General features: G+C 43.5%; 2 protein-coding genes across 6 annotated transcripts in view; one reads left to right on the top strand and one right to left on the bottom strand.

The window, feature by feature from the left end:
• The window catches only part of ntpcr (nucleoside-triphosphatase, cancer-related), a 17,357-nt gene extending 5,702 nt beyond the window's left edge, over positions 1–11,655 (top strand). For both annotated transcript variants that reach the window (XM_046368388.1, XM_046368387.1), the window contains exons 4-5: positions 3,357–3,566; positions 8,891–11,655. In XM_046368388.1, coding sequence (XP_046224344.1) covers positions 3,357–3,566; positions 8,891–8,971 — 291 coding nt within the window. In that variant the 3' untranslated portion in view covers positions 8,972–11,655. The remainder of the gene's footprint in view (positions 1–3,356; positions 3,567–8,890) is intronic.
• A 17,003-nt stretch (positions 11,656–28,658) lies between these two features.
• On the bottom strand, positions 28,659–67,901 carry LOC124048026. 4 transcript variants are annotated; one of them, XM_046368383.1, is made up of 8 exons: positions 66,266–67,901; positions 52,020–52,157; positions 49,314–49,391; positions 43,815–43,901; positions 42,413–42,590; positions 41,741–41,962; positions 30,534–30,746; positions 28,659–29,176 (listed from the first exon to the last, which is right to left on the bottom strand). In XM_046368383.1, exons 1-8 carry the CDS (start codon positions 67,463–67,465, stop codon positions 28,803–28,805), a joined length of 2,490 nt encoding a protein of 829 aa, XP_046224339.1. In that variant the 5' UTR covers positions 67,466–67,901; the 3' UTR covers positions 28,659–28,802. The 4 variants fall into 4 exon arrangements, with proteins under 4 accessions (XP_046224339.1, XP_046224340.1, XP_046224341.1 ...); XM_046368384.1 differs by having other exon boundaries at positions 30,534–30,743; XM_046368385.1 differs by lacking the exon at positions 43,815–43,901.
• Positions 67,902–72,089: the final 4,188 nt, after the last annotated feature.

The following is a 72,089-nucleotide window of genomic DNA, read 5'->3' as shown; positions in this document are numbered from 1 at the left end:
AGTAGAGTAGAGTAGGCCCACAGCAGCTCTGGTAGTAGAGAAGAGTAGGCCCACAGCAGCTCTGGTAGTAGAGAAGAGTAGGCCCACAGCAGCTCTGGTAGTAGAGAAGAGTAGGCCCACAGCAGCTCTGGTAGTAGAGAAGAGTAGGCCCACAGCAGCCCTGGTAGTAGAGAAGAGTAGGCCCACAGCAGCCCTGGTAGTAGAGTAGAGTAGGCCCACAGCAGCTCTAGTAGTAGAGTAGAGTAGGCCCACAGCAGCCCTGGTAGTAGAGTAGAGTAGACCCACAGCAGCTCTGGTAGTAGAGTAGAGTAGGCCCACAGCAGCCCTGGTAGTAGAGAAGAGTAGGCCCACAGCAGCCCTGGTAGTAGAGTAGAGTAGGCCCACAGCAGCTCTGGTAGTAGAGTAGAGTAGGCCCACAGCAGCCCTGGTAGTAGAGAAGAGTAGAGTAGGCCCACAGCAGCCCTAGTAATAGAGAAGAGTAGAGTAGGCCCACAGCAGCCCTAGTAGTAGAGAAGAGTAGAGTAGGCCCACAGCAGCCCTAGTAATAGAGAAGAGTAGAGTAGGCCCACAGCAGCCCTAGTAGTAGAGAAGAGTAGAGTAGGCCCACAGCAGCCCTAGTAGTAGAGAAGAGTAGAGTAGGCCCACAGCAGCCCTAGTAGTAGAGAAGAGTGGAGTAGGCCCACAGCAGCCCTAGTAGTAGAGAAGAGTAGAGTAGGCCCACAGCAGCTCTGGTAGTAGAGAAGAGTAGGCCCACAGCAGCTCTGGTAGTAGAGAAGAGTAGGCCCACAGCAGCCCTGGTAGTAGAGAAGAGTAGAGTAGGCCCACAGCAGCCCTAGTAATAGAGAAGAGTAGAGTAGGCCCACAGCAGCCCTAGTAGTAGAGAAGAGTAGAGTAGGCCCACAGCAGCCCTAGTAGTAGAGAAGAGTAGAGTAGGCCCACAGCAGCTCTGGTAGTGGAGTAGAGTAGGCCCACAGCAGCCCTAGTAATAGAGAAGAGTAGAGTAGGCCCACAGCAGCCCTAGTAGTAGAGAAGAGTAGAGTAGGCCCACAGCAGCCCTAGTAGTAGAGAAGAGTAGAGTAGGCCCACAGCAGCTCTGGTAGTGGAGTAGAGTAGGCCCACAGCAGCCCTAGTAGTAGAGAAGAGTAGAGTAGGCCCACAGCAGCTCTGGTAGTGGAGTAGAGTAGGCCCACAGCAGCCCTAGTAATAGAGAAGAGTAGAGTAGGCCCACAGCAGCCCTAGTAGTAGAGAAGAGTAGAGTAGGCCCACAGCAGCTCTGGTAGTGGAGTAGAGTAGGCCCACAGCAGCTCTGGTAGTGGAGTAGAGTAGGCCCACAGCAGCCCTAGTAATAGAGAAGAGTAGAGTAGGCCCACAGCAGCTCTGGTAGTGGAGTAGAGTAGGCCCACAGCAGCTCTGGTAGTGGAGTAGAGTAGGCCCACAGCAGCTCTGAGAGTAGAGTAGAGTAGGCCCACAGCAGCTCTGAGAGTAGAGTAGAGTAGGCCCACAGCAGCTCTGAGAGTAGAGTAGAGTAGGCCCACAGCAGTCCTAGTAGTAGAGAAGAGTAGGCCCACAGCAGCCCTAGTAGTAGAGTAGAGTAGGCCCACAGCAGCCCTAGTAGTAGAGTAGAGTAGGCCCACAGCAGCCCTAGTAGTGGAGTAGAGTAGGCCCACAGCAGCCCTGAGAGTAGAGTAGAGTAGAGTAGGCCCACAGCAGCCCTGAGAGTAGAGTAGAGTAGGCCCACAGCAGCTCTGAGAGTAGAGTAGAGTAGAGTAGGCCCACAGCAGCTCTGAGAGTAGAGTAGAGTAGAGTAGGCCCACAGCAGCTCTGAGAGTAGAGTATAGTAGGCCCACAGCAGCTCTGAGAGTAGAGTAGGCCCACAGCAGCCCTAGTAGTAGAGAAGAGTAGGCCCACAGCAGCTCTGGTAGTAGAGAAGAGTAGGCCCACAGCAGCTCTGGTAGTAGAGTAGAGTAGGCCCACAGCAGCCCTGGTAGTAGAGAAGAGTAGGCCCACAGCAGCCCTGGTAGTAGAGTAGAGTAGGCCCACAGCAGCCCTGGTAGTAGAGTAGAGTAGGCCCACAGCAGCTCTGGTAGTAGAGAAGAGTAGGCCCACAGCAGCCCTGGTAGTAGAGAAGAGTAGGCCCACAGCAGCCCTGGTAGTAGAGAAGAGTAGGCCCACAGCAGCCCTGGTAGTAGAGTAGAGTAGAGTAGGCCCACAGCAGCTCTGGTAGTAGAGAAGAGTAGGCCCACAGCAGCTCTGGTAGTAGAGAAGAGTAGGCCCACAGCAGCTCTGGTAGTAGAGAAGAGTAGGCCCACAGCAGCTCTGGTAGTAGAGAAGAGTAGGCCCACAGCAGCCCTGGTAGTAGAGAAGAGTAGGCCCACAGCAGCCCTGGTAGTAGAGTAGAGTAGGCCCACAGCAGCTCTAGTAGTAGAGTAGAGTAGGCCCACAGCAGCCCTGGTAGTAGAGTAGAGTAGACCCACAGCAGCTCTGGTAGTAGAGTAGAGTAGGCCCACAGCAGCCCTGGTAGTAGAGAAGAGTAGGCCCACAGCAGCCCTGGTAGTAGAGTAGAGTAGGCCCACAGCAGCTCTGGTAGTAGAGTAGAGTAGGCCCACAGCAGCCCTGGTAGTAGAGAAGAGTAGGCCCACAGCAGCTCTAGTAGTAGAGTAGAGTAGGCCCACAGCAGCCCTGGTAGTAGAGTAGAGTAGGCCCACAGCAGCCCTGGTAGTAGAGTAGAGTAGGCCCACAGCAGCTCTGGTAGTAGAGTAGAGTAGGCCCACAGCAGCTCTGGTAGTAGAGTAGAGTAGGCCCACAGCAGCCCTGGTAGTAGAGTAGAGTAGAGTAGGCCCACAGCAGCCCTGGTAGTAGAGTAGAGTAGGCCCACAGCAGCCCTGGTAGTAGAGTAGAGTAGAGTAGGCCCACAGCAGCCCTGGTAGTAGAGTAGAGTAGGCCCACAGCAGCCCTGGTAGTAGAGTAGAGTAGAGTAGGCCCACAGCAGCTCTGGTAGTGGAGTAGAGTAGGCCCACAGCAGCCCTGGTAGTAGAGAAGAGTAGAGTAGGCCCACAGCAGCCCTGGTAGTAGAGTAGAGTAGGCCCACAGCAGCCCTGGTAGTAGAGTAGAGTAGAGTAGGCCCACAGCAGCTCTGGTAGTGGAGTAGAGTAGGCCCACAGCAGCCCTGGTAGTAGAGAAGAGTAGAGTAGGCCCACAGCAGCCCTGGTAGTAGAGTAGAGTAGGCCCACAGCAGCCCTGGTAGTAGAGTAGAGTAGAGTAGGCCCACAGCAGCTCTAGTATATCAACCATATAGTTGTTTTTTTTTGTGGTGAGTGATGTTGTCTCTAACATCACTCTCTTTCTCTGTGTTTTAGCTTGACTCTTCATGCAGTAGCAACCATCAGGTGTTTATCATTGATGAGGTTGGTAAAATGGAGCTGTTCAGCCAGGCGTTCATCAGGTCAGTCAGACAGACCCTGGACTCTCCAGTCTTCTCTGTCCTGGGGACTATACCCCTCCCTTCAGGAAAACCACTGGGTTTCGTGGAGGAGATACGGACCAGGACGGACGTCACTGTCTTCACTGTGAGTACATTCACACACACACACACACACAAATGTTCAGCCTACTGCACAGACTGTATGGTGTCAGACCCTATGGAGTCTGTCTGGTTAAATTGTTATCAGACCCTATGGAGTCTGGTTAAATTGTTATCAGACCCTATGGAGTCTGGTTAAATTGTCTGGTTAAATTGGTCTATGACCCTATGGAGTCTGGTTAAATTGTCTGGTTAAATTGGTATATGACCCTATGGAGTCTGGTTAAATTGGTCTATGACCCTATGGAGTCTGGTTAAATTGTCTGGTTAAATTGGTCTATGACCCTGTGGAGTCTGGTTAAATTGTTCTATGACCCTATGGAGTCTGGTTAAATTGTTCTATGACCCTATGGAGTCTGGTTAAATTGGTCGATGACCCTATGGAGTCTGGTTAAATTGGTCGATGACCCTATGGAGTCTGGTTAAATTGGTCTATGACCCTATGGAGTCTGGTAAATTGGTCTATGACCCTATGGAGTCTGGTTAAATTGTCTGGTTAAATTGGTCTATGACCCTATGGAGTCTGGTTAAATTGTTCGATGACCCTATGGGGTCTGGTTAAATTGTTCTATGACCCTATGGGGTCTGGTTAAATTGGTCTATGACCCTATGGAGTCTGGTTAAATTGGTCTATGACCCTATGGAGTCTGGTTAAATTGGTCTATGACCCTATGGAGTCTGGTTAAATTGGTCTATGACCCTATGGAGTCTGGTTAAATTGTTCTATGACCCTATGGAGTCTGGTTAAATTGGTCTATGACCCTATGGAGTCTGGTTAAATTGTTCGATGACCCTATGGGGTCTGGTTAAATTGTTCTATGACCCTATGGGGTCTGGTTAAATTGGTCTATGACCCTATGGAGTCTGGTTAAATTGGTCTATGACCCTATGGAGTCTGGTTAAATTGGTCTATGACCCTATGGAGTCTGGTTAAATTGGTCTATGACCCTATGGAGTCTGGTTAAATTGGTCTATGACCCTATGGAGTCTGGTTAAATTGGTCTATGATCCTATGGAGTCTGGTTAAATTGGTCTATGACCCTATGGGGTCTGGTTAAATTGGTCTATGACCCTATGGAGTCTGGTTAAATTGTTCTATGACCCTATGGAGTCTGGTTAAATTGGTCTATGACCCTATGGAGTCTGGTTAAATTGGTCGATGACCCTATGGAGTCTGGTTAAATTGGTCGATGACCTTATGGAGTCTGGTTAAATTGGTCTATGACCCTATGGAGTCTGGTTAAATTGGTCTATGACCCTATGGAGTCTGGTTAAATTGGTCTATGATCCTATGGAGTCTGGTTAAATCGGTCTATGACCCTATGGGGTCTGGTTAAATTGGTCTATGACCCTATGGAGTCTGGTTAAATTGGTCTATGACCCTATGGAGTCTGGTTAAATTGGTCGATGACCCTATGGAGTCTGGTTAAATTGTCTGGTTAAATTGGTATATGACCCTATGGAGTCTGGTTAAATTGGTCTATGACCCTATGGAGTCTGGTTAAATTGTCTGGTTAAATTGGTCTATGACCCTGTGGAGTCTGGTTAAATTGTTCTATGACCCTATGGAGTCTGGTTAAATTGTTCTATGACCCTATGGAGTCTGGTTAAATTGGTCGATGACCCTATGGAGTCTGGTTAAATTGAGTCTGGTTAAATTGGTCTATGACCCTATGGAGTCTGGTTAAATTGGTCTATGACCCTATGGAGTCTGGTTAAATTGTTAAATTGGTCTATGACCCTATGGAGTCTGGTTGGTTAAATTGTCTGGTTAAATTGGTCTATGACCCTATGGAGTCTGGTTAAATTGTTCTATGACCCTATGGGGTCAGGTTAAATTGGTCTATGACCCTATGGAGTCTGGTTAAATTGGTCTATGACCCTATGGAGTCTGGTTAAATTGGTCTATGAGTCTGGTTAAATTGGAGTCTGGTTATGAATTGGTCTATGACCCTATGGGGTCTGGTTAAATTGGTCTATGACCCTATGGAGTCTGGTTAAATTGTTCTATGACCCTATGGAGTCTGGTTAAATTGGTCTATGACCCTATGGAGTCTGGTTAAATTGGTCGATGACCCTATGGAGTCTGGTTAAATTGGTCGATGACCTTATGGAGTCTGGTTAAATTGGTCTATGACCCTATGGAGTCTGGTTAAATTGGTCTATGACCCTATGGAGTCTGGTTAAATTGGTCTATGATCCTATGGAGTCTGGTTAAATCGGTCTATGACCCTATGGGGTCTGGTTAAATTGGTCTATGACCCTATGGAGTCTGGTTAAATTGGTCTATGACCCTATGGAGTCTGGTTAAATTGGTCGATGACCCTATGGAGTCTGGTTAAATTGGTCGATGACCCTATGGAGTCTGGTTAAATTGGTCGATGACCCTATGGAGTCTGGTTAAATTGGTCTATGACCCTATGGAGTCTGGTTAAATTGGTCTATGACCCTATGGAGTCTGGTTAAATTGGTCTATGACCCTATGGAGTCTGGTTAAATTGGTCTATGACCCTATGGAGTCTGGTTAAATTGTCTGGTTAAATTGGTCTATGACCCTATGGAGTCTGGTTAAATTGGTCTATGACCCTATGGGGTCTGGTTAAATTGGTCTATGACCCTATGGAGTCTGGTTAAATTGGTCTATGACCCTATGGAGTCTGGTTAAATTGGTCGATGACCCTATGGAGTCTGGTTAAATTGATCTATGACCCTATGGAGTCTGGTTAAATTGGTCTATGACCCTATGGAGTCTGGTTAAATTGGTCGATGACCCTATGGAGTCTGGTTAAATTGGTCGATGACCCTATGGAGTCTGGTTAAATTGGTCTATGACCCTATGGAGTCTGGTTAAATTGGTCTATGACCCTATGGAGTCTGGTTAAATTGGTCTTAGGAGCTTTTCAGCAGTAGTAATAATTAGATGTCAGTAACCAGGTTTCCACCTTTATAGAATTTGACATTATAGCCATTTATTTGACGCTCATATCCAGAGCCACCTACAGTGCCTTGCGAAAGTATTCGGCCCCCTTGAACTTTGCGACCTTTTGCCACATTTCAGGCTTCAAACATAAAGATATAAAACTGTATTTTTTTGTGAAGAATCAACAACAAGTGGGACACAATCATGAAGTGGAACGACATTTATTGGATATTTCAATCATGAAGTGGAACGACATTTATTGGATATTTCAAACTTTTTTAACAAATCAAAAACTGAAAAATTGGGCGTGCAAAATTATTCAGCCCCTTTCAGTGCAGCAAACTCTCTCCAGAAGTTCAGTGAGGATCTCTGAATGATCCAATGTTGACCTAAATGACTAATGATGATAAATACAATCCACCTGTGTGTAATCAAGTCTCCATATAAATGCACCTGCACTGTGATAGTCTATAAATATATAAATAAATAATACAATGTCTTTCAAAAGTATTCACCCCCTTGGCGTTTTTCGTATTTTGTTGCATTACAACCTGTAATTTAAATGGATTTTTATTTTTATTTCATGTAATGGACAGACACAAGATAGTCCAGATTGGTGAAGGGAAATAAAACTAACTTATTTTTAAAAAAATCTAAAAAGTAAAAAACGGAAAAGTGTCTCGTCCATATGTTTTCACCCCCTTTGCTATGAAGCCCCTAAATAAGGTCTGTTGCAACCAATTCCCTTCAGAAGTCACATAATTAGTTGAAGTCCGCCTGTGTGCAATCTAATTGTCACATGATCTCAGTGTATATACACACACCTGTTGTGAAAGGCCGCGGAGTCTGCAACACATCTAAGCAAGGGGCACCACCAGGCAAGCGGCACTATGAAGACCAAGGAGCTCTCCAAACAGGTCAGGGACAAAGCTGTGGAGAAGTACAGATCAGGGTTGGGTTATAAAATAATATCCCAAACTCATGGACCAGGCAAGGAGGGCGTTAATCAGAGAGGCAACAAAGAGACCAAAGATAAACCTGAAGGAGCTGCAAAGCTCCACAGCGGAGATTGGAGTAGTTGTCCATAGGACCACTTTAAGCCGTACACTCCACAGAGCTGGGATTTACGGAAGAGTGGCCAGAGAAAAAAGCCATTGCTTAAAGAAAAAAATAAGCCAACACGTTTGGTGTCTGCTGCAAACCCAACACCTCACCCCAAGAACACCATCCCCACAGTGACGCGTGGTGACAGCATCATGCTGTGGGGATATTTTTCATCGGCAGGGACTGGGAAATTGGTCAGAATTGAACTAATGATGAATGGAGCTAAATACAAGGAAATTATTGAGGGAAACCTGTTTCAGTCTTCCAGAGATTTGAGACTGGGAAGGAGGTTCACCTTCCAGCAGGACAATGACTCGAAGCATACTGCTAAAGCAACACTCGTGTGGTTTAAGGGGAAACATTTAAATGTCTTAGAATGGCCTAGTCAAAACCAAGACCTCAATCCAATTGAGAATCTGTGGTATGACTTAAAGATTGCTATACACCAGCGGAACCCATCCAACTTGAAGGAGCTGGAGCAGTTTTGCCTTGAAGAATGGGCAAAAATCCCAGTGGCTAGATGTGCCAAGCTTATAGAGACATACCCCAAGAGACTTGCAGCTGTAATTGCTGCAAAAGGTGCCTCTACCAAGTATTGACTTTGGGGGGGGTGAATATTTTGGGCTTGTTTCACAATAAAACATATTTTGCATCTTCAAAGTGGTAGGCATGTTGTGTAAATCAAATGATGCAAACCCCCCCAAAATCTATTTTAATTCCAGGTTGTAAGGCACCAAAATAGGAAAAATGGGGGGTGAATACTTTTGCAAGCCACTATGTATGCATGCATGTATGCATGTACGTACGTACGTACAAAAATGGCATGCTCTCATCCAGTGTAAATGTCATAAAGTAGGCCTACCTGACAGCCTACAGATGCATACGTACTCACTCACTCACTCACTCACTCACATTATCCTTTACAGTAAAGCATGGTGGGGATTAAACATGAAATCATGACTAAACCAGATCCATCCATTAGGATCAATATTAGTGATATTACGTACGTACGTACTCACTCACTCACTCACTCACATTATCCTTTACAGTAAAGCATGGTGGGGATTAAACATGAAATCATGACTAAACCAGATCCATCCATTAGGATCAATATTAGTGATATTAACTGTTAGATCTGGTTCCATCCATTAGGATCAATATTAGTGACATTAACTGTTAGATCTGGTTCCATCCATCAGGAACGCTACGCTCTTGCTGCTATGGTATCTCTTAAACATCTTTGGTGTGTTTCTCCCCCCCCCCCGGCCTTCCCTCCTCTCTCTCAGGTCTCCAAGGAGAACAGAGATGTTATATTACCAGAGGTTGTGTCAGCTCTAAAGGACTGCCTCAAACAATGTGCTAAGTAGGTGGAAGTTATCCAAGGTCAGTGGAACATCATGGAGGGCATTCAGAAACACAGCAGCACTCTGAACTAGACCCTGATGAACAAGACCGACCCTGCTGAACGAGACCGACCCTGCTGAACGAGACCGACCCTGCTGAACGAGACCGACCCTGCTGAACGAGACCGACCCTGATGAACGAGACCGACCCTGCTGAACGAGACCGACCCTGCTGAACGAGACCGACCCTGCTGAACGAGACCGACCCTGCTGAACGAGACCGACCCTGAAGAACGAGACCGACCCTGAAGAACGAGACCGACCCTGAAGAACTAGACCGACCCTGATTGGTGGAAGTTGGCCAGCACTCTGAACCAGACCGACCCTGATTGGTGGAAGTTGGCCAGCACTCTGAACTAGACCGACCCTGATTGGTGGATGTTGGCCAGCACTCTGAACCAGACCGACCCTGATTGGTCTATGTTGGCCAGGACTCTGAACCAGACCATCCCTGATTGGTGGATGTTGGCCAGCACTCTGAACCAGACCGACCCTGATTGGTCTATGTTGGCCAGGACTCTGAACCAGACCGTCCCTGATTGGTGGATGTTGGCCAGCACTCTGAACCAGACCGACCCTGATTGGTGGAAGTTGGCCAGCACTCTGAACTAGACCGACCCTGATTGGTGGATGTTGGCCAGCACTCTGAACCAGACCGACCCTGATTGGTCTATGTTGGCCAGGACTCTGAACCAGACCATCCCTGATTGGTGGATGTTGGCCAGCACTCTGAACCAGACCGACCCTGATTGGTCTATGTTGGCCAGGACTCTGAACCAGACCGTCCCTGATTGGTGGATGTTGGCCAGCACTCTGAACCAGACCGACCCTGATTGGTCTATGTTGGCCAGGACTCTGAACCAGACCGTCCCTGATTGGTGGATGTTGGCCTGCACTCTGAACCAGACCGACCCTGATTGGTGGATGTTGGCCAGGACTCTGACCTTGACCATCCCTGATGGATGGATGTTGGCCTGCACTCTGAACCAGACCGACCCTGATGAACTAGACCGACCCTGATGAACTAGACTGAACCTGATGAACTAGACTGACCCTGATGAACTAGACCGACCCTGATGAACTAGACCGACCCTGATGAACTAGACCGACCCTGATGAACTAGACCGACCCTGATGAACTAGACTGAACCTGATGAACTAGACTGAACCTGATGAACTAGACTGAACCTGATGAACTAGACTGACCCTGATGAACTAGACTGACCCTGATGAACTAGACCGACCCTGATGAACTAGACCGACCCTGATGAACTAGACTGACCCTGATGAACTAGACTGACCCTGATGAACTAGACTGACCCTGATGAACTAGACTGACCCTGATGAACTAGACTGACCCTGATGAACTAGACTGACCCTGATGAACTAGACTGACCCTGATGAACTAGACTGACCCTGATGAACTAGACTGACCCTGATGAACTAGACTGACCCTGATGAACTAGACTGACCCTGATGAACTAGACCGACCCTGATGAACTAGACTGACCCTGATGAACTAGACTGACCCTGATGAACTAGACTGACCCTGATGAACTAGACTGACCCTGATGAACTAGACTGACCCTGATGAACTAGACCGACCCTGATGAACTAGACCGACCCTGATGGATGGATGTTGGCCTGCACGCTGTACTAGACTGACCCTGATGAACAATACTGACCCTGATGAACTAGACTGACCCTGATGAACAATACTGATCCTGATGAACTAGACTGACCCTGATGAACTAGACTGACCCTGATGAAATAGACTGACCCTGATGAACTAGACTGACCCTGATGAACTAGACTGACCCTGATGAACTAGACTGACCCTGATGAACTAGACTGACCCTGATGAACTAGACTGACCCTGATGAACTAGACTGACCCTGATGAACTAGACTGACCCTGATGAACTAGACCGACCCTGATGAACTAGACCGACCCTGATGAACTAGACCGACCCTGATGGATGGATGTTGGCCTGCACGCTGTACTAGACCGACCCTGATGAACTAGACTGACCCTGATGAACTAGACTGACCCTGATGAACTAGACTGACCCTGATGAACAATACTGACCCTGATGAACTAGACTGACCCTGATGAACTAGACCGACCCTGATGAACTAGACTGACCCTGATGAACTAGACTGACCCTGATGAACTAGACTGACCCTGATGAACTAGACTGACCCTGATGAACTAGACTGACCCTGATGAACTAGACTGACCCTGATGAACTAGACTGACCCTGATGAACTAGACTGACCCTGATGAACTAGACTGACCCTGATGAACTAGACCGACCCTGATGGATGGATGTTGGCCTGCACGCTGTACTAGACCGACCCTGATGTACTAGACCGACCCTGATGAACTAGACTGACCCTGATGAACTAGACCGACCCTGATGAACTAGACTGACCCTGATGAACTAGACTGACCCTGATGAACTAGACTGACCCTGATGGATGGATGTTGGCCTGCACTCTGTAATAGACCATGGCCACCTAACCATCCCCAGCTACCAATTGGCTCATTCATCCCCCTCCTCTCCCCTTTAACTATTCCCCAGGTCATTGCTGTAAATGAGAATGTTTTCTCGGTCAACTTACCTGGTAAAATAAAATAAAAAATCAATAAAAATGTAATAAAACAATGATTTAATTATTTCTGAAAACTGCCACGTTCAGTGCTTCAACCAATGATAATGTTGGAAGATTAGTGATAAATATAATTATAATATGGAGAATAGTGTACAATAATAGACTATATCCTGGTCAAATGCCTGCACCAACCGTGGAACTGTGTGATTACATCGCCATGTGTTAGGGCTTGGTCTGCTCTCCTCTCCATGGCTATTAGCATGTCTTACTTAATATTGTCAACTTTACTAATGATCTTCCATCCAGTGAAATGACTGGAATGATAATGTGGACTATACCAACTGAAGGGAATTAACAGTAAATGGGCAGTTGTGTTGTTATCAGACCTAGTGATGGTCCATATTGTTATCAGACCTAGTGATGGTCCATATTGTTATCAGACCTAGTGATGGTCCATATTGTTATCAGACCTAGTGATGGTCCATATTGTTATCAGACCTAGTGATGGTCCATATTGTTATCAGACCTAGTGATGGTCCATATTGTTATCAGACCTAGTGATGGTCCATATTGTTATCAGACCTAGTGATGGTCCATATTGTTATCAGACCTAGTGATGGTCCATATTGTTATCAGACCTAGTGATGGTCCATATTGTTATCAGACCTAGTGATGGTCCATATTGTTATCAGACCTAGTGATGGTCCATATTGTTATCAGACCTAGTGATGGTCCATATTGTTATCAGACCTACTGATGGTCCATATTGATTGTTATCAGACCTAGTGATGGTCCATATTGTTATCAGACCTAGTGATGGTCCATATTGTTATCAGGCCTAGTGATGGTCCATATTGTTATCAGGCCTAGTGATGGTCCATATTGTTATCAAACCTAGTGATGGTCCATATTGATTGTTATCAGACCTAGTGATGGTCCATATTGTTATCAGACCTAGTGATGGTCCATATTGTTATCAGACCTAGTGATGGTCCATATTGTTATCAGGCCTAGTGATGGTCCATATTGTTATCAGACCTACCGATGGTCCATATTGTTATCAGGCCTAGTGATGGTCCATATTGTTATCAGGCCTCTAGTGATGGTCCATATTGTTATCAGGCCTAGTGATGGGTCATATTGTTATCAGACCTACCGATGGTCCATATTGTTATCAGACCTAATGATGGTCCATATTGTTATCAGACCTAGTGATAATCCATATTGTTATCAGGCCTAGTGATGGTCCATATTGTTATCAGACCTACTGATGGTCCATATTGATTGTTATCAGACATACTGATAGTCCATATTGATTGTTATCAGACCTAGTGATGGTCCATATTGTTATCAGACCTAGTGATGGTCCATATTGATTGTTATCAGACCTACTGATGGTCCATATTGTTATCAGACCCAGTGATGGTCCATATTGTTATCAGACCTAGTGATGGTCCATATTGTTATCAGACCTAGTGATGGTCCATATTGTTATCAGACCTAGTGATGGTCCATATTGTTATCAGACCTAGTGATGGTCCATATTGTTATCAGACCTACTGATGGTCCATATTGTTATCAGACCTACTGATGGTCCATATTGTTATCAGACCTAGTGATGGTCCATATTGTTATCAGACCTAGTGATGGTCCATATTGTTATCAGACCTAGTGATGATCCATATTGTTATCAGACCTACTGATGGTCCATATTGTTATCAGACCTACTGATGGTCCATATTGTTATCAGACCTAGTGATGGTCCATATTGTTATCAGACCTAGTGATGGTCCATATTGTTATCAGACCTAGTGATGGTCCATATTGTTATCAGACCTACTGATGGTCCATATTGTTATCAGACCTAGTGATGGTCCATATTGACTGTTATCAGGCCTACTGATGGTCCATATTGTTATCAGACCTACTGATGGTCCATATTGATTGTTATCAGACCTACTGATGGTCCATATTGTTATCAGGCCTAGTGATGGTCCATATTGTTATCAGACCTAGTGATGGTCCATATTGTTATCAGGCCTAGTGATGGTCCATATTGTTATCAGACCTAGTGATGGTCCATATTGTTATCAGACCTAGTGATGGTCCATATTGTTATCAGACCTAGTGATGGTCCATATTGTTATCAGACCTAGTGATGGTCCATATTGTTATCAAACCTAGTGATGGTCCATATTGATTGTTATCAGACCTAGTGATGGTCCATATTGTTATCAGGCCTAGTGATGGTCCATATTGTTATCAGACCTAGTGATGGTCCATATTGTTATCAGACCCAGTGATGGTCCATATTGTTATCAGACCTAGTTATGGTCCATATTGTTATCAGGCCTACTGATGGTCTATATTGTTATCAGACCTAGTGGTGGTCCATATTGTTATCAGACCTAGTGATGGTCCATATTGATTGTTATCAGACCTAGTGATGGTCCATATTGTTATCAGACCTAGTGATGGTCCATATTGTTATCAGACCTAGTGATGGTCCATATTGTTATCAGACCTAGTGATGGTCCATATTGTTATCAGGCCTAGTGATGGTCCATATTGTTATCAGACCTAGTGATGGTCCATATTGTTATCAGACCTAGTGATGGTCCATATTGTTATCAGGCCTAGTGATGGTCCATATTGTTATCAGACCTACCGATGGTCCATATTGTTATCAGGCCTAGTGATGGTCCATATTGTTATCAGGCCTAGTGATGGTCCATATTGTTATCAGGCCTAGTGATGGTCCATATTGTTATCAGACCTAGTGATGGTCCATATTGTTATCAGACCTAGTGATGGTCCATATTGTTATCAGACCTAGTGATGGTCCATATTGTTATCAGACCTAGTGATGGTCCATATTGTTATCACACCTACTGATGGTCCATATTGTTATCAGACCTAGTGATGGTCCATATTGTTATCAGACCCAGTGATGGTCCATATTGATTGTTATCAGACCTAGTGATGGTCCATATTGTTATCAGACCTACCGATGGTCCATATTGATTGTTATCAGGCCTACTGATGGTCCATATTGTTATCAGACCTAGTGATGGTCCATATTGTTATCAGACCTAGTGATGGTCCATATTGATTGTTATCAAACCTAGTGATGGTCCATATTGATTGTTATCAGACCTAGTGATGGTCCATATTGATTGTTATCAGACCTAGTGATGGTCGATATTGTTATCAGACCTAGTGATGGTCGATATTGATTGTTATCAGACCTAGTGATGGTCCATATTGTTATCAGACCTAGTGATGGTCCATATTGATTGTTATCAGACCTAGTGATGGTCCATATTGTTATCAGACCTAGTGATGGTCCATATTGTTATCAGACCTAGTGATGGTCCATATTGTTATCAGACCTAGTGATGGTCCATATTGTTATCAAACCTACTGATGGTCCATATTGTTATCAGACCTAGTGATGGTCCATATTGATTGTTATCAGACCTAGTGATGGTCCATATTGATTGTTATCAGACCTAGTGATGGTCCATATTGTTATCAGACCTAGTGATGTTCCATATTGTTATCAGACCTAGTGATGTTCCATATTGTTATCAGACCTAGTGATGTTCCATATTGTTATCAGACCTAGTGATGGTCCATATTGATTGTTATCAGACCTAGTGATGGTCCATATTGTTATCAGACCTAGTGATGGTCCATATTGTTATCAGACCTAGTGATGGTCCATATTGTTATCAGACCTAGTGATGGTCCATATTGTTATCAGGCCTAGTGATGGTCCATATTGTTATCAGACCTACTGATGGTCCATATTGTTATCAGACCTACTGATGGTCCATATTGATTGTTATCAGACCTACTGATGGTCCATATTGTTATCAGACCTAGTGATGGTCCATATTGTTATCAGACCTACCGATGGTCCATATTGATTGTTATCAGGCCTACTGATGGTCCATATTGTTATCAGACCTAGTGATGGTCCATATTGTTATCAGACCTAGTGATGGTCCATATTGATTGTTATCAAACCTAGTGATGGTCCATATTGATTGTTATCAGACCTAGTGATGGTCAATATTGATTGTTATCAGACCTAGTGATGGTCGATATTGTTATCAGACCTAGTGATGGTCGATATTGATTGTTATCAGACCTAGTGATGGTCCATATTGTTATCAGACCTAGTGATGGTCCATATTGTTATCAGACCTAGTGATGGTCCATATTGTTATCAGACCTAGTGATGGTCCATATTGTTATCAGACCTACTGATGGTCCATATTGTTATCAGACCTAGTGATGGTCCATATTGATTGTTATCAGACCTAGTGATGGTCCATATTGTTATCAGACCTAGTGATGGTCCATATTGTTATCAGACCTAGTGATGGTCCATATTGTTATCAGGCCTAGTGATGGTCCATATTGTTATCAGACCTAGTGATGGTCCATATTGTTATCAGACCTAGTGATGGTCCATATTGTTATCAGACCTACTGATGGTCCATATTGTTATCAGACCTACTGATGGTCCATATTGATTGTTATCAGACCTACTGATGGTCCATATTGTTATCAGACCTAGTGATGGTCCATATTGTTATCAGACCTACCGATGGTCCATATTGATTGTTATCAGGCCTACTGATGGTCCATATTGTTATCAGACCTAGTGATGGTCCATATTGTTATCAGACCTAGTGATGGTCCATATTGATTGTTATCAAACCTAGTGATGGTCCATATTGATTGTTATCAGACCTAGTGATGGTCCATATTGATTGTTATCAGACCTAGTGATGGTCGATATTGATTGTTATCAGACCTAGTGATGGTCCATATTGTTATCAGACCTAGTGATGGTCCATATTGATTGTTATCAGACCTAGTGATGGTCCATATTGTTATCAGACCTAGTGATGGTCCATATTGTTATCAGACCTAGTGATGGTCCATATTGTTATCAGACCTAGTGATGGTCCATATTGTTATCAGACCTAGTGATGGTCCATATTGTTATCAGACCTACTGATGGTCCATATTGTTATCAGACCTAGTGATGGTCCATATTGATTGTTATCAGACCTAGTGATGGTCCATATTGATTGTTATCAGACCTAGTGATGGTCCATATTGTTATCAGACCTAGTGATGGTCCATATTGTTATCAGACCTAGTGATGTTCCATATTGTTATCAGACCTAGTGATGGTCCATATTGTTATCAGACCTACTGATGGTCCATATTGATTGTTATCAGACCTACTGATGGTCCATATTGATTGTTATCAGACCTACTGATGGTCCATATTGTTATCAGGCCTAGTGATGGTCCATATTGTTATCAGGCCTAGTGATGGTCCATATTGTTATCAGGCCTAGTGATTGTCCATATTGTTATCAGGCCTAGTGATGGTCCATATTGTTATCAGACCTAGTGATGGTCCATATTGTTATCAGACCTAGTGATGGTCCATATTGTTATCAGGCCTAGTGATGGTCCATATTGTTATCAGGCCTAGTGATGGTCCATATTGTTATCAGACCTACCGATGGTCCATATTGTTATCAGACCTCTAGTGATGGTCCATATTGTTATCAGGCCTAGTGATGGTCCATATTGTTATCAGACCTAGTGATGGTCCATATTGTTATCAGACCTAGTGATGGTCCATATTGTTATCAAACCTAGTGATGGTCCATATTGTTATCAGACCTAGTGATGGTCCATATTGTTATCAGGCCTAGTGATGGTCCATATTGTTATCAGGCCTAGTGATGGTCCATATTGTTATCAGACCTAGTGATGGTCCATATTGTTATCAGGCCTAGTGATGGTCCATATTGTTATCAGACCTAGTGATGGTCCATATTGTTATCAGACCTAGTGATGGTCCATATTGTTATCAGACCTACTGATGGTCCATATTGTTATCAGACCTAGTGATGGTCCATATTGATTGTTATCAGACCTAGTGATGGTCCATATTGTTATCAGGCCTAGTGATGGTCCATATTGATTGTTATCAGACCTAGTGATGGTCCATATTGTTATCAGGCCTAGTGATGGTCCATATTGTTATCAGACCTAGTGATGGTCCATATTGTTATCAGACCTAGTGATGGTCCATATTGTTATCAGGCCTAGTGATGGTCCATATTGTTATCAGGCCTAGTGATGGTCCATATTGTTATCAGACCTAGTGATGGTCCATATTGTTATCAGGCCTAGTGATGGTCCATATTGTTATCAGACCTAGTGATGGTCCATATTGTTATCAGACCTACTGATGGTCCATATTGTTATCAGACCTACTGATGGTCCATATTGTTATCAGACCTAGTGATGGTCCATATTGATTGTTATCAGACCTAGTGATGGTCCATATTGTTATCAGGCCTAGTGATGGTCCAGACCTAGTGATGATTGTTATCAGACCTAGTGATGGTCCATATTGTTATCAGGCCTAGTGATGGTCCATATTGTTATCAGACCTAGTGATGGTCCATATTGTTATCAGACCTAGTGATGGTCCATATTGTTATCAGACCTAGTGATGGTCCATATTGTTATCAGACCTAGTGATGGTCCATATTGTTGTCAGACCTACTGATGGTCCATATTGATTGTTATCAGACCTAGTGATGGTCCATATTGTTATCAGACCTAGTGATGGTCCATATTGATTGTTATCAGACCTAGTGATGGTCCATATTGTTATCAGACCTAGTGATGGTCCATATTGATTGTTATCAGACCTAGTGATGGTCCATATTGTTATCAGACCTAGTGATGGTCCATATTGTTATCAGACCTAGTGATGGTCCATATTGTTATCAGGCCTAGTGATGGTCCATATTGTTATCAGACCTAGTGATGGTCCATATTGTTATCAGACCTACCGATGGTCCATATTGTTATCAGACCTAGTGATGGTCCATATTGTTATCAGACCTAGTGATGGTCCATATTGTTATCAGACCTAGTGATGGTCCATATTGTTATCAGGCCTAGTGATGGTCCATATTGTTATCAGGCCTAGTGATGGTCCATATTGTTATCAGGCCTCTAGTGATGGTCCATATTGTTATCAGGCCTAGTGATGGTCCATATTGTTATCAGACCTAGTGATGGTCCATATTGTTATCAGACCTAGTGATGGTCCATATTGTTATCAAACCTAGTGATGGTCCATATTGTTATCAGACCTAGTGATGGTCCATATTGTTATCAGGCCTAGTGATGGTCCATATTGTTATCAGGCCTAGTGATGGTCCATATTGTTATCAGACCTAGTGATGGTCCATATTGTTATCAGGCCTAGTGATGGTCCATCTTGTTATCAGACCTACTGATGGTCCATATTGTTATCAGACCTAGTGATGGTCCATATTGATTGTTATCAGACCTAGTGATGGTCCATATTGTTATCAGGCCTAGTGATGGTCCATATTGATTGTTATCAGACCTAGTGATGGTCCATATTGTTATCAGGCCTAGTGATGGTCCATATTGTTATCAGACCTAGTGATGGTCCATATTGTTATCAGACCTAGTGATGGTCCATATTGTTATCAGACCTAGTGATGGTCCATATTGTTATCAGACCTAGTGATGGTCCATATTGTTATCAGACCTAGTGATGGTCCATATTGTTATCAGACCTACTGATGGTCCATATTGTTATCAGACCTAGTGATGGTCCATATTGTTATCAGACCTACTGATGGTCCATATTGTTATCAGACCTAGTGATGGTCCATATTGTTATCAGACCTAGTGATGGTCCATATTGTTATCAGACCTAGTGATGGTCCATATTGTTATCAGACCTACTGATGGTCCATATTGTTATCAGGCCTAGTGATGGTCCATATTGTTATCAGGCCTAGTGATGGTCCATATTGTTATCAGACCTAGTGATGGTCCATATTGTTATCAGACCTAGTGATGGTCCATATTGTTATCAGACCTAGTGATGGTCCATATTGTTATCAAACCTAGTGATGGTCCATATTGATTGTTATCAGACCTAGTGATGGTCCATATTGTTATCAGGCCTAGTGATGGTCCATATTGTTATCAGACCTAGTGATGGTCCATATTGTTATCAGACCCAGTGATGGTCCATATTGTTATCAGACCTAGTTATGGTCCATATTGTTATCAGGCCTAGTGATGGTCCATATTGATTGTTATCAGACCTACTGATGGTCCATATTGATTGTTATCAGGCCTAGTGATGGTCCATATTGTTATCAGACCTAGTGATGGTCCATATTGTTATCAGGCCTAGTGATGGTCCATATTGTTATCAGACCTACCGATGGTCCATATTGTTATCAGGCCTACCGATGGTCCATATTGTTATCAGGCCTAGTGATGGTCCATATTGTTATCAGGCCTAGTGATGGTCCATATTGTTATCAGACCTAGTGATGGTCCATATTGTTATCAGACCTAGTGATGGTCCATATTGTTATCAAACCTAGTGATGGTCCATATTGATTGTTATCAGACCTAGTGATGGTCCATATTGATTTTTATCAGACCTAGTGATGGTCCATATTGTTATCAGACCTACCGATGGTCCATATTGTTATCAGACCTAGTGATGGTCCATATTGTTATCACACCTACTGATGGTCCATATTGTTATCAGACCTAGTGATGGTCCATATTGTTATCAGACCTAGTGATGGTCCATATTGTTATCAGACCTACCGATGGTCCATATTGTTATCAGACCTAGTGATGGTCCATATTGTTATCACACCTACTGATGGTCCATATTGTTATCAGACCTAGTGATGGTCCATATTGTTATCAGACCTAGTGATGGTCCATATTGTTATCAGACCTAGTGATGGTCCATATTGTTATCAGGCCTAGTGATGGTCCATATTGATTGTTATCAGACCTACTGATGGTCCATATTGATTGTTATCAGGCCTAGTGATGGTCCATATTGTTATCAGACCTAGTGATGGTCCATATTGTTATCAGACCTACCGATGGTCCATATTGTTATCAGACCTAGTGATGGTCCATATTGTTATCACACCTACTGATGGTCCATATTGTTATCAGACCTAGTGATGGTCCATATTGTTATCAGACCTAGTGATGGTCCATATTGTTATCAGACCTAGTGATGGTCCATATTGTTATCAGGCCTAGTGATGGTCCATATTGATTGTTATCAGACCTACTGATGGTCCATATTGATTGTTATCAGGCCTAGTGATGGTCCATATTGTTATCAGACCTAGTGATGGTCCATATTGTTATCAGGCCTAGTGATGGTCCATATTGTTATCAGACCTACCGATGGTCCATATTGTTATCAGGCCTAGTGATGGTCCATATTGTTATCAGGCCTAGTGATGGTCCATATTGTTATCAGGCCTAGTGATGGTCCATATTGTTATCAGACCTAGTGATGGTCCATATTGTTATCAGACCTAGTGATGGTCCATATTGTTATCAAACCTAGTGATGTTCCATATTGATTGTTATCAGACCTAGTGATGGTCCATATTGATTTTTATCAGACCTAGTGATGGTCCATATTGATTGTTATCAGACCTAGTGATGGTCCATATTGATTGTTATCAGACCTAGTGATGGTCCATATTGATTGTTATCAGACCTAGTGATGGTCCATATTGTTATCAGACCTAGTGATGGTCCATATTGTTATCAGACCTAGTGATGGTCCATATTGTTATCAGACCTACCGATGGTCCATATTGATTGTTATCAGGCCTACTGATGGTCCATATTGTTATCAGACCTAGTGATGGTCCATATTGTTATCAGACCTAGTGATGGTCCATATTGATTGTTATCAGACCTAGTGATGGTCCATATTGATTGTTATCAGACCTAGTGATGGTCCATATTGATTGTTATCAGACCTAGTGATGGTCCATATTGTTATCAGACCTAGTGATGGTCCATATTGATTGTTATCAGACCTAGTGATGGTCCATATTGTTATCAGACCTAGTGATGGTCCATATTGTTATCAGACCTAGTGATGGTCCATATTGTTATCAGACCTAGTGATGGTCCATATTGTTATCAGACCTAGTGATGGTCCATATTGATTGTTATCAGACCTAGTGATGGTCCATATTGATTGTTATCAGACCTAGTGATGGTCCATATTGTTATCAGACCTAGTGATGTTCCATATTGTTATCAGACCTAGTGATGTTCCATATTGTTATCAGACCTAGTGATGTTCCATATTGTTATCAGACCTAGTGATGGTCCATATTGATTGTTATCAGACCTAGTGATGGTCCATATTGATTGTTATCAGACCTAGTGATGGTCCATATTGTTATCAGACCTAGTGATGGTCCATATTGTTATCAGACCTACTGATGGTCCATATTGTTATCAGACCTAGTGATGGTCCATATTGTTATCAGACCTAGTGATGGTCCATATTGTTATCAGGCCTAGTGATGGTCCATATTGTTATCAGACCTAGTGATGGTCCATATTGTTATCAGACCTACTGATGGTCCATATTGTTATCAGACCTACTGATGGTCCATATTGATTGTTATCAGACCTACTGATGGTCCATATTGTTATCAGGCCTAGTGATGGTCCATATTGTTATCAGGCCTAGTGATGGTCCATATTGTTATCAGGCCTAGTGATTGTCCATATTATTATCAGGCCTAGTGATGGTCCATATTGTTATCAGACCTAGTGATGGTCCATATTGTTATCAGGCCTAGTGATGGTCCATATTGTTATCAGGCCTAGTGATGGTCCATATTGTTATCAGACCTACCGATGGTCCATATTGTTATCAGGCCTAGTGATGGTCCATATTGTTATCAGGCCTCTAGTGATGGTCCATATTGTTATCAGGCCTAGTGATGGTCCATATTGTTATCAGACCTAGTGATGGTCCATATTGATTGTTATCAGACCTAGTGATGGTCCATATTGTTATCAGGCCTAGTGATGGTCCATATTGATTGTTATCAGACCTAGTGATGGTCCATATTGTTATCAGGCCTAGTGATGGTCCATATTGTTATCAGACCTAGTGATGGTCCATATTGTTATCAGACCTAGTGATGGTCCATATTGTTATCAGACCTAGTGATGGTCCATATTGTTATCAGACCTAGTGATGGTCCATATTGTTATCAGACCTACTGATGGTCCATATTGATTGTTATCAGACCTACTGATGGTCCATATTGTTATCAGGCCTAGTGATGGTCCATATTGATTTTTATCAGACCTAGTGATGGTCCATATTGATTTTTATCAGACCTAGTGATGGTCCATATTGATTGTTATCAGACCTAGTGATGGTCCATATTGATTGTTATCAGACCTAGTGATGGTCCATATTGATTGTTATCAGACCTAGTGATGGTCCATATTGTTATCAGACCTAGTGATGGTCCATATTGTTATCAGACCTAGTGATGGTCCATATTGTTATCAGACCTACCGATGGTCCATATTGATTGTTATCAGGCCTACTGATGGTCCATATTGTTATCAGACCTAGTGATGGTCCATATTGTTATCAGACCTAGTGATGGTCCATATTGATTGTTATCAGACCTAGTGATGGTCCATATTGATTGTTATCAGACCTAGTGATGGTCCATATTGATTGTTATCAGACCTAGTGATGGTCCATATTGTTATCAGACCTAGTGATGGTCCATATTGATTGTTATCAGACCTAGTGATGGTCCATATTGTTATCAGACCTAGTGATGGTCCATATTGATTGTTATCAGACCTAGTGATGGTCCATATTGATTGTTATCAGACCTAGTGATGGTCCATATTGTTATCAGACCTAGTGATGGTCCATATTGTTATCAGACCTAGTGATGGTCCATATTGTTATCAGACCTACTGATGGTCCATATTGTTATCAGACCTAGTGATGGTCCATATTGATTGTTATCAGACCTAGTGATGGTCCATATTGATTGTTATCAGACCTAGTGATGGTCCATATTGTTATCAGACCTAGTGATGGTCCATATTGTTATCAGACCTAGTGATGTTCCATATTGTTATCAGACCTAGTGATGTTCCATATTGTTATCAGACCTAGTGATGGTCCATATTGTTATCAGACCTAGTGATGGTCCATATTGTTATCAGACCTAGTGATGGTCCATATTGTTATCAGACCTAGTGATGGTCCATATTGTTATCAGACCTACTGATGGTCCATATTGTTATCAGACCTAGTGATGGTCCATATTGTTATCAGACCTAGTGATGGTCCATATTGTTATCAGGCCTAGTGATGGTCCATATTGTTATCAGACCTAGTGATGGTCCATATTGTTATCAGACCTACTGATGGTCCATATTGTTATCAGACCTACTGATGGTCCATATTGTTATCAGACCTACTGATGGTCCATATTGTTATCAGGCCTAGTGATGGTCCATATTGTTATCAGGCCTAGTGATGGTCCATATTGTTATCAGGCCTAGTGATGGTCCATATTGTTATCAGGCCTCTAGTGATGGTCCATATTGTTATCAGACCTAGTGATGGTCCATATTGTTATCAGACCTAGTGATGGTCCATATTGTTATCAGGCCTAGTGATGGTCCATATTGTTATCAGGCCTAGTGATGGTCCATATTGTTATCAGGCCTAGTGATGGTCCATATTGTTATCAGACCTAGTGATGGTCCATATTGTTATCAGACCTAGTGATGGTCCATATTGTTATCAGACCTACTGATGGTCCATATTGTTATCAGACCTATTGTGAGTGATGGTCCATATTGATTGTTATCAGACCTAGTGATGGTCCATATTGTTATCAGGCCTAGTGATGGTCCATATTGATTGTTATCAGACCTAGTGATGGTCCATATTGTTATCAGGCCTAGTGATGGTCCATTTTGTTATCAGACCTAGTGATGGTCCATATTGTTATCAGGCCTAGTGATGGTCCATATTGTTATCAGACCTAGTGATGGTCCATATTGTTATCAGGCCTAGTGATGGTCCATATTGTTATCAGACCTAGTGATGGTCCATATTGTTATCAGACCTAGTGATGGTCCATATTGTTATCAAACCTAGTGATGGTCCATATTGTTATCAGACCTAGTGATGGTCCATATTGTTATCAGACCTAGTGATGGTCCATATTGTTATCAGGCCTAGTGATGGTCCATATTGTTATCAGGCCTAGTGATGGTCCATATTGTTATCAGACCTAGTGATGGTCCATATTGTTATCAGGCCTAGTGATGGTCCATATTGTTATCAGACCTACTGATGGTCCATATTGTTATCAGACCTAGTGATGGTCCATATTGATTGTTATCAGACCTAGTGATGGTCCATATTGTTATCAGGCCTAGTGATGGTCCATATTGATTGTTATCAGACCTAGTGATGGTCCATATTGATTGTTATCAGACCTACTGATGGTCCATATTGTTATCAGACCTAGTGATGGTCCATATTGTTATCAGACCTAGTGATGGTCCATATTGTTATCAGACCTAGTGATGGTCCATATTGTTATCAGACCTAGTGATGGTCCATATTGTTATCAGACCTACTGATGGTCCATATTGTTATCAGACCTAGTGATGGTCCATATTGATTGTTATCAGACCTAGTGATGGTCCATATTGTTATCAGGCCTAGTGATGGTCCATATTGATTGTTATCAGACCTAGTGATGGTCCATATTGATTGTTATCAGACCTACTGATGGTCCATATTGTTATCAGACCTAGTGATGGTCCATATTGTTATCAGACCTAGTGATGGTCCATATTGTTATCAGACCTAGTGATGGTCCATATTGTTATCAGACCTAGTGATGGTCCATATTGTTATCAAACCTAGTGATGGTCCATATTGTTATCAGACCTAGTGATGGTCCATATTGTTATCAGACCTAGTGATGGTCCATATTGTTATCAGGCCTAGTGATGGTCCATATTGTTATCAGGCCTAGTGATGGTCCATATTGTTATCAGACCTAGTGATGGTCCATATTGTTATCAGGCCTAGTGATGGTCCATATTGTTATCAGACCTACTGATGGTCCATATTGTTATCAGACCTAGTGATGGTCCATATTGATTGTTATCAGACCTAGTGATGGTCCATATTGTTATCAGGCCTAGTGATGGTCCATATTGATTGTTATCAGACCTAGTGATGGTCCATATTGATTGTTATCAGACCTACTGATGGTCCATATTGTTATCAGACCTAGTGATGGTCCATATTGTTATCAGACCTAGTGATGGTCCATATTGTTATCAGACCTAGTGATGGTCCATATTGTTATCAGACCTAGTGATGGTCCATATTGTTATCAGACCTACTGATGGTCCATATTGTTATCAGACCTAGTGATGGTCCATATTGATTGTTATCAGACCTAGTGATGGTCCATATTGTTATCAGGCCTAGTGATGGTCCATATTGATTGTTATCAGACCTAGTGATGGTCCATATTGATTGTTATCAGACCTACTGATGGTCCATATTGTTATCAGACCTAGTGATGGTCCATATTGTTATCAGACCTAGTGATGGTCCATATTGTTATCAGACCTAGTGATGGTCCATATTGTTATCAGACCTAGTGATGGTCCATATTGTTATCAGACCTAGTGATGGTCCATATTGTTATCAGACCTAGTGATGGTCCATATTGTTATCAGACCTAGTGATGGTCCATATTGTTATCAGACCTACTGATGGTCCATATTGTTATCAGACCTACTGATGGTCCATATTGATTCTTATCAGGCCTAGTGATGGTCCATATTGTTATCAGACCTACTGATGGTCCATATTGTTATCAGACCTAGTGATGGTCCATATTGTTATCAGACCTAGTGATGGTCCATATTGTTATCAGACCTACTGATGGTCCATATTGTTATCAGACCTAGTGATGGTCCATATTGTTATCAGACCTACTGATGGTCCATATTGTTATCAGACCTAGTGATGGTCCATATTGTTATCAGACCTACCGATGGTCCATATTGTTATCAGACCTACTGATGGTCCATATTGTTATCAGACCTACTGATGGTCCATGTTGTTATCAGACCTACTGATGGTCCATATTGATTCTTATCAGGCCTATTGTATCCATTAATACAGTGTATCTGTAGACAGCGACAGCCCGAAACCTGAAGGATCTGGAGAAGGTCTACAAGGTCTATAAAATCATACAAAGTGATTTTCTGGATTTTCTCTCACAGTTGAAGTGTACCTTTGATAAAAATGACAGACCTCTACATGCTTTGTAAGTAGGAACACCTGCTGTATATATGTATGTGTGTGTATGTATGTATGTATGTATATATATTAGTGGCTACTCTACTGGACCAGTCAACAGTTTGGACACACCTACTCATTCCAGGGTTTTTCTTTATTTTTACTATTTTCTACATTGTAGAATAATAATGAAGACATCAAAACTATGATATAACACATATTGAATCATGTGTTTTGGCTAAAATGTCCTGGTACTGGGTAAAGTTCATGATGCCGTTGACCTTACCAAGGGCCCCGGACCAGTGGAAGGTCAATAGCCCCATAACATTACAGATCCACCAGCATGTTCTACAGTAGCTGTGGGCTCCTTTTGCTCCAATGGTCCGGGGTAAGGTCAACGGCATCATGAACTTTTATCCAGGACATTTTAGCCAAAAAAAATGGTTGCCTCTGCACACATCAAAATCCACAAATGAATGGTTATTTGTTTTGCAATGGCCATCTCAGTCTCCGGACTGAAAACCCATTGGAATCTGGTGGTTTGAATAGAAGAGGGCAATGGGCTACGATCCCTCCTAATGTGTTCTCCAACTAATAAAGCCTTTTAGAAAAAGGCTCATTGCCGTTATCCTCACAAGGTGTGGTATTGAAAGGCAATATGTACGTTTTGGCAATATGTACATTGTTAAGTCATGCCAATAAAGTAATTTGAATTGAAATGAAATGTACTGAAAACGGGTTTGAATCAGTTGGACCTTTTTGCGAAAAAGACGACTTTAAGGATCTGTCCCTTCTGTAGAGGTCCTTAAGAGGTTTTTAAACTAAATCTCTTTATCTGAGCAGTTTATCAAAGGTGTCATTTATCAAGGGTGTCAATCATTTATCAAGGGTGTCAATCATTTATCAAGGTGTCAATCATGTATCAATGTGTCAATCATGTATCAATGTGTCAATCATTTATCAAGGTGTCAATCATGTCAGGGCCCACTATTATCCAGGACATACAGCTTGTTTTACCTGTATTTTTACAGGTAAACATCCAGGGGGCCCCAACCTCCAGGGAGCCACCAACCTCCAGCGGGCCCCAACTTCGAGGGGGCCCTAACCTCCAGGGAGCCACCGAACTCCAGCGGGCCTCAACTTCCAGGGGGCCCCAACCTCCAGGGGGCCCCAACCTCCAGGGAGCCACCAACCTCCAGGGGGCCCTAACCTCCAGGGGGCCCCAACCTCCAGGGAGCCACCAACCTCCAGGGGGCCCTAACCTCCAGGGGGCCCCAACCCAAAAATAAATAATAATATGAACAGGATATAAGCAATGGTGAATCGCAGGAAATCAGCTTTAAAACTGCCAGATAATATACAAGGCAGTAAAAACACAGCAGTCCACATTATACAAAACTCAGGTCAACCAACAGAAGGATGATTGTCTTAATAAGATATCAAATCTATCACCATGCAGTGCAGAAATCTCACACAGGCATCCTAAACTACCAGCACACACGCATGGTTCAAACAAATAGATTAGCTACTGTATGTAGCAGGTGTCATTTAATGAGCACCACACATTAATACACAAAGCCTGCATGGTTTCCAATCCTTATTGAGTAAAAATACAGAGTACAGCAGCCCTCACATAGCAAACTCGAGGTCAGAGTTCAGACGTGCCACTATGATGTTAACTTGACTCCGTTATAACTCAGCTGTCGGGCAAGAAAGGACTGTAAAAGTAAATAAGGACTTCATAAAATATCAAATCAAATTTTATTTGTCACATGTGCCGAATACAACAGTGAAATGCTTTCTTACAAGCCCTTAACCAACGATGATGCAGTTTTAAGAAAATACCAAAAGAAAGGTAAGAAATATGTGATTGATTTATAACAGCTTCAGTCTTTCTTCCCAAAGAACTTGTTGAAGACAGACTTCTTGCGTGGCGGAGGCAGACTGGTGCAGGACCTCAGAGATGGTTCCTGGTCGTGGTGGTACATTGCTTGGTGCTGGTGAAGCTGCCTTCTTGTAGTAGAGTCCTGGTGATATGAGTTGTGCTGCCATCCATCCAGGAGGGGGCGCTGTGGGTCAGTGTGACTGGTGATAGATGGACCACTACCATCACAACTGAGAGTGGGAGAAGCGGCAGACTGCTTGTCTCCTATAATCATAGTCACGGAGTAGTTTGACCCACAGTCCAGACCCACTGATCCGTAGTCCCGGCCTCTGCCTCCTGGGGGCAGCAACGCTGGTTTAATATTCTGGTACCTTGCTGAGAGAGAAGAACATGTGCATAAATACCAGACAGGTTCTTTTTTCCATTCATGGCCGAGCATAGTTAAAGGTGCTCAGGTCTGAGAGAGCTATTGGGCTGAGCAGTGAGTGAGGCTGAGGGGAACTGGGTGGGTAGTGATCATGGGGTGGTCAGTGTGTTAAACTAGGTGGGTAGTGATAGTGGGGTGGTCAGTGTGTTAAACTAGGTGGGTAGTGATAGTGGGGTGGTCAATGTGTTAAACTAGGTGGGTAGTGATAGTGGAGTGGTCAGTGTGTTAAACTAGGTGGGTAGTGATAGTGGGGTGGTCAGTGTGTTAAACTAGGTGGGTAGTGATAGTGGGGTGGTCAGTGTGTTAAACTAGGTGGGTAGTGATAGTGGGGTGGTCAGTGTGTTAAACTAGGTGGGTAGTGATAGTGGGGTGGTCAGTCAGTGTGTTAAACTAGGTGGGTAGTGATAGTGGGGTGGTCAGTGTGTTAAACTAGGTGGGTAGTGATAGTGGGGTGGTCAGTGTGTTAAACTAGGTGGGTAGTGATAGTGGGGTGGTCAGTGTGTTAAACTAGGTGGGTAGTGATAGTGGGGTGGTCAGTGTGTTAAACTAGGTGGGTAGTGATAGTGGGGTGGTCAGTGTGTTAAACTAGGTGGGTAGTGATAGTGGGGTGGTCAGTGTGTTAAACTAGGTGGGTAGTGATAGTGGGGTGGTCAGTGTGTTAAACTAGGTGGGTAGTGATAGTGGGGTGGTCAGTGTGTTAAACTAGGTGGGTAGTGATAGTGGTGTGGTCAGTGTGTTAAACTAGGTGGGTAGTGATAGTGGAGTGGTCAGTGTGTTAAACTAGGTGGGTAGTGATAGTGGGGTGGTCAGTGTGTTAAACTAGGTGGGTAGTGATAGTGGAGTGGTCAGTGTGTTAAACTAGGTGGGTAGTGATAGTGGGGTGGTCAGTGTGTTAAACTAGGTGGGTAGTGATAGTGGGGTGGTCAGTGTGTTAAACTAGGTGGGTAGTGATAGTGGGGTGGTCAGTGTGTTAAACTAGGTGGGTAGTGATAGTGGTGTGGTCAGTGTGTTAAACTAGGTGGGTAGTGATAGTGGAGTGGTCAGTGTGTTAAACTAGGTGGGTAGTGATAGTGGGGTGGTCAGTGTGTTAAACTAGGTGGGTAGTGATAGTGGAGTGGTCAGTGTGTTAAACTAGGTGGGTAGTGATAGTGGGGTGGTCAGTGTGTTAAACTAGGTGGGTAGTGATAGTGGAGTGGTCAGTGTGTTAAACTAGGTGGGTAGTGATAGTGGGGTGGTCAGGTATTAGGTGGCAGGTATTAGTGAGGTGAGGGGAACTTGCATTAGTGTCTGTGATGTGTTACTTACCTGAGGTAAATGAGTGACTCTTGTTCACTTGACTGAGCCAGTCCTGACCACCTCTATAGACAGAGGAGGAAGGAGGAGAGACAGAGGAGTGGAGGGAGAATGGAGGGATGGAGGAGGAGTTGTGGAGGGAGAAAGGAGAAATGGAGGAGTGCAAGGAGGGAGGACTGTTCTCCCTGTATCTACCACACAGTCTCAGGGAGTCATAGTTATCTTCTAGAGAGAGTGGGAGATAGAGAGAGACAGAGGGGGGAGAGAGAGAGAGAGACAGAGGGGGAGAGAGAGAGAGAGACAGAGGGGGAGAGAGAGAGAGAGACAGGGGGATAGAGAGAGAGAGACAGGGGGATAGGGAGAGAGAGAGACAGGGGGATAGAGAGAGAGAGACAGGGGGGGATAGAGAGAGAGAGACAGGGGGGATAGAGAGAGAGAGAGACAGGGGGGATAGAGAGAGAGACAGGGGGGGATAGAGAGAGAGAGACAGGGGGATAGAGAGAGAGAGACAGAGGGGGGAGAGAGAGAGAGAGACAGGGGGAGAGAGAGAGAGAGAGACAGGGGGATAGAGAGAGAGAGACAGAGGGGGAGAGAGAGAGACAGAGGGGGAGAGAGAGAGACAGAGGGGGAGAGAGAGAGACAGAGGGGGGAGAGAGAGAGACAGAGGGGGAGAGAGAGAGAGAGGGGGAGAGAGAGAGGAGAGAGAGAGGGGGAGAGAGAGAGGGGGGATAGAGAGAGAGAGACACAGGGGGGATAGAGAGAGAGAGAGACAGGGGGGATAGAGAGACAGGGGGATAGAGAGAGAGACAGGGGGGATAGAGAGAGAGACAGAGGGGGGAGAGAGAGAGAGACAGAGGGGGAGAGAGAGAGAGACAGGGGGGATAGAGAGAGAGAGACAGGGGGATAGAGAGAGAGAGACAGGGGGATAGAGAGAGAGACAGGGGGGAGAGAGAGAGAGAGACAGGGGATAGAGAGAGAGAGACAGGGGGGATAGAGAGAGAGAGAGACAGGGGGATGGGGGAGAGAAAAGGAGAGCGATCGGAGAGAGACGGGAGAGGGAGAGAGGAGGGGGTGCGAGACAGAGGGAGGAGGGGGGAGGGGGAACAGGCGAGAGAGACAGGAGAGTGAGAGGGTACGAGACAGAGGGAGGAGAGGGGGAGGGGGGAACAGGCGAGAGAGATTGGGGGAGGGAGCGAGACAGAGAGGAGAGAGACAAAGAGGGGAGAGGAGAGGGAGGGGGAGGAGAGAAAATTCAAATGTTGTCACCATTTGTAATGAAGCCACAAAACATCCCTGCAATTCAAAGCAGTGGAAACCCAAGAGCTGAACCCTGAAAAGAGTCCTGCATGTCAGCTATCAAACAGAGACAGATCCTGACCAAGCTCAGCGACCACCAATTGGCTAAAAAGGGAGACACAAAAAGACATGGCTAACCAAAGAGGAGCGTCTTTGTGGTCACTGCTACACAGGGGATAACATTTTAAAACGAAATGTTAAAATTCAGCTAGGGCGAGAGCCCCCCTCATATGGACACATTGATACACCATGATCCATTGGAGCCTACAGACATGAGAGCATAGAACTCAGAGATAACCTATAGACCATTGTAGCAGTAGGTCTATAACTCAGAGATAACCTATAGACCAATGTAGCAGTAGGTCTATAACTCAGAGATAACCTATAGACCAATGTAGCAGTATGTCTATAACTCAGAGATAACCTATAGACCAATGTAGCAGTAGGTCTATAACTCAGAGATAACCTATAGACCAATGTAGCAGTAGGTCTATAACTCAGAGATAACCTATAGACCAATGTAGCAGTAGGTCTATAACTCAGAGATAACCTATAGACCAATGTAGCAGTAGGTCTATAACTCAGAGATAACATATAGACCAATGTAGCAGTAGGTCTATAACTCAGAGATAACCTATAGACCAATGTAGCAGTAGGTCTATAACTCAGAGATAACATATAGACCAATGTAGCAGTAGGTCTATAACTCAGAGATAACATATAGACCAATGTAGCAGTAGGTCTATAACTCAGAGATAACCTATAGACCAATGTAGCAGTAGGTCTATAACTCAGAGACAACCTATAGACCAATGTAGCAGTAGGTCTATAACTCAGAGATAACATATAGACCAATGTAGCAGTAGGTCTAACTTCCATCGTTAACCTAAAATAGACCAATGTAGCAGACAGGTCAAAAACTCAAAAATATCCTATAGAAAATTCTGGTTCCAATATTCATCTATCTTCTCCACCTGTCTGTCTCCCTTTCTAACGGTCTTGACCTCTTGCTAGTGAAGTGCAACATTGTATCAAATCATCGACTGGATCTGCCCAGAAGCTGTTGCTAGCGACAATCCAACGTAGTATCAAATCATCGATATCCTGTTGCTAGACAATCCAATGTTGTATCAAATCATCGACTGGATCTGCCCAGAAGCTGTTGCTAGCGAACTTCCAACGTTGTATCAAATCATCGACTGGATCTGCCCAGAAGCTGTTGCTAAACAATCTAACGTTGTATCAAATCATCGACTGGATCTGCCCAGAAGCTGTTGCTAGCGACAATCCAACGTTGTATCAAATCATCGACTGTATCTGCCCAGAAGCTGTTGCTATCGACAATCCAACGTTGTATCAAATCATCGACTGGATCTGCCCAGAAGCTGTTGCTAGCGAACTTCCAACGTTGTATCAAATCATCGACTGGATCTGCCCAGAAGCTGTTGCTAGCGACAATCCAACGTTGTATCAAATCATCGACTGGATCTGCCCAGAAGCTGTTGCTAGCGACAATCCAACGTTGTATCAAATCATCGACTGGATCTGCCCAGAAGCTGTTGCTAGCGACAATCCAACGTTGTATCAAATCATCGACTGGATCTGCCCAGAAGCTGTTGCTAGCGACAATCCAACGTTGTATCAAATCATCGACTGGATCTGCCCAGAAGCTGTTGCTAGCGACAATCCAACGTTGTATCAAATCATCGACTGGATCTGCCCAGAAGCTGTTGCTAGCGACAATCCAACGTTGTATCAAATCATCGACTGGATCTGCCCAGAAGCTGTTGCTAGCGACAATCCAACGTTGTATCAAATCATCGACTGGATCTGCCCAGAAGCTGTTGCTAGCGACAATCCAACGTTGTATCAAATCATCGACTGGATCTGCCCAGAAGCTGTTGCTAGCGACAATCCAACGTTGTATCAAATCATCGACTGGATCTGCCCAGAAGCTGTTGCTAGCGACAATCCAACGTTGTATCAAATCATCGACTGGATCTGCCCAGAAGCTGTTGCTAGCGACAATCCAACGTTGTATCAAATCATCGACTGGATCTGCCCAGAAGCTGTTGCTAGCGACAATCCAACGTTGTATCAAATCATCGACTGGATCTGCCCAGAAGCTGTTGCTAGCGACAATCCAACGTTGTATCAAATCATCGACTGGATCTGCCCAGAAGCTGTTGCTAGCGACAATCCAACGTTGTATCAAAAATCAGCTGACTGGATCTGCCCAGAAGCTGTTGCTAGCGAATCCAACGTTGTATCAAATCCGACTGGATCTGCCCGTTGCTATCAAATCCAACGTTGTATCAAATCATCGACTGGATCTGCCCAGAAGCTGTTGCTCATCAATCTGTTGTATCAAATCATTGACTGGATCTGCCCAGAAGCTGTTGCTAGCGACAATCCAACGTTGTATCAAATCATCGACTGGATCTGCCCAGAAGCTGTTGCTAGCGAACTTCCAACGTTGTATCAAATCATCGACTGGATCTGCCCAGAAGCTGTTGCTAGCGAACTTCCAACGTTGTATCAAATCATCGACTGGATCTGCCCAGAAGCTGTTGCTAGCGACAATCCAACGTTGTATCAAATCATCGACTGGATCTGCCCAGAAGCTGTTGCTAGCGACAATCCAACGTTGTATCAAATCATCGACTGGATCTGCTCAGAAGCTGTTGCTAGCGACAATCCAACGTTGTATCAACGAGCCTGTTTCCGGGCCCTCAGATTCCTGGAGCTGTTTTTTATGACGTTTCTGTGTGGTCACAAGTGGTCTGCGTTTGTGAGGTTGGTTCTACGTACTGCCAAATTCTCTAAAATGACATTGGAGGCGGCTTATGGTAGAGAAATTAACATTCAATTCTCTGGTGGATATTCGTGCAGTCAGCATGCCAATTGCATGCTACCTCAACTTGAGACATCTGTGGCATTGTGTTGTGTGACAAAACTACACATTTTAGAGTGGCCTTTTATTGTCCCCAACATAAGGTGCACCTGTGTAATTATCATACTGTTTAATCAGATTCTTCATATGCCACACCTGTCAGGAGGATGGATTATCAAAGGAGAAATGCTCACTAAAAGGGATGTAAACACATTTGTGCACAAAATGAGAAACAACATTTTATAGAAATAAGCTTTTTGTGTGGAACATTTCTGGGATCTTTTATTCCAGCTCATGAAACCTGGGACCAACACTTTACATGTTCCGTTTATATTTTTGGTCAGTAGACACACACATACACTACCAGTCAAAAGTTTGGACACCTACTCATTCCAGGGTTTTACTTTATTTGTTACTATTTTCTACATTGTAGAATAATAGTGAAGACGTCAAAACTATGAAATAACACATATGGAATCATGTAGTAACCCAAATATATTTTATTTTTGAGATTCTTCAAAGTAGCCACCCTTTGCCTTGATGACAGCTTTGCACACACTTGGCATTCTCTCAACCAACTTCATGAGGTAATCACCTGGAATGCATTTCATTTAACAGGTGTGCCTTGTTAAAAGTTAATTTGTGGAATTTCTTTCCTTCTTAATGCGTTTGAGCCAATCAGTTGTGTTGTGACAAGGTAGGGGTGGTATACAGAAGATAGTCCTATTTGGTAAAAGACCATATTATGGCAAGAACGACCATCATTACTTTAAGACATGAAGGTCAGTCAATCTGCAAAATTTCAAGAACTCAAGTGCAGTCGCAAAAACCATCAAGTGCTATGATGAAACTGGCTCTTATGAGGCCCGCCACCAGAAAGGACCCAGAGTTGCAGAGAATACGTTCATTAGAGTTCCATCCTCAGAAATTGCAGCCCAAATAAATGCTTCACAGAGTTCAAGTAATAGACACATCTCAACATCAACTGTTTAGAGGAGACTGTGTGAATCAGGCCTTCATGGTTGAATTTCTGCAAAGAAACCACTACTAAAGGACACCAATAAGAAGAAGAGACTTGCTGGGCCAAGAAACACGATGTCATGACTGTCCAGTAGAATCCAAATAGTTCAGATCAGGTTTGTAATGATCAATCAGACCTCCTCTCACCCGTAGAGGGGGAAGGAAAGAACTAGAGGGGATTAACAACTCACGTCCTGTTGTAAATCAGGGGACAAGATCCAGGCCTGCCCTCTCCAAATTCACCAAAGGAATGTGCTTTTTCTCCACAGACCTTTTCCTGCAGAAACTCTAACACGTTCAAAAGCAACTACTGGAACTATATTTCTAACATAGAAGGTGGGAAATGGTCAGAGGTCATCTATAGAACACTAATGTCATTTTGTTTGTTATTTTGTGATGTCGTTAAAAATATTATAAAGGAAATACTGTAACCTGGAAAGTATACCCACTACATATATGAGGTTTCCATACTATGCATTGTGAATATAATATGAACAATTTTGAGTTTTTTTTAAAAAAGGGATGTTTTCCACAACTTTGTACAGTGAGCAGTCACCGCCCCGAGAACGTGTCACCCTGCCAGAACCACCCCTTTCAAGCAAAAGACCATGTTAGACCATAAATGCTGCAGCTGCTTGTTTAAGTGGTTTGAACTTTGACTCTCAACACGAGGTGGAAACGATAAACTCACCTCCAGGACAATCTCTGGTACAGCTGATTAGCTGTCCTAAATAAAGTATCTTCGAAAGCAAATTTAAGTAGGACCATCCTGTTAGTCTGCTCAAACCATCTTGTTACGCGACGCTCGTCACCACATCGAACCAATGCTAGCCTATCTTCAAAGAAGCATCTTCAAGAGCGAATTGGAAGGAAAATCAACTTTAGAGTTCTGTTCAGGCCTTCACAACAAGTCACCGAATACCAGAAGACTTATTGGAACCATTTCGGACAATCAGAGACTTACAAGCGTACCGCAAAAAGGCCCAGCCCCCTTTCTAAGACTACCCTGTTCACAGAGAGACCCGCTGCGGACCAAGGCATTTCATGTGAATACATTCATCATTTCTTACTCAAAGCGGGTTGCAGTTTGTAACCTGTATAAGTATATAGTGACAGTGGCCAGCTGTCTACACAGTTCTGATAAGTTACTGCTGTTCAATCAGACCATAGGAACATGGCAGTAGCTGTCACTGAGTGCTTCTCTGAGTCCACCTAGTGGTAACTTCTATACCTGCACCTTCTCCATTTGACAGGACATCAAACAGGTATTCTACGAAGCAGTGGTTCCCAAAATTTTTATCCCTGGCACACGTTGATGTGATGTGACATTCTGCGTCACACCTAAAAAAGGCCTAATCATTTATTTTGGTGGTAATGACCTCCATCTCCATCTCAGCTCATCCATACTGCATACAATCCATTTTCTGTGCATTTTTTATTTATTTATTTAAATAGGGTTTATGTTGAAATTGTCATAGTATGTATGTCACGATGGATGGGGCGGCAGGGTAGCCTAGTGGTTAGAGTGTTGGACAAGTAACCAAAAGGTTGCAAGTTCGAATCCCCGAGCTGACAAGGTACAAATCTGTTGTTCTGCCCCTGAACAGGCAGTTAACCCACTGTTCCTAGGCTGTCATTGAAAATAATAATTTGTTCTTAAATGACTTGCCTGGTTAAATAAAGGTAAAATAAAATGGTTAATTTGTGTGTACTTTAATTAAGATCTTTTAATTTTAATTAAGATCTTCCCATGAATCTGTGCCAGAAAGAAGAAAATGTAGCTCCTGTAAAATCGATTTTAACGGGTTGGGAGACAGACGACCTGTGTTCTGCATTGTAAAGGTGTGACTACGGACACTAACGGGTTGGGAGACAGACGACCTGTGTTCTGCATTGTAAAGGTGTGACTACGGACACTAACGGGTTGGGAGACAGACGACCTGTGTTCTGCATTGTAAAGGTGTGACTACGGACACTAACGGGTTGGGAGACAGACGACCTGTGTTCTGCATTGTAAAGGTGTGACTACGGACACTAACGGGTTGGGAGACAGACGACCTGTGTTCTGCATTGTAAAGGTGTGACTACGGACACTAACGGGTTAGGAGACAGACGACCTGTGTTCTGCATTGTAAAGGTGTGACTACGGACACTAACGGGATGGGAGACAGACGACCTGTATTCTGCATTGTAAAGGTGTGACTACGGATACAAAGCCATGCTCCGTTAGTTTCTATAGCAGAGGCTGTGGTATCGCTAAGCCCAGAGCCACATCTGAATAAAGAACTGATTTATTCTATCTTGTCCATGCTACTGGTTTTCACAGACAACGTAAAGTGACTAAGAAGACTGCTGGTGATGCGCACCCCTCAGGTGATACATGTAACAACAGCCTGAGCACACTGGACTGGAAACAACGATACAGATGGAACCATGTGTAACCATGTAATGTATTATCTGACTAACACTAGTGCTCCCAAGTCAACATTACATGTCCACAGGTCACCATTATAAGTGAGTGTTCCATTTTTTAAAAACTGATTAGGAAACGTTTAACAGCAAACCTGTACACTAGTAGAGTGATAGTGTTTTAGAGTACCAGAATACCAGTAGTATAGTGATAGTATATAGGAGTACCAGAATAGCAGTAATATAGTGTATTAGAGTACCCATATACCAATAGTATAGTGTATTAGAGTACCAGTATACCAGTAGTATAGTGTATTAGAGTACCAGAATACCAGTAGTATAGTGTATTAGAGTAACAGAATACCAGTAGTATAGTGTATTAGAGTAACAGAATACCAGTAGTATAGGGATAGTATATAGGAGTACCAGAATACCAGTAATATAGTGTATTAGAGTACCAAAATACCAGTAGTATAGTGTATTAGAGTGCCAGAATACCAGTAGTATAGTGATAGTATATAGGAGTACCAGAATACCAGTAATATAGTGTATTAGAGTACCAGAATACCAGTAGTATAGTGTATTAGAGTACCAGTATACCAGTAGTATAGTGTATTAGAGTACCAGTAGTATAGTGATAGTGTATTAGAGTACCAGTTTACCAGTAGTATAGTGTATTAGAGTACCAGTATACCAGTAGTATAGTGATAGTATATAGGAGTACCAGAATACCAGTAGTATAGTGTATTAGAGTACCAGAATACCAGTAGTATAGTGTATTAGAGTACCAGAATACCAGTAGTATAGTGTATTAGAGTACCAGTAGTATAGTGATAGTGTATTAGAGTACCCATATTCCAGTAGTATAGTGTATTAGAGTACCAGAATACCAGTAGTATAGTGTATTAGAGTACCAGAATACCAGTAGTATAGTGATAGTATATAGGAGTACCAGAATACCAGTAGTATAGTGTATTAGAGTACCAGAATACCAGTAGTATAGTGTATTAGAGTACCAGAATACCAGTAGTATAGTGTATTAGAGTACCAGTATACCAGTAATATAGTGATAGTGTATAGGAGTACCAGAATACCAGTAGTATAGTGATAGTATATAGGAGTACCAGAATACCAGTAGTATAGTGTATTAGAGTACCAGAATACCAGTAGTATAGTGTATTAGAGTACCAGAATACCAGTAGTATAGTGTATTAGAGTACCAGTATACCAGTAGTATAGTGTATTAGAGTACCAGAACACCAGTAGTATAGTGTTTTAGAGTACCAGTATACCAGTAGTATAGTGATAGTATATAGGAGTACCAGAATACCAGTAGTATAGTGATAGTATATGGGAATAGCAGAATACCAGTAGTATAGTGTATTAGAGCACCAGTATACCAGTAGTATAGTGTTTTAGAGTACCAGTATACCAGTAGTATAGTGATAGCATATAGGAGTACCAGTATACAAGTAGTATAGTGTATTAGAGTACCAGAATGGCAGTAGTATAGTGATAGTATATAGGAGTACCAGTATACCAGTAGTATAGTGTATTAGAGTACCAGTATACCAGTAGTATAGTGATTGTATATTAGAGTACCAGTAGTATAGTGTATTAGAGTACCCATATTCCAGTAGTATAGTGATAGTATATAGGAGTACCACTATACCAGTAGTATAGTGTATTAGAGTACCAGAATACCAGTAGTATAGTGTATTAGAGTACCAGTATACCAGTAGTATAGTGATTGTATATTAGAGTACCAGTATACCAGTAGTATAGTGTATTAGAGTACCCATATTCCAGTAGTATAGTGATAGTATATAGGAGTACCAGTATACCAGTAGTATAGTGTATTAGAGTACCCATATTCCAGTAGTATAGTGATAGTATATAGGAGTACCAGAATACCAGTAGTATAGTGTATTAGAGTACCCATATTCCAGTAGTATAGTGATAGTATATAGCAGTACCAGTATACCAGTAGTATAGTGTATTCGAGTACCCATATTCCAGTAGTATAGTGATTGTATATTAGAGTACCAGTATACCAGTAGTATAGTGTATTAGAGTAACCATATTCCAGTAGTATAGTGATAGTATATAGGAGTACCAGTATACCAGTAGTATAGTGTATTAGAGTACCCATATTCCAGTAGTATAGTGATAGTATATATTAGTACCAGTATACCAGTAGTATAGTGTATTAGAGTACCCATATTCCAGTAGTATAGTGATAGTATATAGGAATACCAGAATACCAGTAGTATAGTGTATTAGAGTACCCATATTCCAGTAGTATAGTGATAGTATATAGGAATACCAGAATACCAGTAGTATAGTGTATTAGAGTAACAGAATACCAGTAGTATAGTGATAGTATATAGGAGTACCAGTATACCAGTAGTATAGTGTATTAGAGTACCCATATTCCAGTATTATAGTGATTGTATATTAGAGTACCAGTATACCAGTAGTATAGTGTATTAGAGTACCCATATTCCAGTAGTATAGTGATAGTATATAGGAATACCAGAATACCAGCAGTATAGTGTATTAGAGTACCAGAATACCAGTAGTATAGTGTATTAGAGTACCCATATAGCAGTAGTATAGTGTATTAGAGTACCAGTATACCAGTAGTATAGTGTATTAGAGTACCAGTAGTATAGTGTATTAGAGTACCCATATTCCAGTAGTATAGTGTATTAGAGTACCAGAATACCAATAGTATAGTGTATTAGAGTACCAGAATAACAGTAGTATAGTGTATTAGAGTACCAGAATACCAATAGTATAGTGTATTAGAGTACCAGAATAACAGTAGTATAGTGTATTAGAGTACCAGAATACCAGTAGTATAGTGTATTAGAGTACCAGAATACCAGTAGTATAGTGATAGTATATAGGAGTACCAGAATACCAGTAGTATAGTGTATTGGAGTACCAGTATACCAGTAGTATAGTGTATTAGAGTACCAGTATACCAGTAGTATAGTGTATTAGAGTACCAGTATACCAGTAGTATAGTGTATTAGAGTACCAGTATACCAGTAGTATAGTGTATTAGAGTACCAGTATACCAGTAGTATAGTGTATTAGAGTACCAGTAGTATAGTGTATTAGAGTACCAGTATACCAGTAGTATAGTGTATTAGAGTGCCAGTATACCAGTAGTATAGTGTATTAGAGTACCAGTATACCAGTAGTATAGTGATAGTATATTAGAGTGCCAGAATACCAGTAGTATAGTGTATTAGAGTACCAGTAGTATAGTGATAGTATATAGGAGTACCAGAATACCAGTGGTATAGTGTATTAGAGTACCAGTATACCAGTAGTATAGTGTATTAGAGTACCAGTATACCAGTAGTATAGTGTATTAGAGTACCAGTATACCAGTAGTATAGTGTATTAGAGTACCAGTATACCAGTGGTATAGTGTATTAGAGTAGCAGTATACCAGTAGTATAGTGATAGTATATTAGAGTACCCGTTGTGTCCTTAAATCATTTACAAGTAATAAATATTACTTTGGATCCATCCTACTTTGGGTTGATTCTGTATTTCCCAGAGCCAGACTCTTACCACGACTTACCACGACGGCCTGTATGTGATGAGGATGTTGGGTCCTGCTGTTTCTCTGGGTGCAACTGAGGGATCTGACGGTGAGTCTCTCTGGTCAGGACAACTATATCCTTGGCTCTGTCCGTCCCTGTGCTGGTACTTTGTGAGAGGAAAGAGGTGGTGAAGGGGGCGGGGGTGTCCTGAACCAAGAGGTTGCTGGGTGACATCATGGAGGAGACATGCTCACTGGGCACTACAGGAAACACACAGATACACAGACAAGAGCTATAGTCAATGCATTTTTAAATACATAACAGGTGGCATATATTAACTCTCTGTTCATTATGAGTATATTATTGCAGACTTTTTACTCAATAGTTGTGTTTACCCATAGATATGAGATGCTGTATATTTTGTGTTTACACATAGAAATGAGATGCTGTATATTTTGTGTTTACCCATAGAAATGAGATGCTGTACATTTTGTGTTTACCCCTAGAAATGAGATGCTGTATATTTTGTGTTTACCCATAGAAATGAGATGCTGTATATTTTGTGTTTACACATAGAAATGAGATGCTGTATATTTTGTGTTTACCCATAGATATGTGATGCTGTATATTTTGTGTTTACCCATAGATATGAGATGCTGTATATTTTGTGTTTACCCATAGATATGAGATGCTGTATATTTTGTGTTTACCACTGTTGGCTTGTATTTTCAGCATCCATTTCTTCATCATGAATCGGTTTGCTGTGTTGAGGAGGTACTCTGAGCCATCTCTTAAGCGCAGACTGAAACACTGGGGTTTCTTAGTGTTCTCTGGGGCTGAGACACATTCTGCTCCCGTCAGGGTTAGAGACAGGCCACACACACAGTTCTGGAGGACACAGGGACATTACTGGACAATTGTGTCCATTTGGGACTACTGAGAATACAATTGTCTTCTGAAACATTGTAGAATAAATGACATTTCTTATCACTGTCAACTGGCGTCCCATCTCACAACACAAGGACAAGGACCTTACTGGAATCATTTATAAACACATGGTTTATATGGATGTAACCATGAAGAGAGAACAAGACAGACATAAACCCATCTCTTATCCATCAGACAGCGCGACTGTGATGAGCGGGTTGACTCATAACCCAGGTTGATAACAAGTACGTTATCACCCACAGGAAACACATTGACATGTACGTTATCACCCACAGGAAACACATTGACATGTACGTTATCACCCACAGGAAACACACTGACATGTACGTTATCACCCACAGGAAACACATTGACATGTATGTTATCACCCACAGGAAACACATTGACATGTATGTTATCACCCACAGGAAACACATTGACATGTACGTTATCACCCACAGGAAACACATTGACATGTACGTTATCACCCACAGGAAACACACTGACATGTACGTTATCACCCACAGGAAACACATTGACATGTATGTTATCACCCACAGGAAACACATTGACATGTACGTTATCACCCACAGGAAACACATTGACATGTACGTTATATCACCCACCCACAGGAAACACATTGACATGTATGTTATCACCCACAGGAAACACATTGACATGTATGTTATCACCCACAGGAAACACATTGACATGTACGTTATCACCCACAGGAAACACATTGACATGTACGTTATAACCCACAGGAAACACATTGACATGTATGTTATCACCCACAGGAAACACATTGACATGTATGTTATCACCCACAGGAAACACATTGACATGTACGTTATCACCCACAGGAAACACATTGACATGTATGTTATCACCCACAGGAAACACATTGACATGTATGTTATCACCCACAGGAAACACATTGACATGTATGTTATCACCCACAGGAAACACATTGACATGTATGTTATCACCCACAGGAAACACATTTACATGTACGTTATCACCCACAGGAAACGCATTGACATGTATGTTATCACCCACAGGAAACACATTGACATGTATGTTATCACCCACAGGAAACACACTGAAACATGTATGAAAGACGACAAGTACCAGCAACCCCTATTTGACCTTTTATGTCTGAACTAGCGTCCTGCCTTGTCTCACCCTCAGTGTATCCTTTCTGTCTTGGTAGAAGCAGAGTGTCTGTTTGTAAAGCACTGCATGATGGGAGCTCCATGCTCGAGACCTGGCCTAGAATAGACAGACATATTAACTATCTGGAAACATGGCCTAGACAAGACAGACACATTAACTAGATGGAGTCATGGCCTAGAAAAGACAGACACATTATCTATCTGGAAACATGGCCTAGAAAAGACAGACACATTATCTATCTGGAGACCAGACATATAACAGACAGACAGACACATTAACTCTCTGTAAATGTTGTAGATGTTGTAGTGTAGAGAGTAGATTTTATGGCTGTAGTATACAGTGTCAATATAGAATAGTGTGTACATGATGGAGTATAGAGTTTAAATGGTGTACTTTCTGTAGTATAGAGTGTAAATGTAGTATAGAGTGTAAATGATGTAGTGTCTGTAGTATAGAGTGTAAATGGTGTAGTGTCTGTAGTATAGAGTGTAAATGGTGTAGTGTCTGTAGTATAGAGTGTAAATGTAGTATAGAGTGTAAATGGTGTAGTGTCTGTAGTATAGAGTGTAAATGGTGTAGTGTCTGTAGTATAGAGTGTAAATGTAGTATAGAGTGTACATGGTGTAGTGTCTGTGGTATAGAGTGTAAATGGTGTAGTGTCTGTAGTATAGAGTGTAAATGGTGTACTGTCTGTAGTATAGAGTGTAAATGTGGTATAAAGTGTAAATGGTGTAGTGTCTGTAGTATAGAGTGTAAATGGTGTAGTGTCTGTAGTATAGAGTGTAAATGCAGTATAGAGTGTAAATGTAGTATAGAGTGTAAATGGTGTAGTGTCTGTAGTATAGAGTGTAAATGGTGTAGTGTCTGTAGTATAGAGTGTAAATGGTGTAGTGTCTGTAGTATGGAGTGTAAATGTAGTATAGAGTGTAAATGGTGTAGTGTCTGTAGTATAGAGTGTAAATGGTGTAGTGTCTGTGGTATAGAGTATAAATGTAGTATAGAGTGTAAATGTAGTATAGAGTTTAAATGTGGTATAGAGTGTAAATGGTGTAGTGTCTGTAGTATAGAGTGTAAATGGTGTAGTGTCTGTAGTATAGAGCGTAAATGGTGTAGTGTCTGTAGTATAGAGTGTAAATGGTGTACTGTCTGTAGTATAGAGTGTAAATGGTGTAGTGTCTGTAGTATAGAGTGTAAATGTAGTATAGAGTGTAAATGGTGTAGTGTCTGTAGTACAGAGTGTAAATGGTGTAGTGTCTGTAGTATAGAGCTTAAATGTGGTATAGAGTGTAAATGGTGTAGTGTCTGTAGTATAGAGTTTAAATGGTGTAGTGTCTGTATTATAGAGTGTAAATGTAGTATAGAGTGTAAATGGTGTAGTGTCTGTAGTATAGAGTGTAAATGGTGTAGTGTCTGTAGTATAGAGTGTAAATGTAGTATAGAGTGTAAATGTGGTATAAAGTGTAAATGGTGTAGTGTCTGTAGTATAGAGTGTAAATGTAGTATAGAGTGTAAATGGTGTAGTGTCTGTAGTATGGAGTGTAAATGGTGTAGTGTCTGTGGTATAGAGTGTAAATTGTGTAGTGTCTGTAGTATAGAGTGTAAATGGTGTACTGTCTGTAGTATAGAGTGTAAATGGTGTAGTGTCTGTAGTATAGAGTGTAAATGTAGTATAGAGTGTAAATGTGGTATAAAGTGTAAATGGTGTAGTGTCTGTAGTATATAGTGTAAATGTAGTATAGAGTCTGTAGTATAGAGTGTAAATGTAGTATAGAGTGTAAATGTAGTATAGAGTGTAAATGTAGTATAGAGTGTAAATGGTGTAGTGTCTGTAGTATAGAGTGTAAATGGTGTAGTGTCTGTGGTATAGAGTGTAAATGTAGTATATGTCATGTTTTGTCATATATTGTCTTGTCCTTGTGCTTTCCCTTCTGTTCGTTTCCCCCTGCTGGTCTTGTTGGGTTCGTTCCCTTTTTCTGTCCCTCTCTCTCCCCCTCCCTCTCTCTCTTCTCTCTGTCGTTCCGTTCCTGCTCCCAGCTGTTCCTCATTCTCCTAACTCACTCATTTGCTCTTTTCACACCTGTCCCCTATTTTGCCCTCTGATTAGAGTCCCTATTTCTCCCCTTGTTTTCCGCTTCTGTCCTTGTCGGATCCTTGTATGATGTTCGCAGGTCTGTGTCCTTTACTCGCCCTGTCGTGTTTTGTCTTCTTCAGATGCTGCGTGTGAGCAGGTGTCTTAGCCTGCTACGGTCGGTGCCTTCCCGAAGCAACCTGCAGTCAATGGTCGAGTCTCCAGTCTGTCCTCGTTACTACGAGTGGATTTAAGTTTTTTCCTGTTTTGTTTTCTTCTTGATTTTCCAGGATTATTACTTTTGTCATATACTGGAATAAAGACTCTGTTTTCGTTAAGTCGCTTTTGGGTCCTCATTCACCAGCATAACAGTATAGGGTTTAAATGTGGTATAGAGTGTAAATGGTGTAGTGTCTGTAGTATAAAGTGTAAATGGTGTAGTGTCTGTGGTATAGAGTGTAAATGTAGTATAGAGTGTAAATGTAGTATAGAGTTTAAATGTGGTATAGAGTGTAAATGGTGTAGTGTCTGTAGTATAGAGTGTAAATGGTGTAGTGTCTGTAGTATAGAGTGTAAATGGTGTAGTGTCTGTAGTATAGAGTTTAAATGATGTAGTGTCTATAGTATAGAGTGTAAATGGTGTAGTGTCTGTAGTATAGAGTGTAAATGTAGTATAGAATGTACATGGTGTAGTGTCTGTAGCATAGAGTGTACATAGGGTATAGATTGTAAATGTCATATTGAGATGGAATACTGTAGTATAGAGTGTAAATGTTGTATTATAGAGTGTAAATATGGTAGTACAGAGCCTAAATGTTGTACTATAGAGTGTACATGTATTATAGAGTGTAAATGTGGTATAGAGTTTAAATGTTTTGTATAGAGTTTAGATGGTGTAGTATAGAGTGTAAATGTTGTATTATAGAGTGTAAATGTGGTATAGAGTGTAAATGTTGTTGTATAGATTGTAAATGTATTATAGACTGTACATGTAGTATAGAGTGTAAACATTGTAGTGTAGAGTGTACATTTTGTAATAGAGAATTTAAATGTAGCATTGAGTATGAATGTAGTATCACGAGTAAATGTAGTAGAGTGTAAATACAGTGTAGAGTGTAACTATAGTATAGAGTGTAACTAGAGTATAGAGTGTAACTATAGAATAGAATAGAATAGAGTGTAACTATAGAATAGAGTAACTATAGTGTAGAGTGTAACTATTCTGTAGAGTGTAACAGACTATACATGTTGTAGTGTCTGTAGTATTGTGTAGTACAGACTATACATGTTGTAGTGTCTGTAGTATTATGTAGTACAGACTATAAATGTTGTAGTGTCTGTAGTATTGTGTAGTACAGACTATACATGTTGTAGTATCTGTAGTATTGTGTAGTACAGACTATACATGTTGTAGTGTCTGTAGTATTGTGTAGTACAGACTATACATGTTGTAGTGTCTGTAGTATTGTGTAGTACAGACTATACATTTTGTAGTGTCTGTAGTATTGTGTAGTACAGACTATACATGTTGTAGTGTCTGTAGTATTGTGTAGTACAGACTATACATGTTGTAGTGTCTGTAGTATTATGTAGTACAGACTTTACATGTTGTAGTGTCTGTAGTATTGTGTAGTGCAGACTATACATGTTGTAGTGTCTGTAGTATTGTGTAGTACAGACTATACATGTTGTAGTGTCTGTAGTATTGTGTAGTACAGACTATACATGTTGTAGTGTCTGTAGTATTGTGTAATACAGACTATAAATGTTGTAGTGTCTGTAGTATTGTGTAGTACAGAATATAAATGTTGTAGTGTCTGTAGTATTGTGTAGTACAGACTATACATGTTGTACTGTCTAGCACAGAGTGTAAACATTGTACTATACAGTGTACTTGTGTTGTAGAGTGTAAATCTTGCAGTGTATAATTTAAATGTTTTAGTATAGAATGTAAATGTAGTATGTAGTGTAAATGTAGCATTGAGTGTAAATGCTGTAACGAGTGTAAATGTAGCACAGAGTGTAAATTTTGTATAGTATGTAAATGTAATATAGATTGTAAATGTTGGACATAGTGTAAATGTAGTATTGAGTGTAAATGTAGTATAGAGTTTAAATGTAATATAGAGTGTAAACATAGTATTGAGTGTAAATGTAGTATTGAGTGTAAATGTAGTATTGAGTGTAAACCTAGTATTGAGTGTAAATGTAGTATTGAGTGTAAACCTAGTATTGAGTGTAAATGTAATATAGAGTGTAAATGTAGTATTGAGTGTAAATGTAGTATTGAGTGTAAACCTAGTATTGAGTGTAAACCTAGTATAGAGTGTAAATGTAGTATTGAGTGTAAACCTAGTATTGAGTGTAAATGTAGTATTGAGTGTAAACCTAGTATAGAGTGTAAACCTAGTATAGAGTGTAAACCTAGTATAGAGTGTAAATGTAGTATAGAGTGTAAACCTAGTATTGAGTGTAAATGTAGTATTGAGTGTAAACCTAGTATTGAGTGTAAATGTAGTATTGAGTGTAAATGTAATATAGAGTGTAAATGTAGTATTGAGTGTAAACCTAGTATAGAGTGTAAATGTAGTATTGAGTCTAAACCTAGTATTGAGTGTAAATGTAGTATTGAGTGTAAACCTAGTATTGAGTGTAAATGTAGTATTGAGTGTAAATGTAATATAGAGTGTAAATGTAGTATTGAGTGTAAATGTAATATAGAGTGTAAATGTAGTATAAAGCATAAATGTAGTATTGAGTGTAAACCTAGTATTGAGTGTAAATGTAGTATTGAGTGTAAATGTAATATAGAGTGTAAATGTAGTATAAAGCATAAATGTAGTAGTATCGCTTGTAAATGTAGTATAAAGCATAAATGTAGTAGAGAGTGTAAATGTAATATAGATTGTAAATGTAGTATAAAGCATAAATGTAGTATTGAGTGTAAACCTAGTATAGAGTGTAAATGTAATATAGAGTGTAAATGTAATATAAAGCATACATGTAGTATTGAGTGTAAACCTAGTATTGAGTGTAAATGTAGTATTGAGTGTAAACCTAGTATTGAGTGTAAATGTAGTATTGAGTGTAAATGTAGTATTGAGTGTAAATGTAGTATTGAGTGTAAACCTAGTATTGAGTGTAAATGTAGTATTGAGTGTAAATGTAATATAGAGTGTAAATGTAGTATTGAGTGTAAACCTAGTATAGAGTGTAAATGTAGTATTGAGTGTAAATGTAATATAGAGTGTAAATGTAATATTGAGTGTAAATGTAGTATTGAGTGTAAATGTAATATAGAGTGTAAATGTAGTATTGAGTGTAAATGTAGTATTGACTGCAAACCTAGTATAGAGTGTAAATGTAGTATTGAGTGTAAATGTAATATAGAGTGTAAATGTAATATAAATGCAATATCTGTTGTATTGTTCCCCTCTCACCTTCTTCCCTCCCAGCTGCAGCTTGTGTTTCCTCTCCAGAGTTCCCTCCATCGTCTGCAGCTCAGACCCACTCCCATTCTGATGACAGGTTTGAAAGAAATACATGACCAGAGAGATCAATACATCCTAATATCAGCTAGAGATCAATATATCCCAATATCAGCTAGAGATCAATACATCCTAATATCAGCTAGAGATCAATACAACCCAATATCAGCCAGAGATCAATATATCCCAATATCAGCTAGAGATCAATATATCCCAATATCAGCCAGAGATCAATACATCCCAATATCAGCCAGAGATCAATACATCCTAATATCAGCTAGAGATCAATACATCCTAATATCAGACAGAGATCAATACATCCCAATATCAGCTAGAGATCAACACATCCCAATATCAGCTAGAGATCAATACATCCCAATATCAGCTAGAGATCAATATATCCCAATATCAGCCAGAGATCAATACATCCCAATATCAGCTAGAGATCAATACATCCTAATATCAACTAGAGATCAATAATAATAATAAGAACGCCGCAGCCCGTCTGGTGTTCAACCTTCCCAAGTTCTCTCACGTCACCCCGCTCCTCCGTTCTCTCCACTGGCTTCCAGTTGAAGCTCGCATCCGCTACAAGACCATGGTGCTTGCCTACGGAGCTGTGAGGGGAACGGCACCTCAGTACCTCCAGGCTCTGATCAGGCCCTACACCCAAACAAGGGCACTGCGTTCATCCACCTCTGGCCTGCTCGCCTCCCTACCACTGAGGAAGTACAGCTCCCGCTCAGCCCAGTCAAAACTGTTCGCTGCCCTGGCCCCCCAATGGTGGAACAAACTCCCTCACGACGCCAGGACAGCGGAGTCAATCACCACCTTCCGGAGACACCTGAAACCCCACCTCTTTAAGGAATACCTAGGATAGGATAAGTAATCCCTCTCACCCCACCCCCCCTAAGTTTTAGATGCACTATTGTTAAGTGACTGTCCCACTGGATGTCATAAGGTGAATGCACCAAGTTGTAAGTCGCTCTGGATAAGAGCGTCTGCTAAATGACTTAAATGTAAATGTAAATGTAATATATCCCAATATCAGCCAGAGATCAATACATCCCAATATCAGCTAGAGATCAATATATCCCAATATCAGCTAGAGATCAATACATCCTAATATCAGCCAGAGATCAATACATCCTAATATCAGCCAGAGATCAATATATCCCAATATCAGACAGAGATCAACACATCCCAATATCAGACAGAGATCAATACATCCCAATATCAGCTAGAGATCAGCACATCCCAATATCAGACAGAGATCAATACATCCCAATATCAGCCAGAGATCAACACATCCCAATATCAGACAGAGATCAATACATCCCAATATCAGCTAGAGATCAATATATCCCAATATCAGCCAGAGATCAACACATCCCAATATCAGACAGAGATCAATACATCCCAATATCAGCTAGAGATCAATATATCCCAATATCAGCCAGAGATCAACACATCCCAATATCAGACAGAGATCAATACATCCCAATATCAGCTAGAGATCAATACATCCCAATATCAGACAGAGATCAATACATCCCAATATCAGCCAGAGATCAATACATCCCAATATCAGCTAGAGATCAATACATCCCAATATCAGCCAGAGATCAACACATCCCAATATCAGCCAGAGATCAACACATCCCAATATCAGACAGAGATCAATACATCCCAATATCAGCTAGAGATCAATACATCCCAATATCAGCCAGAGATCAACACATCCCAATATCAGCCAGAGATCAACACATCCCAATATCAGACAGAGATCAATACATCCCAATATCAGCTAGAGATCAATACATCCCAATATCAGACAGAGATCAACACATCCCAATATCAGCTAGAGATCAACACATCCCAATATCAGACAGAGATCAACACATCCCAACCAGCCACAAAAATGTCACTTTTATTCACTCAATAGAAAAGGCACAAGATGCCTAACTAGCTGACTAACTAGCTGACTAACTATAATAACTAGAGGACTAACCAGATGACTAACTAACTAATAATAACTAGAGGACTAACTATACTAACTAGCTGACTAACTAGTTGACTAACCATATGACTAACTAGACTAACTATATGACTAACTAGTTGACTAACCAGATGGCTAACCATATGAACAACTAGACTAACTAGTTGACTAACTAGTTGGCTAACCATATGACTAACTAGACTAACTAGATGACTAACCAGATGACCAACTAGATGACTAACCAGATGGCTAACCAGATGGCTAACTAGCTGACTAACCAGATGACTAACTAGATTACCTACCATATTACTAACTCAATGAATAACTAGCTGACGAACTAGTTCACATAACTAGAACACTAACTATACTAACTAGATGACTAACTAGTTGACTAACTAGTTGACTAACTAGAGAACTAACTAGACTAACTAGATGACTAACCAGATGGCTAACTAGATGACTAACTAGATGACTAACTAGCAGACTAACTAGCAGACTAACTAGAGGACTAACTAGACGAACTAGATGACTAACCAGATGACTAACTAGATGACTAACTAGCTGTATGACTGTGTTGTCTTTTCCTCCAGGTCACCCTCCATAGTGCCACATTGTCCCCCTGTGGCCAGTCTCTGTCCCTGCTCCTCCAGGCCTCTCACCATAGTGCCACATCGCCCCCCTGTGGCCAGACTCTCTCCATGCTTTTCCATTACACATTCCAGAGTGCCACAACTTGTAGCTCGCTGATTGTTTCCGTCCAGACCCATGTAAACAGACAGCAGACTCATTGATGGGTCCTGGAGAGGGGGGAGAGATCCTCTCAGGGTCAAGATTGACATTCACTGAGTTTATTTACAAGTATTTGCTGAATGGAGTCATTTGTCTGTTACTGTCAAGAGAAAATTGATAACAGTTGTACATAAAAAAGAGTGAAACAGTGATAAGAGATACAACTGAGATGCAGTAGAGACAGTAGAGTAGAGACAGTAGAGTAGAGACAGTAGATTAGAGACAGTAGAGTAGAGACAGCAGAGTAGAGACAGCAGAGTAGAGACAGCAGAGTAGAGACAGCAGAGTAGAGACAGCAGAGTAGAGACAGCAGAGTAGAGACAGTAGAGTAGAGACAGCAGAGTGGAGACAGTAGAGACAGCAGAGTAGAGACAGTAGAGTAGAGACAGCAGAGCAGAGACAGTAGAGTAGAGACAGCAGAGTAGAGAGAGTAGAGTAGAGACAGTAGAGACAGCAGAGTTGAGACAGTAGAGACAGCAGAGTAGAGACAGTAGAGACAGCAGAGTAGAGACAGTAGAGTAGAGACAGTAGAGACAGCAGAGTAGAGACAGTAGAGGCAGCAGAGTATAGAAAGCAGAGCAGAGACTGTAGAGTAAAGACAGTAGAGACAGCAGAGTTGAGACAGTAGAGACAGCAAAGTAGAGACAGCAAAGTAGAGACAGTAGAGTAGACACAGTAGAGTAGAGACAGTAGAGACAGCAGAGTAGAGACAGTAGAGTAGAGCCAGCAGAGTAGAGACAGTAGAGTAGAGACAGTCAGAGTAGAGACTGAGTAGAGACAGTAGAGTAGAGACAGCAGAGTAGAGACAGCAGAATAGAGACAGTAGAGTAGAGACAGTAGAGTAGAGACAGCAGACTAGAGACAGCAGAGTAGAGACAGTAGAGACAGTAGAGTAGAGACATCAGAGTAGAGACAGTAGAGTAGAGACAGTAGAGTAGAGACAGAGTAGAGACAGTAGAGACACCAGAGTAGAGACAGCAGAGAGTAGAGTAAAGACAGCAAAGTAGAGACAGTAGAGACAGTAGAGACAGAAGAGTAGAGACAGCAGAGTAGAGACAGTAGAGTAGAGACTGCAGAGTAGAGACTGCAGAGTAGAGACAGTAGAGTAGAGACAGTAGAGAGTAGAGACATAAGAGTAGAGACAGTAGAGTAGAGACAGCAGAGTAGAGACAGTAGAGTAGAGACAGCAGAGTAGAGACAGTAGAGTAGAGACAGCAGAGTAGAGACAGCAGAGTAGAGACAGCAGAGTAGAGACAGTAGAGTAGAGACAGCAGAGTAGAGACAGTAGAGTAGAGACAGCAGAGTAGAGACAGTAGAGTAGAGACAGCAGAGTAGAGACAGTAGAGACAGTAGAGTAGAGACAGCAAAGTAGAGACAGTAGAGTAGAGACAGCAGACTAGAGAAGGTAGAGAAGAGACAGCAGAGTAGAGACAGCAGAGTAGAGACTGCAGAGTAGAGACAGTAGAGACAGTAGAGACAGCAGAGTAGAGAAGGCAGTGTAGAGACAGCAGAGTGGAGACAGTAGAGTAGAGATAGTAGAGTAGAGACAGTAGAGACAGCAGAGTAGAGACAGTAGAGACAGCAGAGTAGAGACAGCAGAGCAGAGACTGTAGAGTAAAGACAGTAGAGACAGCAGAGTTGAGACAGTAGAGACAGCAAAGTAGAGACAGCAAAGTAGAGACAGTAGAGTAGAGACAGTAGAGACAGCAGAGTAGAGACAGTAGAGTAGAGCCAGCAGAGTAGAGACAGTAGAGTAGAGACAGTATAGTAGAGACAGTAGAGTAGAGACAGTATAGTAGAGACAGCAGAGTAGAGACAGCAGAGTAGAGACAGTAGAGTAGAGACAGTAGAGTAGAGACAGCAGACTAGAGACAGCAGAGTAGAGACAGTAGAGACAGTAGAGTAGAGACATCAGAGTAGAGACAGTAGAGTAGAGACAGTAGAGACTGCAGAGTAGAGACAGTAGAGACACCAGAGTATAGAAAGCAGAGCAGAGACTGTAGACTAAAGACAGCAAAGTAGAGACAGTAGAGACAGAGTAGAGACAGAAGAGTAGAGACAGCAGAGTAGAGACAGTAGAGTAGAGACTGCAGAGTAGAGACTGCAGAGTAGAGACAGTAGAGTAGAGACAGTAGAGTAGAGACAGCAAAGTAGAGACAGTAGAGACAGAGTAGAGACATAAGAGTAGAGACAGCAGAGTAGAGACAGTAGAGTGGAGACTGCAGAGTAGAGACAGTAGAGTAGAGACAGCAGAGTAGAGACAGTAGAGTAGAGACTGCAGAGTAGAGACAGCAGAGTAGAGACAGTAGAGTAGAGACAGCAGAGTAGAGACAGTAGAGTAGAGACAGCAGAGTAGAGACAGTAGAGTAGAGACAGCAGAGTAGAGACAGTAGAGACAGTAGAGTAGAGACAGCAAAGTAGAGACAGTAGAGTAGAGACAGCAGACTAGAGAAGGTAGAGAAGAGACAGTAGAGTAGAGACTGCAGAGTAGAGACAGTAGAGACAGTAGAGACAGCAGAGTAGAGACAGTAGAGTAGAGAAGGCAGTGTAGAGACAGCAGAGTGGAGACAGTAGAGTAGAGATAGTAGAGTAGAGACAGTAGAGACAGCAGAGTAGAGACAGTAGAGACAGCAGAGAGACAGCAGAGTAGAGAAGGCAGAGTAGAGATAGTAGAGTAAAGACAGCAGAGTAGAGACAGTAGAGACAGTAGAGTAAAGACAGTAGAGACAGTAGAGTAGAGACAGCAGAGTAGAGACAGTAGAGTACTGACAGCAGAGTAGAGACAGTAGAGTAGAGACAGTAGAGTAGAGACAGTAGAGTAGAGACAATAGAGACAGCAGAGTAGAGACAGTAGAGTAGAGACAGCAGAGTAGAGACTGCAGAGTAGAGACAGCAGAGTAGAGACAACAGAGTAGAGACAGCAGAGTAGAGACAGAGTAGAGACAGTAGAGTAGAGACAGTAGAGACAGAGTAGAGACAGTAGAGATAGTAGAGACAGTAGAGTAGAGACTGCAGAGAGACAGTAGAGTAGAGACAGCAGAGCAGAGACAGTAGAGTAGAGACAGCAGAGTAGAGAGAGTAGAGTAGAGACAGCAGAGTTGAGACAGCAGAGTAGAGACAGTATTGTAGAGACAGTAGAGACAGCAGAGTAGAGACAGTAGAGTCAGCAGAGTATAGAAAGCAGAGCAGAGACTGTAGAGTAAAGACAGTAGAGACAGCAGAGTTGAGACAGTAGAGACAGCAAAGTAGAGACAGTAGAGTAGACACAGTAGAGTAGAGACAGTAGAGACAGCAGAGTAGAGACAGTAGAGTAGAGCCAGCAGAGTAGAGACAGTAGAGTAGAGACAGTATAGTAGAGACAGTAGAGTAGAGACAGTATAGTAGAGACAGCAGAGTAGAGACAGTAGAGCAGAGACAGTAGAGACTGCAGAGTAGAGACAGTAGAGACACCAGAGTATAGAAAGCAGAGCAGAGACTGTAGAGTAAAGACAGCAGAGTAGAGACAGCAGAGTAGAGACAGTAGAGACAGCAGAGTAGAGACAATAGAGACAGCAGAGTAGAGACAGTAGAGTAGAGACAGCAGAGTAGAGACAGCAGAGTAGAGACAGTAGAGACAGCAGAGTAGGGAAGGCAGAGCAGAGACAGTAGAGTAAAGACAGTAGAGACAGTAGAGTAGAGACAGCAGAGTAGAGACAGTAGAGTACTGACACAGAGTAGAGACAGTAGAGTAGAGACAGTAGAGTAGAGACAGTAGAGTAGAGACAATAGAGACAGCAGAGTAGAGACAGTAGAGTAGAGACAGCAGAGTAGAGACTGCAGAGTAGAGACAGCAGAGTAGAGACAACAGAGTAGAGACAGCAGAGTAGAGACAGTAGAGTAGAGACAGTAGAGTAGAGAAGGCAGAGTAGAGATAGTAGAGACTGTAGAGTAGAGACTGCAGAGTGGAGACAGTAGAGTAGAGACAGCAGAGCAGAGACAGTAGAGTAGAGACAGCAGAGTAGAGAGAGTAGAGTAGAGACAGCAGAGTTGAGACAGCAGAGTAGAGACAGTATTGTAGAGACAGTAGAGACAGCAGAGTAGAGACAGCAGAGTCAGCAGAGTATAGAAACCAGAGCAGAGACTGTAGAGTAAAGACAGTAGAGACAGCAGAGTTGAGACAGTAGAGACAGTAGAGTAGAGACAGTAGAGACAGCAGAGTAGAGACAGTAGAGTAGAGACAGTAGAGTAGAGACAGTATAGTAGAGACAGTAGAGTAGAGACAGTATAGTAGAGACAGCAGAGTAGAGACAGTAGAGCAGAGACAGTAGAGACTGCAGAGTAGAGACAGTAGAGACACCAGAGTATAGAAAGCAGAGCAGAGACTGTAGAGTAAAGACAGCAAAGTAGAGACAGTAGAGACAGAGTAGAGACAGAAGAGTAGAGACAGCAGAGTAGAGACAGTAGAGTAGAGACTGCAGAGTAGAGACTGCAGAGTAGAGACAGCAGAGTAGAGACAGTAGAGTAGAGACAGTAGAGTAGAGACAGTAGAGTAGAGACAGCAAAGTAGAGACAGTAGAGACAGAGAGAGACATAAGAGTAGAGACAGCAGAGTAGAGACAGTAGAGTGGAGACTGCAGAGTAGAGACAGTAGAGTAGAGACAGTAGAGTAGAGACAGTAGAGTAGAGACTGCAGAGTAGAGACAGCAGAGTAGAGACAGTAGAGTAGAGACAGCAGAGTAGAGACAGTAGAGTAGAGACAGTAGAGTAGAGACAGTAGAGTGGAGAAGGCAGAGTAGAGATAGTAGAGACTGTAGAGTAGAGACTGCAGAGTGGAGACAGCAGAGTAGAGACAGCAGAGCAGAGACAGTAGAGTAGAGACAGCAGAGTAGAGAGAGTAGAGTAGAGACAGTAGAGACAGCAGAGTAGAGACAGTAGAGTACTGACAGCAGAGTAGAGACAGTAGAGTAGAGACAGTAGAGTAGAGACAGTAGAGTAGAGACAATAGAGACAGCAGAGTAGAGACAGTAGAGTAGAGACAGCAGAGTAGAGACTGCAGAGTAGAGACAGCAGAGTAGAGACAGCAGAGCAGAGACAGTAGAGTAGAGACAGTAGAGTAGAGAAGGCAGAGTAGAGATAGTAGAGACAGCAAAGTAGAGACAGTAGAGTAGACACAGTAGAGTAGAGACAGTAGAGACAGCAGAGTAGAGACAGTAGAGTAGAGACAGCAGAGTAGAGACAGTAGAGTAGAGACAGTATAGTAGAGACAGCAGAGTAGAGACAGTAGAGTAGAGACAGCAGAGCAGAGACAGTAGAGTAGAGACAGCAGAGTAGAGAGAGTAGAGTAGAGACAGCAGAGTTGAGACAGCAGAGTAGAGACAGTATTGTAGAGACAGTAGAGACAGCAGAGTAGAGACAGTAGAGTCAGCAGAGTATAGAAAGCAGAGCAGAGACTGTAGAGTAAAGACAGTAGAGACAGCAGAGTTGAGACAGTAGAGACAGCAAAGTAGAGACAGTAGAGTAGACACAGTAGAGTAGAGACAGTAGAGACAGCAGAGTAGAGACAGTAGAGTAGAGCCAGCAGAGTAGAGACAGTAGAGTAGAGACAGTATAGTAGAGACAGTAGAGTAGAGACAGTATAGTAGAGACAGCAGAGTAGAGACAGTAGAGCAGAGACAGTAGAGACTGCAGAGTAGAGACAGTAGAGTAGAGACAGCAGAGCAGAGACTGTAGAGTAAAGACAGCAGAGTAGAGACAGCAGAGTAGAGACAGTAGAGACAGCAGAGTAGAGACAGTAGAGACAGCAGAGTAGAGAAGGCAGAGTAGAGATAGTAGAGTAAAGACAGCAGAGTAGAGACAGTAGAGACAGTAGAGTAAAGACAGTAGAGACAGTAGAGTAGAGACAGCAGAGTAGAGACAGTAGAGTACTGACAGCAGAGTAGAGACAGTAGAGTAGAGACAGTAGAGTAGAGACAGTAGAGTAGAGACAATAGAGACAGCAGAGTAGAGACAGTAGAGTAGAGACAGCAGAGTAGAGACTGCAGAGTAGAGACAGCAGAGTAGAGACAACAGAGTAGAGACAGCAGAGTAGAGACAGTAGAGTAGAGACAGTAGAGTAGAGAAGGCAGAGTAGAGATAGTAGAGACTGTAGAGTAGAGACTGCAGAGTGGAGACAGTAGAGTAGAGACAGCAGAGCAGAGACAGTAGAGTAGAGACAGCAGAGTAGAGACAGTAGAGTAGAGACAGCAGAGTTGAGACAGCAGAGTAGAGACAGTATTGTAGAGACAGTAGAGACAGCAGAGTAGAGACAGCAGAGTCAGCAGAGACAGCAGAGCAGAGACAGTAAAGAGTAGAGACAGCAGTTGAGACAGTAGAGACAGTAGAGTAGAGACAGTAGAGACAGCAGAGTAGAGACAGTAGAGTAGAGACAGTAGAGTAGAGACAGTATAGTAGAGACAGTAGAGTAGAGACAGTATAGTAGAGACAGCAGAGTAGAGACAGTAGAGCAGAGACAGTAGAGACAGCAGAGTAGAGACAGTAGAGACACCAGAGTATAGAAAGCAGAGCAGAGACTGTAGAGTAAAGACAGCAAAGTAGAGACAGTAGAGACAGAGTAGAGACAGAAGAGTAGAGACAGCAGAGTAGAGACAGTAGAGTAGAGACTGCAGAGTAGAGACTGCAGAGTAGAGACAGCAGAGTAGAGACAGTAGAGTAGAGACAGTAGAGTAGAGACAGTAGAGTAGAGACAGCAAAGTAGAGACAGTAGAGACAGAGTAGAGACATAAGAGTAGAGACAGCAGAGTAGAGACAGTAGAGTGGAGACTGCAGAGTAGAGACAGTAGAGTAGAGACAGTAGAGTAGAGACAGTAGAGTAGAGACTGCAGAGTAGAGACAGCAGAGTAGAGACAGTAGAGTAGAGACAGCAGAGTAGAGACAGTAGAGTAGAGACAGTAGAGTAGAGACAGTAGAGTGGAGAAGGCAGAGTAGAGATAGTAGAGACTGTAGAGTAGAGACTGCAGAGTGGAGACAGCAGAGTAGAGACAGCAGAGCAGAGACAGTAGAGTAGAGACAGCAGAGTAGAGAGAGTAGAGTAGAGACAGTAGAGACAGCAGAGTAGAGACAGTAGAGTACTGACAGCAGAGTAGAGACAGTAGAGTAGAGACAGTAGAGTAGAGACAGTAGAGTAGAGACAATAGAGACAGCAGAGTAGAGACAGTAGAGTAGAGACAGCAGAGTAGAGACTGCAGAGTAGAGACAGCAGAGTAGAGACAGCAGAGCAGAGACAGTAGAGTAGAGACAGTAGAGTAGAGAAGGCAGAGTAGAGACAGCAGAGTAGAGACAGTAGAGTAGACACAGTAGAGTAGAGACAGTAGAGACAGCAGAGTAGAGACAGTAGAGTAGAGACAGCAGAGTAGAGACAGTAGAGTAGAGACAGTATAGTAGAGACAGCAGAGTAGAGACAGTAGAGTAGAGACAGCAGAGCAGAGACAGTAGAGTAGACACAGCAGACTAGAGACAGCAGAGTAGAGACAGTAGAGACAGCAGAGTAGGGAAGGCAGAGCATAGACAGTAGAGTAAAGACAGTAGAGACAGTAGAGTAGAGACAGCAGAGTAGAGACAGTAGAGTACTGACAGCAGAGTAGAGACAGTAGAGACAGTAGAGTAGAGACAATAGAGACAGCAGAGTAGAGACAGTAGAGTAGAGACAGCAGAGTAGAGACTGCAGAGTAGAGACAGCAGAGTAGAGACAACAGAGTAGAGACAGCAGAGTAGAGACAGTAGAGTAGAGACAGTAGAGTAGAGACAGTAGAGTAGAGAAGGCAGAGTAGAGATAGTAGAGACTGTAGAGACAGCAGAGTAGAGACTGCAGAGTGGAGACAGTAGAGTAGAGACAGCAGAGCAGAGACAGTAGAGTAGAGACAGCAGAGTAGAGAGAGTAGAGTAGAGACAGCAGAGTTGAGACAGTAGAGACAGCAGAGTAGAGACAGTAGAGACAGCAGAGTAGAGACAGTAGAGACAGCAGAGTAGAGACAGTAGAGTCAGCAGAGTATAGAAAGCAGTAGCAGAGAGTAGAGTAAAGACAGTAGAGACAGCAGAGTTGAGACAGTAGAGACAGCAAAGTAGAGACAGTAGAGTAGACACAGTAGAGACAGCAGAGTAGAGACAGTAGAGTAGAGCCAGCAGAGTAGAGACAGTAGAGTAGAGACAGTAGAGTAGAGACAGTATAGTAGAGACAGCAGAGTAGAGTAGAGACAGCAGAGAGTAGAGACAGTAGAGTAGAGACAGTAGAGACAGCAGAGTAGAGAGTAGAGACAGTAGAGAGACAGACAGTAGAGTAGAGACAGACAGAGTAGAGACAGTAGAGACAGCAGATAGTGTAGAGACAGTAGAGTAGAGACTGCAGTAGAGTAGAGACAGCAGAGTAGAGAAGGCAGAGTAGAGATAGTAGAGTAGAGACAGTAGAGACAGCAGAGTAGAGACAGTAGAGACAGCAGAGTTGAGACAGTAGAGACAGCAGAGTAGAGACAGTAGAGACAGCAGAGTAGAGACAGTAGAGACAGCAGAGTAGGGAAGGCAGAGCAGAGACAGTAGAGTAAAGACAGTAGAGACAGTAGAGTAGAGACAGCAGAGTAGAGACAGTAGAGTACTGACAGCAGAGTAGAGACAGTAGAGTAGAGACAGTAGAGACAGCAGAGTAGAGACAGTAGAGTAGAGACAATAGAGACAGCAGAGTAGAGACAGTAGAGTAGAGACAGCAGAGTAGAGACTGCAGAGTAGAGACAGCAGAGTAGAGACAGCAGAGTAGAGACAGTAGAGTAGAGACAGTAGAGTAGAGACAGTAGAGTAGAGACAGTAGAGTAGAGAAGGCAGAGTAGAGATAGTAGAGTAGAGACTGTAGAGACAGCAGAGTAGAGACAGTAGAGTAGAGACAGTAGAGACAGTAGAGTAGAGACAGCAGAGTAGAGACTTCAGAGTAGAGACAGTAGAGTAGAGACAGTAGAGACAGTAGAGTAGAGACAGCAGAGTAGAGACAGTAGAGTAGAGACAGTAGAGACAGCAGAGTAGAGACAGTAGAGTAGAGACAGTAGAGTAGAGACAATAGAGACAGCAGAGTAGAGACAGTAGAGTAGAGACAGCAGAGTAGAGACTGCAGAGTAGAGACAGCAGAGTAGAGACAGCAGAGTAGAGACAGCAGAGTAGAGACAGTAGAGTAGAGACAGTAGAGTAGAGAAGGCAGAGTAGAGATAGTAGAGTAGAGACTGTAGAGACAGCAGAGTAGAGACTTCAGAGTAGAGACAGTAGAGTAGAGACAGTAGAGTAGAGACAGTAGAGTCGAGACAGCAGAGTAGAGACAGTAGAGTAGAGACAGCAGAGTAGAGACTTCAGAGTAGAGACAGTGGAGTAGAGACAGTAGAGTAGAGACTACAGAGTAGAGACAGTAGAGTAGAGACAGTAGAGTAGAGACAGTAGAGACAGTAGAGTAGAGACAGCAGAGTAGAGGCAGTAGAGTACTGACAGCAGAGTAGAGACAGTAGAGACAGTAGAGTAGAGACAGTAGAGTAGAGACAATAAAGACAGCAGAGTAGAGACAGTAGAGTAGAGACAGCAGAGTAGAGACAGCAGAGTAGAGACAGCAGAGTAGAGACAACAGAGTAGAGACAGCAGAGTAGAGACAGTAGAGTAGAGACAGTAGAGTAGAGACAGTAGAGTAGAGAAGGCAGAGTAGAGATAGTAGAGACTGTAGAGACAGCAGAGTAGAGACTGCAGAGTGGAGACAGTAGAGTAGAGACAGCAGAGCAGAGACAGTAGAGTAGAGACAGCAGAGTAGAGATAGTAGAGTAGAGACAGTAGAGACAGCAGAGTTGAGACAGTAGAGACAGCAGAGTAGAGACAGTAGAGACAGCAGAGTAGAGACAGTAGAGTCAGCAGAGTATAGAAAGCAGAGCAGAGACTGTAGAGTAAAGACAGTAGAGACAGCAGAGTTGAGACAGTAGAGACAGCAAAGTAGAGACAGTAGAGTAGACACAGTAGAGTAGAGACAGTAGAGACAGCAGAGTAGAGACAGTAGAGTAGAGACAGCAGAGTAGAGACAGTAGAGACAGTAGAGTAGAGACAGTAGAGTAGAGACAGCAGAGTAGAGACAGTAGAGACAGTAGAGTAGAGACTGCAAAGTAGAGACAGTAGAGTAGAGACAGCAGACTAGAGAAGGTAGAGAAGAGACAGCAGAGTAGAGACAGCAGTGTAGAGACAGTAGAGTAGAGATAGTAGAGTAGAGACAGCAGAGTAGAGACAGTAGATTAGAGACTGCAGAGTAGAGACAGTAGAGACAGCAGAGTAGAGACAGCAGAGTAGAGAAGGCAGTGTAGAGACAGCAGAGTGGAGACAGCAGAGTAGAGATAGTAGAGTAGAGACAGCAGAGTAGAGAAGGCAGAGTAGAGATAGTAGAGTAGAGACAGTAGAGACAGCAGAGTTGAGACAGTAGAGACAGCAGAGTAGAGACAGTAGAGACAGCAGAGTAGGGAAGCAGAGCAGAGAGACAGTAGAGACAGTAGAGTAGAGACAGCAGAGTAGAGAGACAGCAGCAGAGTAGAGACAGTAGAGTAGAGACAGTAGAGACAGCAGAGTAGAGACAGTAGAGTAGAGACAATAGAGACAGCAGAGTAGAGACAGCAGAGTAGAGACAGCAGAGTAGAGACTGCAGAGTAGAGACAGCAGAGTAGAGACAGCAGAGTAGAGACAGTAGAGTAGAGACAGTAGAGTAGAGACAGTAGAGTAGAGACAGTAGAGTAGAGAAGGCAGAGTAGAGATAGTAGAGTAGAGAGTAGAGACAGCAGAGTAGAGACAGTAGAGTAGAGACAGTAGAGACAGTAGAGTAGAGACAGCAGAGTAGAGACTTCAGAGTAGAGACAGTAGAGTAGAGACAGTAGAGACAGTAGAGTAGAGACAGCAGAGTAGAGACAGTAGAGTAGAGACAGTAGAGACAGCAGAGTAGAGACAGTAGAGTAGAGACAATAGAGACAGCAGAGTAGAGACAGTAGAGTAGAGACAGCAGAGTAGAGACTGCAGAGTAGAGACAGCAGAGTAGAGACAGCAGAGTAGAGACAGCAGAGTAGAGACAGCAGAGTAGAGACAGTAGAGTAGAGACAGTAGAGTAGAGAAGGCAGAGTAGAGATAGTAGAGTAGAGACTGTAGAGACAGCAGAGTAGAGACTTCAGAGTAGAGACAGTAGAGTAGAGACAGTAGAGTAGAGACAGTAGAGTAGAGACAGCAGAGTAGAGACAGTAGAGTAGAGACAGCAGAGTAGAGACTTCAGAGTAGAGACAGTGGAGTAGAGACAGTAGAGTAGAGACTACAGAGTAGAGACAGTAGAGTAGAGACAGTAGAGTAGAGACAGTAGAGACAGTAGAGTAGAGACAGCAGAGTAGAGGCAGTAGAGTAGAGACAGCAGAGTAGAGACAGTAGAGACAGAGTAGAGACAGTAGAGTAGAGACAATAAAGACAGCAGAGTAGAGACAGTAGAGTAGAGACACAGAGTAGAGACTGCAGAGTAGAGACAGCAGAGTAGAGACAACAGAGTAGAGACAGCAGAGTAGAGACAGTAGAGTAGAGACAGTAGAGTAGAGACAGTAGAGTAGAGAAGGCAGAGTAGAGATAGTAGAGACTGTAGAGACAGCAGAGTAGAGACTGCAGAGTGGAGACAGTAGAGTAGAGACAGCAGAGCAGAGACAGTAGAGTAGAGACAGCAGAGTAGAGATAGTAGGTAGAGACAGTAGAGACAGCAGAGTTGAGACAGTAGAGACAGCAGAGTAGAGACAGTAGAGTAGAGACAGCAGAGTAGAGACAGTAGAGTAGAGACAGCAGACAGTAGAGACAGCAGAGTTAGAGACAGTAGAGACAGCAAAGTAGAGACAGCAGAGTAGACACAGTAGAGTAGAGACAGTAGAGACAGCAGAGTAGAGACAGTAGAGTAGAGCCAACAGAGTAGAGACAGTAGAGTAGAGACAGTAGAGTAGAGACAGTAGAGTAGAGACAGTATAGTAGAGACAGCAGAGTAGAGACAGTAGAGTAGAGACAGCAGAGCAGAGACAGTAGAGTAGAGACAGCAGACTAGAGACAGTAGAGACAGTAGAGTAGAGACAGCAGAGTAGAGACAGTAGAGACAGCAGAGTAGAGACAGTAGAGACAGCAGAGTATAGAAAGCAGAGCAGAGACTGTAGAGTAAAGACAGCAAAGTAGAGACAGCAGAGTAGAGACAGTAGAGTAGAGACAGCAAAGTAGAGACAGTAGAGACAGAGTAGAGACATAAGAGTAAAGACAGCAGAGTAGAGACAGTAGAGTAGAGACTGCAGAGTAGAGACTGCAGAGTAGAGACTGCAGAGTAGAGCAGAGTAGAGACAGCAGAGTAGAGACAGTAGAGTAGAGACAGCAAAGTAGAGACAGTAGAGACAGAGTAGAGACATAAGAGTAGAGACAGCAGAGTAGAGACAGTAGAGTAGAGACTGCAGAGTAGAGACAGTAGAGTAGAGACAGCAGAGTAGAGACAGTAGAGTAGAGACAGTAGAGTAGAGACTGCAGAGTAGAGACAGCAGAGTAGAGACAGTAGAGTAGAGACAGCAGAGTAGAGACAGCAGAGTAGAGACAGCAGAGTAGAGACAGTAGAGTAGAGACTGCAAAGTAGAGACAGTAGAGTAGAGACAGCAGACTAGAGAAGGTAGAGAAGAGACAGCAGAGTAAAGACAGCAGTGTAGAGACAGTAGAGTAGAGACAGCAGAGTAGAGACAGTAGAGTAGAGACAGCAGAGTAGAGACAGTAGATTAGAGACTGCAGAGTAGAGACAGCAGAGTAGAGACAGTAGAGTAGAGACAGTAGAGTAGAGACAGTAGAGTAGAGACAGTAGAGTAGAGACAGTAGAGTAGAGAAGGCAGAGTAGAGATAGTAGAGTAGAGACTGTAGAGACAGCAGAGTAGAGACTGCAGAGTAGAGACAGTAGAGACAGTAGAGACAGTAGAGTAGAGACAGCAGAGTAGAGACTTCAGAGTAGAGACAGTAGAGTAGAGACAGTAGAGACAGTAGAGTAGACACAGCAGAGTAGAGACAGTAGAGTAGAGACAGTAGAGACAGCAGAGTAGAGACAGTAGAGTAGAGACAGTAGAGTAGAGACAATAGAGACAGCAGAGTAGAGACAGTAGAGTAGAGACAGCAGAGTAGAGACTGCAGAGTAGAGACAGCAGAGTAGAGACAGCAGAGTAGAGACAGTAGAGTAGAGACAGTAGTAGAGACAGTAGAGTAGAGAAGGCACAGTAGAGATAGTAGACAGAGAGACTGTAGAGACAGCAGAGTAGAGACTGCAGAGTAGAGACAGTAGAGTAGAGACAGTAGAGTAGAGACAGCAGAGTAGGACCTTCAGAGTAGAGACAGTAGAGTAGAGACAGTAGAGTAGAGACAGCAGAGTAGAGACAGTAGAGTAGAGACAGCAGAGTAGAGACTTCAGAGTAGAGACAGTGGAGTAGAGACAGTAGAGTAGAGACTACAGAGTAGAGACAGTAGAGTAGAGACAGTAGAGTAGAGACAATAGAGACAGCAGAGTAGAGACAGTAGAGTAGAGACAGCAGAGTAGAGACTGCAGAGTAGAGACAGCAGAGTAGAGACAGCAGAGTAGAGACAGTAGAGTAGAGACAGTAGAGTAGAGACAGTAGAGTAGAGACAGTAGAGTAGAGAAGGCAGAGTAGAGATAGTAGAGTAGAGACTGTAGAGACAGCAGAGTAGAGACTGCAGAGTAGAGACAGTAGAGTAGAGACAGCAGAGTAGAGACTTCAGAGTAGAGACAGTAGAGTAGAGACAGTAGAGTAGAGACAGCAGAGTAGAGACTTCAGAGTAGAGACAGTAGAGTAGAGACTACAGAGTAGAGACAGTAGAGTAGAGACTATAGAGTAGAGACAGTAGAGTAGAGACAGTAGAGTAGAGACAGTAGAGTAGAGACAGTAGAGTAGAGACAGCAGAGTAGAGACAGTAGAGTAGGAGACAGTAGAGTCGAGACAGTAGAGTCGAGACAGCAGAGTAGAGACAGCAGAGTAGAGAAAACAGTAGCTCAGTGATCTCTGAGGTCAAAGTCAGTGAGCCTGTCAAAAGTAGACCTCACCTTTGGACAACCTGTGTCCTCCATCTTCTCCTCCTCATCCTCTTCCTCCTCCTCTCTATACTGGTAGATGTATCTCTTCTGGTCCTCCATTTCCGGTAGCTTGACTGGTTCTGCTGCCGTTTCATTGACCAGTGCTGTGGTCCTCCAGGGTTGGTCCTGAATAGGGAAAGCTGCCCAGGACCTCATGTCTCTGTTAGCCAGCATAGGGAGCTCTTCTCTGGAGTTTGGGTCTTGGCTAAAGCCCTGGTTCTGGTCCTGGTCCTGGTTGTAGCCCAGTAGGGTTTGGAGGGAGGAGGGGAGTGTGAATCCAGCCACCAGAAGGTTAGGGGCAGAGGTTGTTATCAGCTTTCTGTAGGGGGTAGCCTGGGGCTGGGCCTGGGGGGGTGAGAGCGGGTCTGTGGTCAGTCCTGGGGTGTTGCTACTTCCCCCCTCCTCCTCTTGGTGTGGCTGGTACATGATGTCAGAGGAGATACTCTGTCTGTAGCCATTGCTATGGTTCCAGATGTCCTCCAGCTCCTCCTCTACCTCCTCAAACTGCTGGTGGTCTGGATGGATGGTGAGGTCGGGGTCGACCGGATCAGAGTCGAGTTCTGTCTCTGTCTGGTGGTGTCTGTTTCTGGATGTTGTTTTTGTCTCTGGGTGGGCAGGAGCTGGGGTTGCTGTGGGATTTCCCCTGGGTGTGGACACAGCCTCCATACGCCCCTCCTCCAGAGACACTAGCCTCCCCACCACAGTCCTCATGGGCTGGGGCTCTTGGAGAACATCAGGTGCATTGAGCTTCAAGCTCCTAGAGTTGGAGACACCAGAGATGCCAGAGTCCATAGAGTCTTGCATCATACTCCCTAACCCACTGACCTTCAGATTCACAACCATCTGAGAAGCCTGGCTGGTCTCCTGGAGGTCAACACTCTCTCTATGGGTCTTCAACCTATGATGGTACTGGTGTCCATTGAGGTCCTGAATGAGGCACTCATGGTTCTGATAGGCTGAGGAGGAACAGGGGTCCTTGCTCTCATGGTTCTGATAGGCTGAGTAGGGACAGGGGTCCTTGCTCTCATGGTTCTGATAGGCTGAGGACGGACAGGGGTCCTTGCTCTCATGGTTCTGATAGGCTGAGGAGGGACAGGGGTCCTTGCTCTTTACAATGGGACTTCTACTAACCATGGTCGTTTCCATGTAATTGTAATGGTCTCGGTTCATTGGAGTGGGACTCTTTGGGCAATAAGCTGTGATTGGTGGTTGCTTGCTGAAGATGAGGTCCGACCACTCCTGCTCAGGCTCCTGGAGTACGGTCTGGATCTGTGATAGGGATAGGTCATTGCTTGATACGTTCTCATCCCAGTCCTCATCCAGGGCAGGAGGAGGAGGAGGAAAATCTGTATCTAGATTAGACAGAGGCTCCAGCTGAACAGCCTGTGTCAGTGGCTTTGTCTGTTTTAGTATTTGTGTCGGTGTCTGGGGCTGGGCCTGTGTCAGTAATGGTTGTGTCTGTATCAGTAGTGGTTGTGTCTGTGTCTGTATCTGTATCAGTAGTGGTTGTGTCTGTGTCTGTATCTGTGTCAGTAGTGGTTGTGTCTGTATCAGTAGTGGTTGTGTCTGTGTCTGTATCTGTGTCAGTAGTGGTTGTGCCTGTATCAGTAGTGGTTGTGTCTGTGTCTGTATCTGTGTCAGTAGTGGTTGTGTCTGTATCAGTAGTGGTTGTGTCTGTGTCTGTATCTGTGTCGGTAGTGGTTGTGCCTGTGTCGGTAGTGGTTGTGTCTGTGTCTGTATCTGTGTCAGTAGTGGTTGTGTCTGTATCAGTAGTGGTTGTGTCTGTGTCTGTATCTGTGTCAGTAGTGGTTGTGTCTGTGTCAGTAGTGGTTGTGTCTGTGTCAGTAGTGGTTGTGCCTGTGTCGGTAGTGGTTGTGTCTGTGTCAGTAGTGGTTGTGTCTGTGTCAGTAGTGGTTGTGTCTGTGTCAGTAGTGGTTGTGCCTGTGTCGGTAGTGGTTGTACCTGTGTCAGTAGTGGTTGTGTCTGTGTCAGTAGTGGTTGTGCCTGTGTCGGTAGTGGTTGTGTCTGTGTCTGTGTCAGTAGTGTCTGTGTCTGTATCTGTGTCATTGTTTCATATCTGTAAGTAGTGACGGCCTTATTGTCTGGTGCTCTGTGCGTGTCTGATGGAGGGGAGTGAGTACGTTTGAAAGAGCTGAGGGCTGCATGTGTCTCTGTGTGAGGGTTGGGATTGAGGTTTGGGTTGGGGGTTCCCCTGTGTTCTGGGAGTCCTATAGTGATGACATCCTGTATACTGGGGATCAACCTCATGTCTTTGGAGAGGTCGAATGTCAAAACAGAACCCAGAGACAGGAACCTGCAGTGGCTCCTCACTTGGCCCCTGGGTGGAGCCATAGAGACTGCCTCTGTCACTGCATAGGGGCTGACAGTGGAGACCCCAGAACATTCATCTTCCCTGGCCAATGGGTTATCCATGTAGTCCACAAGTTCCACCCCCTGCCCTGGCCCCACCCCCTCGGCCTTTAATAGGCTCTTCTTCTTCCTCCGGCCCTCCTTCATTGGCCAGGTCTGGGTGTCGTACAGCGTGATTTGCTGGGGTGCAGCTTCAGCAGGACATGCCACCTCTGTCTGCTCCTCCCCCTCTACAACCATGATTTTCTGAATGGTGTGGCGGCCAGCCTCTCTCTTCCTTCTCCTCTTCTTGCTCCTTATCTTCAGACTAGAGAAGATGGAGGTGTTCTTGGGCAGGGAGGAGGAGAAAGAGACGCAAGATTGAGGAGCCCCGGAGGAGGAGGAGGGGGATGAAGAGGATGAGGTCTTGGTGTGGAGGCGGGGCAGTAAAATACTCTCGTATGTAGGAGCTGATGTCATGTTGTTGTCCTTTAAATAGAGGAGGACAGAACACAGGTTTAGACAGGAGAGGATATGAGATATGAGTAGAGACAGGGTTAGAGAGGAGAGGAGAGGAGACAGGGTTAGAGGAAGAGGACAGAACACAGGTTTAGACAGGAGAGGATATGAGATATGAGTAGAGACAGGGTTAGAGAGGAGAGGAGAGGAGACAGGGTTAGAGGAAGAGGACAGAACACAGGTTTAGACAGGAGAGGATATGAGATATGAGTAGAGACAGGGTTAGAGAGGAAAGGGAGAGGAGAGGAGGAGATAAGAAAAGAGACGGGGTTAGAGATGGAGAGGAGAAGAGAGGAGAGGACTGGAGAGAGGATATTCGACAGGAAAAGAGAGGGAGAGGAGGAGGGGCGGAGATAAGAGAGGAGACAGGGAGGAGAAGAGACAGGGATGGAGAGGGAGAGGAGAAGAGACAGGGTTAGAGAGGGAGAGGAGAGGAGGGGCGGAGATAAGAGAGGAGACAGGGATAGAGAGAAGACAGGGATGGAGAGGGAGAGGGGAAGAGAGGAGAGGAGGAGAGAGGATATTAGATAGGAATAGAGAGGGAGAGGAGAGGAGGGGCAGAGATAAGAGAGGACACAGGGAGGAGAAGAGACAGGGTTAGAGAGGGTGAGGAGAGGAGACAGGGTTAGAGAGGGTGAGGAGAGGAGACAGGGTTAGAGAGGGCGAGGAGAGGAGACAGGGTTAGAGGAAGAGGAGAGGAGACAGGGTTAGAGAGGGAGAGGAGAGGAGACAGGGTTAGAGGAAGAGGAGAGGAGACAGGGTTAGAGAGGGAGATGAGAGGAGACAGGGTTAGAGAGGGAGAGGAGAAGAGAGGAGACAGGGTTAGAGAGGGAGAGGAGAAGAGACAGGGATAGAGAGGGAGAGGATAAGACAGGGTTAGAGAGGGAGAGGAGAAGAGACAGGGATAGAGAGGGAGAGGAGAAGGGACAGGGATAGAGAGGGAGGGAGAGGAGAGGAGAAGAGACAGGGATAGAGAGGGAGAGGAGAGGAGAGGAGACAGGGTTAGAGAGGGAGAGGAGAAGAGACAGGGATAGAGGAAGACGAGAGGAGACAGGGTTAGAGAGGGAGAGGAGAGGAGACAGGGTTAGAGAGGGAGAGAAGAAGAAACAGGGTTAGAGAGGGAGAGGAGAGGAGACAGGGATAGAGAGGGAGAGGAGAGGAGACAGGGTTAGAGAGGGAGAGGAGAAGGGACAGGGATAGAGAAGGAGAGGAGAGGAGACAGGGTTAGAGAGGGAGAGAAGAAGGGACAGGGATAGAGAGGGAGAGTAAAAGAGAGGAGACAGGGTTAGAGAGGAGAGAAGAAGAGACAGGGATAGGGAAACAGGGTTAGAGGGAGGGAGAGAGAGGGAGACAGGGTTAGAGAGGGAGAGGAGAGGAGACAGGGTTAGAGAGGAGAGGAGAGGAGACAGGGATAGAGGGATAGAGAAGGAGAGGAGAGAGGAGACAGGGTTAGAGAGGGAGAGAGAGGAGACAGGGTTAGAGGAAGAGGAGAGGGACAGGGATAGAGAGAGGAGAGTAAGGAGAGGAGACAGGGTAGAGAGGGAAAGGAGAGGGAGAGGAGAGAGGGAGAAGAGACAGGGGATAGGGAGGGAGAGGGAGAGGAGACAGGGTTAGAGAGGGAGAGAGAGAGGGGAGACAGGGATAGAGGGAGGGAGAGGGGAGGGAGAGGAGGAGACAGAGATAGAGAGGGAGAGGAGAGGAGACAGGGTTAGAGAGGAGAGGAGAAGAGACAGGGATAGAGAGGGAGAGGAGAAGAGACAGGGATAGAGAGGAGAGGAGAAGAGACAGGGTTAGAGAGGGAGAGGAGAGGAGACAGGGTTAGAGGAAGAGGAGAGGAGACAGGGATAGAGAGGGAGAGGAGAGGAGACAGGGTTAGAGTGGGAGAGGAGAAGAGACAGGGTTAGAGAGGGAGAGGAGAGGAGACAGGGATAGAGAGGGAAAGGAGAGGAGAGGTGACAGGGTTAGAGAGGGAGAGGAGAAGGTACAGGGATAGAGAGGGAGAGGAGATAGGGTTAGAGAGGGAGAGGAGAAGAGACAGGAATAGGGAGGGAGAGGAGAGGAGACAGGGTTAGAGAGGGAGAGGAGAGGAGACAGGGTTAGAGAGGGAGAGGAGAGGAGACAGGGATAGAGAGGGAGAGGAGAAGAGACAGAGATAGAGAGGGAGAGGAGAGGAGACAGGGTTAGAGAGGAGAGGAGAAGAGACAGGGTTCGAGAGGGAGAGGAGAGGAGAGGAGACAGGGTTAGAGAGGGAGAGGAGAAGGGACAGGGATAGAGAGGGAGAGGAGAAGGGACAGGGATAGAGAGGAAGAGGAGAGGAGACAGGGTTAGAGAGGAGAGGAGAAGAGACAGGGATAGAGAGGGAGAGGAGAGGAGAGGAGAGGAGACAGGGTTAGAGAGGGAGAGGAGAAGAGACAGGGTTAGAGAGGAAGAGGTGAGGAGACAGGGTGAGAGAGGGAGAGGAGAGGAGACAGGGTTAGAGGAAGAGGAGAGGAGACAGGGATAGAGAGGGAGAGGAGAGGAGACAGGGTTAGAGTGGGAGAGGAGAAGAGACAGGGTTAGAGAGGGAGAGGAGAGGAGACAGGGATAGAGAGGGAAAGGAGAGGAGAGGAGACAGGGTTAGAGAGGGAGAGGAGAAGGTACAGGGATAGAGAGGGAGAGGAGATAGGGTTAGAGAGGGAGAGGAGAAGAGACAGGGATAGGGAGGGAGAGGAGAGGAGACAGGGTTAGAGAGGGAGAGGAGAGGAGACAGGGTTAGAGAGGGAGAGGAGAGGAGACAGGGATAGAGAGGGAGAGGAGAAGAGACAGAGATAGAGAGGGAGAGGAGAGGAGACAGGGTTAGAGAGGAGAGGAGAAGAGACAGGGTTCGAGAGGGAGAGGAGAGGAGACAGGGTTAGAGAGGGAGAGGAGAAGGGACAGGGATAGAGAG

Source organism: Oncorhynchus gorbuscha, linkage group LG11 (genome assembly GCF_021184085.1).
Source record: "Oncorhynchus gorbuscha isolate QuinsamMale2020 ecotype Even-year linkage group LG11, OgorEven_v1.0, whole genome shotgun sequence".
Lineage (NCBI taxonomy): Eukaryota > Metazoa > Chordata > Actinopteri > Salmoniformes > Salmonidae > Oncorhynchus > Oncorhynchus gorbuscha.
This window is presented reverse-complemented; position numbering and strand designations above follow the sequence as displayed.

Excerpts from the sequence above, each read along its gene's own strand:
- LOC124048026 (XM_046368383.1), bottom strand. The coding sequence starts at position 67,465 with ATGAACCGAGACCATTACAATTACATGGAAACGACCATGGTTAGTAGA. Across the intron at positions 42,591-43,814 it reads ACAGAAAGGATACACTGAGG|AACTGTGTGTGTGGCCTGTC; the intron begins GTGAGACAAGGC and ends TGTGTCCTCCAG. Across the intron at positions 30,747-41,740 it reads ATCACATACAGGCCGTCGTG|AAGATAACTATGACTCCCTG; the intron begins GTAAGTCGTGGT and ends CACTCTCTCTAG.